A 72,089-nucleotide genomic window follows, 5' to 3' on the forward strand; every position below is an offset into this window, starting at 1 on the left:
TGGCGAAGCTTTCGTCAAGCAATACAAATATAATATTGATATGGCTCCTGACCGTGATCAACTCAGAGCCATGTCTCAGAAGGACAAAGAGACATTTAAAGAATACGCCCAGAGGTGGCGAGAGCTGGCAGCTCAGATTACTCCTCCGCTAGAAGAGAAGGAGATGACTAAGATCTTTTTGAAGACTCTTAGTTCATTTTATTATGAGCGGATGGTAGCGAGTGCTCCCTCTGATTTCACCGAAATGGTGAACATGGGGATGCGATTGGAGGAACGTGTCCGGGAAGGACGTCTGACTAAAGATGAAGGCTCTTCTAGCAAGCGGTATGGGGCGTTTTCTAAGAGGAAAGATGGGGAGGCACATGTTGTGCAATCCCATGCTAGACCCAGAAGACCCTCTGCTAGGAGGAAACCTGTGCGTCATGCCAGCAGTCAACATCAGGTGGCTCACATAGCACCTGTCTTTCGTGACAATCAGCATAATCAGCAACAACCTCAGTATCAACAGCAGCATCGTCCACAGCAACAGGCTTACCAGCCTCGTGGAAACAGTATTCAGGCCAATTTGAATTATGATAGGAAGAAGATCACTTTCGATCCCATTCCTATGTCATATGCTGAGCTATATCCCTCTTTGATAGAGAGGAAACTGATTACCCCGAGGGATCCTCCGGTTGTGCCTGCTAACCCGCAGTGGTGGTACAAACCCGACCAACATTGTGTTTATCATTCCGGTGCTCCGGGACACAATATAGAGAACTGCTATCCATTGAAGACTAAGGTTCAAGACCTTATGAGATGCGGCATTCTGAGCTTTGAGGACTCAGGCCCCAATGTTACGAAGAACCCATTGCCCGAGCATGGGAAGTCGGTTAACATGGTCCAGGGTTGCCCTGGCAAATATAAAGTCAAATATGTAAGCCATATTCGACAGTCATTGGTCGAGTTGCATCGTCTGCTGTGTCAGTACAGTCACATGGAGCATGACCATGACAAATGTCGTATCTGTTCTGTCAATCGTCTGGGTTGTCGCCAGGTGCGAAGAGAGCTACAAGAGCTGTTAGATGAGGGGACCATTGAGATCCTTCAAAACAGAAATGTTGATGAAGATGAGCCAGAAGTGAACGTGATCTCCCCTGTGTTCAAATTACCTGAGCCTGTTGTCATCCGTTATGATGGTAGCAAGCCGAAGGCATCTCCCTCTTTGGTGATCAAGCCTGCAGGCCCTGTGCCTTATGCTTCGGATAGAGCAATTCCCTTCCTCTATAATCCAGTTGCTGTGGAGGATGGGAAAGAAGTACCGTTGCCTTCAACTTCGGTGGTAAATATTGCTGATGTGAGCGGGTTGACCCGTAGTGGTCGTGTGTTTTCTGCACCCCCGAAGCCTCATGTTGTTTCTGATTCTGCTGAGCGTCCAGTTGGGACTACGGTGAATGTTCCGAATCCGGCACTTGTTGTTGGAAAACCCTCCTCTGTACAAAAGACTCCTACTTCTTCTATTGGCCCGAGTGGTATTGTGAATGAAGAATGTGATGAGATGCTGAGGCTCATCAAGAAGAGTGAGTACAATGTTGTAGACCAGCTTCTACAAACGCCGTCCAAGATCTCCGTGCTATCATTGCTTCTGAATTCAGAACCCCATAGGGAGGCTCTGCAGAAAGTATTGGACCTGGCTTATGTCGATCATGATGTCACGATTGAACAGTTTGACAGTATTGTTGCAAACATTACTGCTTGCAACACTTTGAGTTTTTGTGACGCTGATCTCCCTGAGGAGGGAAGAGACCACAACATGGCTTTACATATTTCCATGAACTGCAAGAATGATGCCATGTCCAATGTATTGATGGACACTGGATCATCCCTAAATGTATTGCCAAAGACCACTCTTTCGAGATTGTCATATCAGGGGCCTTCCATGAGGCAGAGTGGTGTTGTTGTGAAAGCTTTCGATGGGTCGCGTAAGACCGTGATTGGGGAAGTTGATCTCCCAATCAAAATTGGACCAAGTGATTTCCAAATTACCTTCCAGGTTATGGATATCCACCCATCTTATAGCTGTCTCCTTGGAAGACCATGGATTCACGAGGCTAGCGCCGTGACATCCACCCTACACCAGAAGCTGAAATTCGTTAAGAATAAGAAACTGGTTGTGGTAGGGGGAGAAAAGGCTCTCCTGATTAGCCACTTGTCTTCTTTCTCATACATTGATGCTGAGGATGAAGTTGGAACTCCATTCCAAGCTTTATCTATTGCTGAGCCAATTGAGAAGAAGTCTCCTTCATTTACGTCCTACCGTGATGCGAAACTGGCCATTGAATGTGGTGCAGTTGCTGGTTTAGGGAAGATGATTGAGCTTGAAGACAATAAATCCCGGGCTAGCATTGGCTATTCTTCTGGGGTCTTTAATGAGAAAGGTTTGTTCAAGAGTGGAGGTTTCATCCATGCTGATCAAGCCGAAGAAGCTGCTGCTATCTTGGAAGAGGATGTAGAGGATTTGAGCAACTTTATTATCCCTGGTGGCGTCTGCCATAATTGGGTCGCTGTGGATGTTCCTACGGTCATTCATAAGTCAGCGTAATTTGTTCACTTTGTTCAAAAACCCTTCTCCCATGCCAAAAGGAGAAGTGATGACATTGTTGGCAGCATTTATACAATGATGTTTCATTCAATTAATTCATGTTTAAACATTTGTTTTTCTATTTGTTTTCACTTTTTGCTTTTGCATGAAATCGGTGATCACAAAAAACCCTAAAAACAAGAATAAAAGCAATCTTTTCATCTGCATAATGATTTGTTTGTTTTAAATTCTGAAGTTTTTTTATTATCCAAAATCATTATGCAGGTTAATTCTAAAACCCATTGAACATAATGATCCAACGCCATCTCCCAATTTTGAATTCCCTGTATTCGAGGCAGAGGAAGATGATGTTGAAGGGATTCCTGACGAGATTACCCGTCTCCTTGAGCACGAGAAGAAGATCATTCAGCCGCATCTCGAAGATTTGGAAACAGTCAACTTGGGGTCTGAAGATTGTGTTCGGATGGTGATGATTGGGGCACTCCTTGAAGAGTCTGTCAAGAAGGGGTTGATCAGTTTGCTACGAGAATATTCTGATATCTTTGCTTGGTCATATGAAGACATGTCGGGTCTAGATACAGATATTGTGCAACATTTCCTGCCTTTGAAGCCTGAGTGCGTGCTTGTGAAGCAGAAGCTCAGAAGAACTCATCCAGATATGGCAGTGAAGATCAAAGAGGAAATTCAGAAGCAAATTGATGCGGGGTTTCTGGTGACTTCTACATATCCTCTATGGGTGGCCAATATTGTGACTGTGCCCAAGAAGGACGAAAAAGTCTGTATGTGTGTTGATTACAGAGATTTGAATAAAGCTAGTCCAAAACATGATTTTCCTCTACCACACATTGATATGTTGGTAGACAATACAGCTAAATTCAAAGTCTTCTAGTTTATGGACGGATTTTCCGGATATAACCAGATCAAGATGGCACCCGAGGATATGGAGAAGACAACATTCATCACACCATGGGGAACATTCTGTTATCGAGTGATGCCCTTCGGTTTGAAGAACGCCGGAGCTACGTATCAACAAGCTATGACTACCTTGTTTCATGATATGATGCACAAGGAGATAGAGGTCTATGTTGACGACATGATTGCTAAGTTCCGAACGGAAGTTGAGCATGTTGAACATTTGTTGAAGCTTTTTCAGCATTTGAGGAAGTTTAGGCTTCGTCTGAATCCGAACAAATGTACATTTGGAGTCCGTTCTGGCAAGTTGTTGGGCTTCATAGTCAGCGAGAGAGGTATTGAGGTTGATCCTGCAAAGGTCAAAGCAATACAAGAGATGCCTGCACCCAAAACTGAGAAGCAAGTCCGAGGTTTTCTTGGCCGCTTGAATTATATTTCCAGATTTATATCCCACATGACTGCCACATGTGCGCCAATATTCAAGCTCCTCCGGAAAGATCAGTCTCATGATTGGACCGAGGACTGCCAGAAAGCTTTCGACAGTATCAAAGAGTATCTGTCTGAACCTCCGATCTTGTCTCCGCCTGTAGAAGGAAGACCTCTGATCATGTATTTGACTGTTCTTGAAGACTCGATGGGTTGTGTACTCGGTCATCAAGACGAATCAGGGAAGAAAGAATCTGCTATTTACTACCTGAGTAAGAAGTTCACTGATTGTGAGTCTCGATACTCTATACTTGAGAAGACGTGTTGTGCTTTGGCTTGGGCTGCTAAGCGTTTGCGCCAGTACATGATAAATCATATAACTTGGTTGATATCCAGAATGGATCCAATCAAGTATATCTTCGAGAAGCCTGCTTTAACTGGGAGGATTGCCCGTTGGCAGATGTTGTTATCTGACTATGATATCGAGTATCGAGCTCAGAAAGCTATCAAAGGTAGTATCTTGGCTGACCATTTAGCGCACCAGCCGATTGAAGATCATCAGTCTGTTCAGTACGACTTCCCAGACGAGGAGATTCTGTATTTGAAAATGAAAGATTGTGATGAGCCTACACTTGATGAAGGTCCGGAACCTGGTTCCAGATGGACGATGGTGTTTGATGGCGCTGTAAATCAGTACGAAAATGGAATTGGGGCAGCAATCATTACTCCTCATGGCACACATATTCCTTTTACAGCAAGGCTAACTTTCCAATGCACGAATAATATGGCTGAGTACGAAGCCTGCATTATGGGATTGGAAGAATGCATTGATTTGAGGATCAAGCATCTTGATGTTTATGGTGATTCAGCCTTAGTTGTCAATCAGATCAAGGGAGAATGGGAGACGAATCAGCCTAGTCTTATTCCGTATAGAGATTATGCAAGGAGGATTTCAACGTTCTTTACTGAAGTTGACTTTCATCATATTCCTCGAGAGGATAATCGGATGGCAGATGCTCTTGCTACGCTTGCTTCCATGATTGTGGTCAAATATTGGAATGAAGTTCCTAATATCACCGTGATGCGCTTGGATAGACCAGCTCACGTGTTTGCAGTTGAAGAAGTAAATGATGACAAGCCTTGGTATTTTGATATGAAGAATTTCCTCCAGAACCAGGTCTACCCACCTGGGGCATCTGTGAAAGATAAGAAAACTTTGAGAAGGTTGTCAGGCAGTTTCTACCTCAGTGGTGAAGTGCTGTATAAGAGAAATTTTGACATGGTTCTGCTCAGATGCGTGGATAGACACGAAGCAAACCTGTTGATGACTGAGATCCATGAGGGTTCATTTGGTACTCATTCCAATGGACATGCCATGGCTAGAAAGATGCTGAGAGCAGGCTACTATTGGCTGACAATGGAGTCTGACTGCTACAAATATGTGAAGAAATGCCACAAGTGTCAGATTTACGCGGATAAGATTCATATTCCTCCGACACTTCTGAATGGGACTTCGTCACCATGGTCTTTCTCTATGTGGGGAATTGACATGATTGGCATGATTGAACCAAAAGCGTCAAACGGACACAGGTTTATTCTCGTAGCAATTGATTACTTCACCAAATGGGTTGAAGCCGCTTCGTATGCGAATGTGACCAGGCAGGTGGTCGTGAAGTTTATCAAGAATCAGCTGATTTTCCGTTATGGTGTGCCAGATAAGATCATTACTGATAATGGCTCTAATCTGAATAATAAGATGATGGAAGACTTGTGCGCTGAATTCAAGATTGCACACCATAATTCCTCTCCCTACAGACCAAAGATGAATGGGGCTGTTGAAGCTGCTAATAAGAATATCAAGAAGATCATCCAGAAGATGACAGTTACATACAAAGATTGGCATGAGATGCTGCCATTTACTTTGCATGGATATCGTACATCTGTCCGCACTTCAACAGGGGAAACCCCTTTCTCTCTTGTTTACGGCATGGAAGTTGTTCTCCCAGTAGAGGTGGAGATCCCATCAATGCGAGTCTTGATGGAAGCCAAGTTGACTGAATGGATTCAGAGTCGTTATGACCAATTGAATTTGATTGAAGAGAAGCGATTGACTGCCATGTGTCATGGTCAGTTATATCAGCTGAGAATGAAGAAAGCATTCGATAAGAAGGTCAAGCCTCGTGTGATCCGAGAAGGTGACCTTGTGCTCAAGAAAGTCTTGTCTTTCGCGCCCTATTCCAGGGGCAAGTGGACTCCAAACTATGAAGGTCCATATGTTGTTAAGAGAGCCTATTTAGGCGGTGCTTTGATGCTTACAACAATGGATGAGTAAGCAGAAATTAAACAAATAAAACGCAACACAGAAGGATCGAACACACAAGGCTTTGGTTGATAGCGTCAAAATAGTGCTTTTTAAAGCTTTGAACCAGACAAACCCTAAGCCTGTACAGGCGCTGCCAGGCACGGTGGAAACCGCCGTCTTCTTCATGAAGACGGTGGATGAACAGTGGATGAAAATAACTCCACCGGGGAATATGCATGTATTGGGGAGAACGCCAACACATCAACAACAAAACACAAGGGATACTCCACCGAGGATGTCTGGAAAAGACACTCCCGGGGAGGCAAAAAGGGGTGAGGTATTACCGGTTACTGGGTAACAAGCTCAAAGAAACATGTGATCTGAACACCGGTTACTGGGTGAAAGAACAACAAGTTCAGAAAGAATGAATATCTAAGACCGGTATAAGGGTAAGAGATATCAATCAACCAACAACATCTGAGGAGTACCTGAAAAGGTATATTTCAATTCAGGAAAGTCTAACTCCGCAGGGGACCAAGATCATAATAGGGAGCAGACAGGAAGGAACACCAAGGATACCGGTTACTGGGTATATAAAAGGCGACCAACCAAGGCGTGAATTGGTATATATGCCAAAACACTCATCATCCTACAAGGATGGACATTCGATTCCACAAGGAAATACAAATCTTGATCGACTGAGGAAGGACAGAAGGCTTCAACTGAAGAGTGCATGAGACATATTATCTATTACCGTCAGAACGTAGATAATACACTCACACGGAAGATTATCCACAACCGGTTACTGGGTTAATAAAGGATAAATCGACCGAAAGAGGAGGGAACACCAGGGATACCGGTTACTGGGTATATAATAGGTGACCAACCAGGACGTGAATTGGGGTTTACTTCCAAAACACTCGTCATCCGAAAAGGAGGGCTGACAAAGCAAACTCAATTTACAGGATGGATATTCGATTCCACAAGGAATACGAATCTTACTCAACTAGGGAAAAACCAAAGGTTTTGACCAAAGAGTGCATGAGATATATTATCTATTACCGTCAGAACGTAGACAATATTCTCGCATGGAAGGAACACCAGGGATACCAGTTACTGGGTATATAATAGGTGGCCAACCGAAGGAGAGACAATCGTTACCAACGACAACAAGGTAAACGAAAGATGACTCACTGGGGATAAATTGCAAGCATACGGCAATTAATCAATTAAAATGGGGAAATATCAACACCGAATACTGGATGAAGATAACCGCAAAGAGGGGATTATATCTACCGAATACGGGGTAGAAAACCACAACAAGGGATATTCGATTCCAAAACCGAAATACGAATCTTACTCGGTTGGGGAAGAACAAAAGACTTCAACCAACGAGTGCATGAGATATATTATCTATTACCGTCAAAACGTAGATAATACTCTCGCAAGGAAGATTATCCATAACCGGATACTGGGTTAAAGGATAAATCAACCGAAAAGAACGACATCGGGATACCAAACTAGGTATATAATGATGACCAATCAAAAGGGGATAACAAACATTCGGCGAACGGTGAATGAAAGAAGGCCCGCTGGGGATAAAATTGCTTACTCAGAGCAATTATCCACAAGGCAAAAGGGAATATCAAGATCACAAATTGGATAATGATAACCGTCAACAAGGGAATTATATCTACCGAATACTGGGTAGAAAACCACGGAAAAATAACCGTCATCAACCAGGATGAACACAAAGGTTAACTCCGCAAAGGGGAGAAAAGTAGGGTTTACATCTACCGAATACGGGGTAGAATACCAACAAACTCTTGCCGAGGAAACAAAAGGTTTACCACTACCAACTACCGGGTAGAAAACCAGCAGACTCAGCTGAGGATAAAAGAGTAGGATTTACAACTACCGGCTACCGGGTAGAAGACCACAAACTCTGATGGAGAGACAAGGGTTTACATCTACCGAATATTGGGTAGAAGACCGCAAAAATCTGCTGAGGAATAAAGCGAGAACCATAGGATTTGCAACTACCGGGTACTAGGTAGAAGACCACAAAATCCACCATCAACCAGAATGAACCACAAAGGTTACCTCTGCTTAGGGGAATGAAAAATAAGATTTATAACTACCGAATACGGGGTAGTAAACCATAAAGATAGGACTTACGACTATCGGTTACTGGGTAGAAGGCCACAAAATCCGCTAAGGATAAGATGAATGAGTGCCGGTTAGGGAGCAACTATTCATTTATACCACAGGGAAGCACAAGAGACAGCCACAAGGAGCCAATTTAGGATCGATCCAAAAAGGCAAACTGAATCAAGACTCATCCTAATGAGGAAAGAACTCAATAAGGAAACCCATCCCAATATATATGTTGGGAGGAAACGGAAACAACCGTCATCCACGAGGATATAACTCAGTGGGGAGGCACAGAAGGAAAGGGATAGACACTTTCTGCTTAAGGGGCTGACTCTATATGGAGAGATCAGACACACCAACATCTACTTGGGGAGATCTACTAAGGAGATCTATATCGTCAATTAGCAGGAGACAACAATCAAAAGATATATGGAAAAAGATGCAACATGAATATCTGAATGTTATGATTATGCGTATATGCATGATTTATGTATGATGAATGCTGATAAAACAGACATGTCTAACACACATAGGTCCAGGAATCAACCACCCAGTACTACCCTCAAAAGAGAAAGCCAAGAAATCCAACTGGAGACCCAATCTGCTGGAGATCTACCTCGTGAACCTCTTTCATCAATTGGCTTGCTTCTTTATCATCAACACATCTGAGCAAAACCCAATCGAAGTTACGTTTATACAAAACCCCATCCTTATTTAGATAGAACACCATGGCCAACCTCCGCAGAGTCTTTCGGTCCTTCTTGGATGCTCCCTCAGGATACTCTTGGGTCTCCAGATAGCGCTTGATATCATAATACCACGGCTTCTCATCATCAGGCGCTGTGTCAACAGCAAACACATAAGCCGGTCTATCCAGACGTCCCACCTCAACATTGGGGAACTGATTCCACCATTGTACCTTAATCAAGGCAGCCAGAGTAGCCAAAGCATCTGCCAAGGGATTCTCTTCTCTCAGCACATGATGCAATACCACCTTGGTGAAAAATGTCAACAATCTTCTCGTATAATCCCGGTATGGAATTAAATGAGATTGATGCGTATACCATTTTCCGTTAACCTGATTCACAACCAAAGTTGAATCTCCATATATAACAAGGTTCTTGATCCTCAAATCAATCGCCTCTTCAATCCCCAAGATACAAGCTTCGTATTCAGCCACGTTGTTGGTGCATTCAAATGTTAGTCGGGCAGCAAAAGGAATGTGGGATCCTTTCGGCGTAACCAAAACAACACCAACTCCGCTACCATTCACGTTGACGACCCCATCAAACATCAAAATCCATTCGAATTCAGGGTCAGGCCCCTCGTTCGGGATTGGTTCCTCACAATCTTTCGATTTGAGAAACATGATGTCCTCATCAGGGAACGCAAACTTCATCGGTTGATAATCCTCAATGGGTTGTTGGGCGAGGTAATCAGACAATACACTCCCCTTTATTGCTTTCTGAGAGATATACTGGATATCATATTCGGTCAAAATCATTTGCCATCTCGCAACCCGTCCGGTCAATGCTGGCTTCTAAAAAATGTACTTGATTGGATCCATCTTGGAAATCAACAAAGTGGTATGAACCAGCATATACTGTCTCAGTCGGCGAGCAACCCAGACCAAAGCACAACAAGTTTTCTCGAGCAGTGAATATCTTGTTTCACAGTCGGTAAACTTTTTGCTAAGGTAGTATATGGCATGTTCTTTTCGACCAGACTCGTCATGCTGCCCCAATACACACCCCATAGACCCCTCGAGGACTGTCAAATACAGGATTAACGGTCGTCCCTCAACGGGAAGCATCCGAATCGGAGGCTCCTGCAAATATTCTTTTATCCTTTCAAATGCCGCTTGGCAATCATTATTCCACCTGACCGTTTGATTTTTCCTCAATAACTTGAATATAGGTTCACACGTGGCTGTTAGATGAGATATGAACCGTGAAATGTAGTTCAATCTACCTAAGAAACCACGAACCTCCTTCTCTGTTCTCGGTTCAGGCATTTCCTGTATTGCTTTTACTTTAGCAGGATCAACCTCGATTCCTCTTTCACTTACAATGAACCCCAGCAATTTTCTGGACCGCACTCCGAAAGTGCACTTATTCGGATTCAACCTCAGTCTGAACTGTCTCAGCTGGTTAAATAACTTGGCCAAGTCTACCAAGTGCCCCTCTTCTGTTTGGGACTTTGCTATCATGTCATTAACATATCATTCGATTTCATGATGAATCATATCATTAAACAAAGTCACCATGGCCCTCTGATAAGTAGCACCGGCGTTCTTGAGACCGAATGGCATCACCTTGTAACAGAAAGTGCCCCACGGTGTGATGAACGTTTCTTTCTCCATATCATCTGGTGACATTTTGATTTGATTATAGCCAGAAAAGCCATCCATGAAGGAAAACACCGAGAATTGAGCGGTATTGTCTACCAACACATCAATGTGAGGTAATGGGAAATCATCCTTCGGACTAGCTATGTTCAGATCCCGGTAGTCCATACACATTCTCACCTTCCCATCTTTCTTCGGAACTGGCACAATGTTCGCGACCCAAGGCGGATAATTAGTGACAGCAAGGAACCCAGCATCCAACTGCTTCTGCACTTCCTCTTTAATTTTCATGGCCATCTCAGGTCGAGTCCTGCGCAACTTCTGCTTCACTGGAGGACAATCTTCTCTCAACGGTAACTTATGCACAACGATATCGGTATCCAACCCTGGCATATCTTGATAACACCAGGCGAAGATATCCACATACTCTTTCAACAGTGCTACCATTCTGCTCTTGACATTTGCCTCCAAAACAGCCCCAACTTTCACTTCCTTTTTGACCTCGTCGGTACCCAGATTCACAACCTCAACCTGCTCTTCGTGCGGCTGAATCACCTTCTCCTCTTGTTTTAACAACCTGGCTAATTCCTCCGGTAGTTCACAATCTTCTTCGCCTTCTTCTTCGGCATGATAGATCGGATTGTTGAAGTCATATGAGGGTGTAACAGGATTGTTATCAATGAGATCCAGAGAATGATCGCATCTGCATGAATGTTGATTCATGCATTGCTTTAGAACCGGAGCGAAGCAAATTAAAAGAGAAAATGAAAACATTCATTGCCATTTTTATTTTTGTTTTTATTAAACTGCAAAAATAAATGAAAAACAGGGAACACCGCTTTTAATTGAAAAACATCCTTTTATTTATGACGCAAATTTTGCAAAATGAAACATGAGGTGGCCCTTACAATGAACCAGTACGTTTCGGGCACAACGTATGGCTTCCATGCAAATAAAATTGAAAACAGAAAATATTACTCTTCAAGTAGAGTGACAGTGATGATCTTTTCAGCCTTCCAGTTCTGGACTTCCATCCCTGGTACGCACGGCTTTATCCATTGATCCAAGTCACTGTCAACTTCTTCACCCACCATATAGATGTGATCTGGATCCAGCATTCCAACACTGGTGAATGTGAACGATGTACGATGTCCTCTGCCTTGTCCAGACGAGCCTCGGCCCGGCTGATAACCAACCCCGAATCGGTCTTTCTTAGCAGCGATGTCCATCATCTTACCCCAACTCGGAGCCTCTCCACTCTTCACCACCTCAGCAGCCTATTTAAATGAAGAAATGGACGGTTTCTCCTCTTCTTTGGCAAAAAGAGCATTCTCCACCTTGACGGTTTCGAATGCTTGACTTGGCGTTTCAACGATTTCACCGTCCATCTCAACATACTTGAACGATGACAAGTGGCTGACGAAGATATCTTCTTCTCCACAGACTGTGACGACCTTCCCGTCCCAGATATACTTCAGTTTCTGGTTCAAAGTCGAAGTCACTTCCCCTGCAGCATGAATCCATGGTCTACCCAACAAGCAACTGTATGCTGGCTAAATATCCATGACATAGAACACCGACTTAAACACCTCATGCCCGATCTTCACAGGGAGCTCCACTTCTCCAAACACTGCCCGCTTAGAACCATCAAAGGCTCTCACAACCAGGTCCGTGGGCCTCAGCACTAACCCTTCATAGTCTAACTTTGCCAGGGCTTTCTTTGGCAACACATTTAAAGAGGATCCAGTGTCAACCAATATGTGCGAAAGCACGGCTCCTTTAAATTCCATAGCAATGTGTAAAGCCCGATTATGATTCCTCCCATCCACAGTCAGATCCATATCAGTGAAACCCAGCCCATGTCTGGCATTGACGTTAGACACCACCGTCTCCAACTGATTAATTGTTATCTCCTGGGGAATATAGGCTCTCTTCAGTATTTTTAGCAAAGCCTCCCTATGCCCCTCGGAGCTCAGCAACAATGACAAGATTGAGATCTTGGATGGGGTCTGTTGCAGATGGTCAACAAGCTTGTACTCTGACTTCTTGATGATCCTCAGAAATTCTTCCGCCTCGTCATCAAGTTCTTTCTCCGACCCACCAGGCGTCGGTGTCACCACAGGAGTACCCTCGCTCACCACCTGTTTCCCTCTTTCCCTGGCTAAAGCCTCGGCCTTATCTTTCTTTTCTTTTTCTCCTTCCCCACTTCTCAAAGCATCAGGGGCAAACAACCTTCCACTGCAAGTGAAACCACTGGGTCCGACATTATCCACCTTTGAAACGGTGGTTTCATTCGCAGTCTGATCCTCCAACTTCTCCCCGTTACAGTACACCTCCCCACCATAATGCCACGGCACGACATCATCTTTGTCATAAGGAATTGGCCCAGGTACCGTGATAGTAACTGGAGCCGCATCTGCCAGCGTTGACAAATCAACCGGGTCAAAGTAAATGGTTATGGTGGAGACATCCTCCTTCCCCGAATCAATCTTCTCAAACCTGAGGCTTCCCTCATCCATCAGCCTCTGGACAGCCTCCCTCAACAGTACACACCCATCGGGCACAACGGTGCACGCAGCACAACAGTCATCACAGCCCGGGAAGACCCCATTCTTCAACAATTGTCTTTTGACCTCAGCCAGCGAAGTCTTCAACTGATTCACGCTCATCAGCCCGATTCTGCCCTCCTCAGAAATCGCATTCACCCCCATTTGACCATGCGTAGGCATGGGATTAGCATTAACATTCGGAGATGGAGCAAAGTTGATGCCTTTAGAATCCACCAAGTTTTGGACCACATGCTTAAAAGCTTTGCAATTTTCTATATTGTGTCCAGGGGCACCTGAGTGAAATTCACACTTAGCGTTCTCATCAAAACTGGCCGGCCTCTGATCAGGTCTCAACGGTGCCAACGTCCTCAACTGGACCAACCCCAAGTCCTTCAACTTTTTCAGCAATAATGAATAGGTCACAGGTGGCCTATCAAATTGACGATCAGTCATTCGTCCTCTTACTTGATATCCAGCCCTCTGTGGTCTCTGTTGAAACGGCTGGCGTTGTTGTTGCGGTTGTTGTTGTGCAGGCTAATTATCAGCAGGAATGGTTACCGCAACAGTGTGCTGGTAGTAACATTCCCTACTCGGTCCCCTCTGGGTATATACTGCACTTGTATCACCCTCCTTCTTCCTCTGACCGTTTCCAAAGGGCTTCTTCGATCCAGACGACGAAGCATTACCCTGTATCTTCCCCATCTTCAACCAACTTTCAATCCTTTCTTCGGCCACCATAATATCAGCAAAGTTGGTAACCGGGCAACCAACCATCCTTTCTGCAAATGTCCCCTGAAGGGTACCCATAAACAGATCTGACATTTCTCTATCCACCAACGGAGGTTGGACCCTGGCAGCCAGCTCCCTCCATCTTTGCGCATATTCTTTAAACCCCTCATTAGGCTTCTGAGACATACCATATAGCTGGTTACGACTAGGAGCCATGTCAGCATTAAACTGGTAATGTTTAAAGAATGCATCACTAAGATCCTGCCAGCTCTTGATGTCAGAAGACTTCAACTTAGTGTACCATTCCAAGGATCCTCCAGACAGACTGTCTTGGAAGAAGTACATCCACAACTTCTGATCCACTGTATAGGCAGAAATCTTGCGGACAAAAGCCTGGAGGTGAGTTTCCGGGCAAGAACTCCCATTATATTTGTCAAATGCAGGCGCTTTGAACTTTTGCGGGATCACAATCCCCTCAACCAACCCCATATTTGACATGTTGATAACCCCTGGAGTTGCATAACTCTCGAGAGCCCTGATCTTCTCCGCCAGCAACTGAATCTCTTTGTTTGGTGGTTGGACACCATATTGACCGAACTGTTCATTAAGCACAGAGAACTGATCTTCTTCTTTATCCTCCTCATCCCCGAAGAAAGGAGGAAACAGACTGTCCTTCAAATTGTTACCCATCGGACCCGGTCCACCGCCTGTGGCAACACCAAAACCACCAGCATTATTAGTCACCATGCCAGCATTTGTCCTCTTTCCGAGATCACCTCCATCCTTTGAACCACCAAGGCCATGGTTAGAGACACCCTCCAAATTAACACCACTGTTAGCAGCTGAAGCCCGCTCGAGCTTCTCCACTTTATCAGCAAGTGCTTTCTGCCCGACGGCAAACCCTTGTATGACGTTGATCAGTTCATTCATTTTCTACTTTAGCTCGAGAATATCTGTATTGGGTAGATCCATCAGCTTTGGTGTGTTGCGTCTGGTGAAGTATCTGTGTGGACGTGTTGTGTGCAAGGGAATAACTCTACGCGCACGAGCAATGATTCCTGAAACAATCAAGCACGTTAGAAACCGACACTTGCAAAATAGAAGACAAATTATTATGATTATGCATGAATGTAACATTTATCCATATGAGGAACACTCTGTCTTTCGATCCTGGTTTCATCGAGACCGAAAATAATTCGGCAGCAACATTCTGACATTCATCGAATGATTTCATCATATAGAGCAGAGCATATGACTTAGCAAAGATATCACCCAACCATGTGTGTGTGATGTGAGTGCATACAGAAAAGCAAATAAAGCTTGAAGATCGATCACTGAATGAAAACAACCATCTGTATATCAAAAGTGCACAATAAGTGCGAGAGTCATACATCAAATCTGATACCAATCAAATACAATTCTCCAGAATCAGAAAGGAAATACAAGCAAGTGAATTCTGTCAACAGGCTTGACGGTAATCCAACACAAATAAGAAAGGTCTAAACTGATGAAGGTCCCACAAAAGGCCCTACATCATCAACCATCCTAGTAAACTCCCCGGCGAATCTGAGCTCGGCGTTCTCCTGCTGCAATCTTCCCACCTCCTTCTGGTGAATCTTCATCTGTCGGAAGTAATGATCCCTCTCAGCAAGATAATGATCTCTCTCAGCAATGATCTTCACGTTCTCTGCTTCCTTAATCTTCAACTTTGCCTCCCACTCAGCAATAAGAACTCTGACTCTGTCTTCCCTCTGATCTCTCACAAGGATCTGTCTCCTCTTCTCATCTTCAATGACCTTCAAGGCTCTAGCAAACTTCTCCTTAGTAATGTCATGCTCCTTCGTGGACGACTCCAGAGCTTGGATGACCTTCCGATAATAAGCGGTGTCTATCTCGAAGCGCTTCACCTCAATGGCATGTCTCTTATCCTGATCTTCTATTCTCCCTTTGATCTCCTGATTAGCCATCTGAACTCCAGCAACACTCATCTCCAATTCAGTCTTCTCCGCTTGCAGCTGATCTCTGGCTTTCTTCATCTCAAGGAACTCTTCCATGCTGACAGAAGAACATGGTCCCTCAATCATAGGACACCAAGGATCACCTCCAGGAAATGGTAGATGTGTGAGCTCAATCCTCTTCCTAAGCCAATCATCAAACGGAGGAAAAGACCTGCTATTAACCTTGCCAAAAGGAACCTTGCCCTTTCTCTGAATGTCACGCCACTCATCAGACACTTGCCTCAACTTTGTCTGATTACCCTCAATTGGGAAGTAGAAAGACTCCTGGATCTCTCGCCCGAGAGGAGGACCCTCCACAGCAAATCCCATTTGTCTCCTAAGAAGCACCGGGTTGTAATTAATGCAACCTTGAACTCCTATAAGAGACACATTAGGAAGACTCCCACAACTGTAAATGAAATCTCGTCCAGCCATACCATTATGAGTCCAAGCTATGTCCTTGGCTCACAAACCCATCAACCTGATTGACCATTTGACAGTAGGATCAAGAAAGGCAAAGGCACCTCTGGAAGGTAAATACCCCATGAACCACTTGTGCAACAACTGAGCACAACATCTGATCAATCCCCCACGCCGCTTTTCGTTCCGATTATGGACCGAGTAATAAACATCCCCAATCAGGGTAGGAATGGGATTCCTCTGCATAAACAACCTGATAGCATTAATGTCTACAAAGGTCTTCTGGTTAGGGAACATGATAATCCCATAGATGCTCACAACAATCAAAGCACACACAGCCTTCCAATCACCCACAACAGCATACTCCTTGGCTTTAGCCTCCAAGAAACTCAGATGAAAACCGGACAACTTTCCCTTCTCTTTCAAACCCCCCTTGGTCACCTCAAGGCTCAAATAAAGAGCACGAGAAATCTCAGCGATATCAGGTTCCCCCTTAGTGGCATAGAAAGGAATCTGATCTCTAATCTGAATACCCAGGATACTAGCATAGTCCTCCATCAAAGGTCCCAACAAGTAATCCGGGAAGACGAAACATCTCAAACCAGGGTCATAAAATTGGAGAAAAGTATGGATGGCGCTCCTATCACTGCCTGTGAGCCTGAAAACCAACTTCAGAATACCACCGTATGCCTCACGGAACATCCCCACATGGTCAGGTGTAATCAATGCTATCATATCTCTCAGCACACCAATCTCGGGGTCGAAGAAACTGTAGACAACATCGTCCTTCAAACCGGTCCTCATGTCTGGAACAAAGAAGTCTCTCAACCAGGATCTCAATCAAGAATGGCCCCTGCATATGGATAAACATGAGTTAGATGCAGATAAATGCAAAATGTGAATGATGCTGATGTATGAATGCAATGCATTGCGCCATCCTCCAAGTCATCTAAACATCCACTGCACTGAGTTACGGCCTCTGAACTGATCACAACCATCTGAGGTACTGAGCAACCATAAATCCAACTCAGGGTTCCGAAATAAACGGAACTGAAGGATACATCACCATCATCACCGGAGAACCACTGATCTGATAACCACACAAGACCCTCTGAACCAGCCCAGGGAATCCTGAAATAAACGGATCCCCACTGATAAATACCACGGACAGAACTCCGGCGTCTCAGAAATAAATCCATAAATCCGACTTATAAATAAGGCTCTGATCAATAACTGCACCATTGGTCACCATCACAGTCACCATCAGAACAAGCATCTGTAAGAATCAACCCTCCCCTCACAGGTGAATTCTAATCAGGTCATCCTAAGACGGATAATGGTCTCGACAATCGGACAAAGATACTCAACGGGTTTGCCCTTTTGGGTGTGCCGTTGCAGCTCTCTTAAGATCATCTAAACCAAAGATTCGGGAAAGATCGGTCACCGAAGTCACCAGCTCAAATAAAGTGACTCGACCAAAGTGGATACTCCACAAAGGAAAAGCACTCTCAAATGAACCTCGTCCGGCTTGTGATATGTCACGTTGCCCAAAACATGTTGACCTAACATGAGAGGCAACATGAGACCACGCTAATCCTAGGTGTATACTCGGGCCTGGGTTTTAGCCCCACTCAGAACACCCCCCCCCCCAAATCAGAGGAACCACCTGTACAGAAGACAACACAATGATAGTATGATGCATGCAAACATTTATGCAAATATATACCCAACATAATAATCATAAATGCAATAAATAGAGCAACACAAGCAACCTAAACTATCCTAGAGAGCGCTAGGAGAGACTCGCTTAGGGAAGATGGACCAGCAAGAGGTCAACTTCTAATTCCCCAACAGAGTCGCCAGCTGTCGCATCCGCGAAAAACCAACCGGCGGGAAAAACAAAACAAACAGAGCCGCCACCGTGCGTTATTTATCCCAAAAGAGGGAAAGGAAACGCTCGAAGTAAACCTGGAAAGGAAATGGTCTTACGACCGGAGATTACAAGGTACGGGAGTCGGTTACGCAAGGGGAAGGTATTAGCACCCCCTCACGTCCGCCGTACTCGACGGGATCCACGCTCAGAAGGAAAGAAAAAGGTTGCTAAAAGAAAATGCTCAAAACATGCACACACACTGGAATAATAATGCAGGCGGAAAAAGATGGAAGAAGGTAACTCGGCAGGATATCGCATCCTGGTCCTACGTAGTTTGTCAGAAACAAACATCAGAGTCAACGTAGTTCGGGAAACGGGGAACGGGCTCACTAGGATATCGCATCCTATGCCTACGTATCTCATCTGGAATGAGAATCAGACCTACCATAGTTCGGCTAACGCACGCTGAAACAAAACACACGCACAGACGCTGAGACATCAAAACAAACACACAAATGGAAACAGACTGCCAATTTCTGGTCTTACGTCCAACTCCAAACAACAAACCCAAACGAGGAAACCGAATGCCAATCGTTGGACTTACATCAGACTCCAAGCACACTAACACAAACAGGAAACCGACTGCCAATCGCTGGACTTACGTCAGAGTCCAAGCACACAAACACACAAGAGGGTTAACAAACAAACAAGTTAATAGGGAGTCTGGAACTCGAGCCTAATAACTGTCAAGCAAACACACACAAAAAGGAAAAGGGTGCCCAGAGAGATCTCGCACGATCTCATGCCTACGTACCTCATCTGGTATGAGGATCAGGGCAACGTAGTTCCCCTTAATAGGGGAGAAACTTTCTCCTAACCAGAGACTGGGAAATGACAAACTAAAAGGGAGACTGACTCGAGCCTAATAGTTATCAAGCAATCCACAATGGTCCTAGGTTGAGGTTTCTATCTAACTTACACAGGGAGCAAGATATCCTAAACAGCACAGGCAAACACATACAAGCACACAAAGCAAGCACACGCACTATATGTACACAATTGGGCTCATACAAGGTTAGGCTGTGAAGCACAAGCCAACTGGAATCAGATGTAGTTAGCTCTTAACCCTAACATTGAGAGTTAGGGTAAAGCAGATGAAATGGGAAGTGAGGATAAGACCTCACAGCTCTTATCCCTGGCCTGGGAGAGCTTCAGACAAATGAAAGTGTGGGAGTTCAGAAAGTAGGAACTCTTCTCCACATATGACTGACACAACAAAGATCTTGGGTTAATATCCACAATGCATCAACACATGGTGTGAACAAAGTGGATGACACACTGAATAGCAGGAGATGGATTACACATCTCTTTTATCTGCCAATTGCCTCTTAAGAGGTCTTTTCCTACTTGGCACAAAGATAAACAATCACAAGCATTTTCTCTTAAGGAGGGCTTCAGACAGGTGCCTGCCCCAATAACAGGACATGTCTTCCAGACTACATGAAGTCAGAGAGTTATACCTAGGTTAAGCAACCCACAAGCTAGCAAAGCAAGTTCAAAAGAACTCAAAGCAACTTAGGTAGCTGAAAAAATCTAAACCAATCAGTTTACAAGTCAATCAAACAGACAGACAACAATCAATCACACAATCAGACAAAGCATCAAGCACCAATGTGCAAGCCACAAGCCCATAGGCACAACACAAATAACTTGGCATCAACCTACAAAAGAACACAATGTTAGTCATCATCAAACAATTAATCAACTCAAATGAATGAGCCACTCCAATCATGGCAATGTGCCTTTGAACCTGAAATCCACAATCCAAATAGTGAGTCCAAACCACTAGGTCAAAGCCTAGGGTCAAAAGTAGGTCAAACATTCAAAACAGAACATGAAATTTAACATGAATCATCCTTATCCAATCAATAAGACAACTCAAAAGGTCCCATATCAATATCATCAACCAAAAGCATTTCATGAACCAAACATGGCAAGGTATGCAAACTGTGACCACATTGTGACATCAGAATAAACAAATGCACATTAAATCAAAAATGATTCAAATAATCTTGGAAAAATTCATGAGTAAACAGGACATAAAACATGATCATCACACACAAAATTAGAGGCATTGGACATCATTAGGAATGGCAATCACATAGCATAAGTCAAGACAAGCACAACAAGCACATGTGTGACACCAATTGTCACACCAAGTTAGAATAGGCATAAAACAGAAATGGTAATTGGTAAAAACCTCAAACCAAAGCCAAAACAACACTCAACATGTCTAGATATAATGTGGAAAAATTCAGAAGCATTGGATAAGGAACAAGCATGTCATGATCAAATGAAGTTCAAGGCAATTTGGAAGCTCAAATGTGACCAACCAGAATGAAAAATCTCAATTAAATCAGAAATGATTCACAAAATTCCAAGAAAAATCATGAGCAATTAGAACATCCATAATATGCATAACACAAAAAATCAGGACAATTGGATATCATTTGACATGGCAAACACATCATTCAAGTTGAACATCACAAGGTGTGACACAAATTGTCACACCTAACTTAGCATAATCATAAAACAGTCATGGTAATTGATAAATATACCAAACCAACACCAAAATGTCAACAACCTGACTAATTCCCCTGGCACTTCACAATCTTCTTCGTCTTCTTCTTCGGCATGATAGATCGGATTGTTGAAGTCATATGAGGGTATAACAGGATTGTTATCAATGAGATCCGGAGAGAAATCGCATCTGCATGAATGTTGATTCATGCATTGCTTTAGAACCGGAGCGAGACAAATTGAAAAAGAAAAATGAAAACATTGCCATTTTTATTTTGTTTTGATTTTAAACTGCAAAAATAAATGAAAAACAGGGAACACCGCTTTTAATTGAAAAACATCCATTTATTGATGATGCAAGAAATTGCAAAATGAAACATGAGGTGGCCCTTACAATGAACCATTACGTTTCGGGCAAAACGTATGGCTTTCATGCACATAAAATTGAAACAGAAATTATTACTCTTCAAGTAGAGTGACTGTGATGATCTTTTCAACCTTCCAGTTCTGGACTCCCATCCCTGGTGCGCACGGCTTTATCCATTGATCCATTTCGCAATCACTGTCAACTTCATCACCCACCATACAGATGTGATATGGATCCAGCATTCCAGCACTGGTGAATGTGACTGACGTACGGCGTCCTCTGCCTTGTCCAGAGCCACGGCCCGGCTGATAACCCACTCCAAAGCGGTCTTTCTTGGCGGAGATGTCCATCATCTTTCCCCAACTAGGAGCTTCTCCACTCTTCACCACCTCAGCGGCCTGCTTGTATGAAGAAATGGACGGCTTTTCCTCCTCTTTTGCAAACAGAGCATTCTCTACCTTGACGGTTTCGAATGCTTGGCTCGGCGTCTCCCATATTTCACCGTCCATCTTGACGTATTTGAACGAAGACAGGTGGCTGACCAAAACACAAGCCCTCAAAAGATCCTCCAGTGACTGAATCGTCCTCTCAGTCTGACCATCAGTCTGCGGATGATATGCAGAACTCAATCTCAGCTTAGTTCCCAAAGCCCTCTGCAAACCTTCCCAGAACTTCGATGTAAATCTAGGATCTCTGTCTGAAACAATACTCGACGGAATACCATGCAAACTTACAATTTTCTCAATATACAACTCAGCTAATCTCTCTAACGGATAATCCATTCTGATCGGAATGAAATGAGCCGATTTTGTCAATCTGTTAACAATCACCCAAATAGCTTCAAAATTCTTAATTATCCTCGGTAAACCAGAAACAAAATCCATACTGATACTATCCCACTTCCACTCTGGAATAGCCAACGGTTGCATCAGCCCAGACGGCTTCTGATGCTCAATCTTTGACTTCTGACAAGTCAAACAAGAATAAACAAAACTCGCAATTTCTCTTTTCATTCCCGGCCACCAAAATAACTTTTTCAAATCATGATACATCTTCGTAGCCCCAGGATGAATACTCAGGCCACTACAATGTCCTTCCTCAAGAATACTCTTCTTAAGTTCGGTAACATCCGGAACACACACCCGATTACCAAATTTCAAAACACCTTTCTCATCAACTTTGAATTCACCACCTTGACCTTGATTCACTAGAGTCAACTTATCAACCAAAAGCACATCGGATTTCTGACCTTCTCTAATCTCATCCAGAATACTACTCGTTAACTTCAACATTCCCAATTTAACACTATTGTGAGTACTCTCACACACCAAACTCAAGTCTCTAAACTGCTCAATTAAATCCAATTCCTTAACCATTAACATAGACATATGCAATGATTTCCGACTCAATGCATCAGCCACTACGTTTGCTTTACCCGGATGGTAATTCAAACCAAAGTCATAATCCTTCAGAAACTCTAACCATCTCCTCTGTCTCATATTCAGCTCTTTCTGGTCAAACAAATACTTTAAACTTTTATGGTCACTAAAAACCTCAAATCTTGACCCGTACAAGTAATGCCTCCATAACTTCAGAACAAATACCACGGCTGCCAACTCTAAATCGTGTGTCGGATAGTTCCTCTCATGAACCTTCAGTTGTCTCGAAGCATAAGCTACAACCTGCTTATTCTGCATCAAAACACCACCCAAACCCAACAATGAAGCATCACAGTAAACCTCAAATGGTTCCGACGAACTCGGTAATATCAGAATAGGAGCAGTAGTTAGCCTTCTCTTTAACTCTTGGAAACCCTCTTCACATTTGGAGTCCCAAACAAACGCTTGCCCCTTTCTAGTTAACATCGTCAACGGTAACGCCAACTTAGAAAACCCCTCAATGAACTTTCTATAATAACCTGCAAGTCCAAGAAAACTCCTTATCTCAGAAACTGACTTCGGAGCTTCCCACTCAGATACCGCTTCTATCTTAGAAGGATCAACAGCAACACCACCTCTTGAAACCACGTGACCAAGAAAACTAACCTCTTCTAACCAAAATTCACACTTAGACAGTTTAGCAAACAACTTCTTTTCTCGTAGAACTCCTAAAACCACTCTCAAATGCTCAGCATGCTCTTCTTCAGATTTCGAATACACCAAAATATCGTCAATAAACACCACAACAAACTTGTCTAGGTACGGATGGAAAATCCTATTCATATACTCCATAAATACTCCAGGCGCATTAGTCACACCAAAAAGGTATTACAGAATACTCATAATGTCCATACCTTGTTCTGAAAGCAGTCTTCTGAATATCCTCAGTTTTCACACGTATCTGATGATACCCCGATCTCAAATCTATTTTACTGAACACACTCGCACCAACCAACTGATCCATCAAATCATCAATCCTCGGCAAAGGATACCGATTCTTGATCGTCACTTTATTCAGTTGCCTGTAGTCCACACACAACCTCATAGTACCCTCTTTCTTCTTAACCAACAACACTGGTGCACCCCACGGTGACACACTCGGACGAATAAATTTCTTATCCAACAGATCTTCCAACTGACTCTTCAATTCAGTTAACTCAACAGCAGACATACGGTACGGAGCCATCGATATCGGCCTAGTACCAGGTACTAAATCAATCGAGAACTCAACTTCACGCTCTGGTGGTAATTCATTCACTTCTTCAGGAAACACATCAGGAAAATCACACACCACGGCTAGATCGCAAATCACCAGTTTATCTTTAGCTTCCAAAGTCGCTAACAGCATAAACAACTCTGCCCCGTCTATTACTGCCTCATTCACCTGTCTCGCTGATAGAAACAAATGCTTTCCTTCCTCAATCTCAGGAAAGATCACAGTCTTATCAAAACAGTTGATATAGACTCGGTTAAACACCAACCAGTTCATACCCAGGATAACATCAATCTGCACTAGAGGAAGACACACGAGGTCCATTCCAAAGTCTCTACCAAAAATACTCAAAGGACAATTTAAACAAACTGAAGTAGTAGTCACTGAACCCTTCGCAGGAGTATCAATTACCATACTTCCATGCATCTCAGATATCTCTAACTTAAGTTTCACAGCACAATCCAAAGATATAAAGGAATGAGTCGCACCTGTGTCAATAATAGCTACAAGAGGAAAGCCATTAATATAACACGTACCTCGGATCAAACGATCATCTGCAGAAGTCTCAGAACCCGATAAAGCAAAGACCTTGCCTCCCGACTGGTTCTCTTTCTTCGGCTTAGGACACTGTGGACTGATATGACCCACCTCTCCACAGTTGAAACAAGTCCCAGCCTTCAACCGGCACTCTGCAGCTAAGTGACCACCTTTTCCACACTTGAAACACTTCTTCTCAGTACTGGTACACTCATGGATACGATGTCCAGCCCGACCACATCTGTAACACTTAGCAGGAGCACTAGAGTCTCCCCCACTAGGTCTCTTCATCCCACTCTGACTCTGAAAACCTTTGCCAGCTGCATACGGTTTCCCACGATCATTCTGATTCTTGCCTTTCCTATCAACCCTCTGCTGATAGCTCTCTGCTCTGGCCTTGGTATCCTGTTCAAAAATTCTGCAACAGTCAACCAAGTCTGAAAACACTCTGATCCGCTGAAATCAATTAAATCATGAAAAATATTAATAATGATCCAAAAAATAATTTTAATTCAGAAAATGAAAGGGGATTTTATTTAAATTTTTTTTGGTGAAAATCTCATATTTTTTAGATCAATATTAAATTTAATTATGAATTAATGAAAATAAAGGAAATAAAATGAAAATCAATTAATCAGAAAAAATATGGACCAGTTGATCTCCCTCATTAATTGAGGCGGCAGATCAAGTGGATAAAAATGGATTTCATGGTGCACACTAGTCAGCGCGCCACACAACTGGTAATCATAAAGAGCTCTCATGATTAAAACAATTTGAAATGATCAAATGGCTCAGAACGTGTCCAACACATCGCCGGAGCAAACCACCGGTCATCTTCTCCGATGACCCTGGCCGGACTGATTCTCTCATCACCATCACATAAATAAAAAAAGAGGACATGATCTTAAAGAAAAGATGGCGTAGATCACGAATATGACCTCAATACAACCTAACTCCAAGTATATTGAGAGATACATGGAGTTGAAATTTGAGGTACATAAACTGAGTTGCTTCGATTTGACCTCAAAACAACTCAATCTTCTTGCCTACATTGGTAGGACTTCAGACAACCATGGATCCAAGAGAATTGATGAGAATTGAGGGAGAATTGAAGAGAAGAAAAATTTGGAAAAACACCTTCAATGATGTGCAGAACTTGATCTCTCTTGCTTCAATTCGTGTCTGATCTTGCTTATGGAGCTTACAGAAGTAGATTAGGAATTATACAAGGCTTTGGATCCTGGAGTTTTTGAATCTCTAAACAGTGAGATTCAAACTCAAATTTCAAGTGAAATTTCTTAGGTTTTCCTTTTAATGGTGAGGGTTGATGCGTGTTTTTCGCAAGTGTACGAATCACGTCAAAGTAATATAAAAGATTATCGAATCCACAGAGACCAAGTGTCAATCTATCAAACCTGTTGTTATGGTGTGTATCTAAGGCAACTATTTTTAAGGGTTTTAATAAGGGTGCAATGGTAAATAAAATTATAATTTTAAATAATAAATAAAGACAGGCTCGAATGTAATTCACGCAATCAATGATAATCCAGTACTTGTTAGTGGAACTACTTATGGGCAATGTTTTCTCCTTTGAAAAGAACTAATTTAACAGGAACTGTCGCTTTCGCGTATTCAGAACCGAGTTGTACTCTCTAATCAACCCCTCCTATTGTCACGGATAAAAAGGTGCGTACTGCGTTAGAGTAGTAAACCTATTTTTAAGAAATATAGTATCTTAACTAAGTTGAAAAGTATTTTAACCTGGACTTCTTAGCAAAAAGAGGTTCTTACGAACCAGAGTTTAAACTTCCTAACGCGTCCGAAAATCGTTTTAAAATCTCTTTTCTTTTTAATCTAAAATCTCCTAATAAACTAGACAAAGCGCTTTTGGCTGTTTTTGAAATAGTTAAAAACAATTACTTGAATTAAAAGATAAAATAGCCCTTAGGTGTTTCCACGAACAATTATACTGATTACTGGTTTAATTACGATCCTTACATTCTAACCTTTATAGAATTAGTTAGACATGATAAAGTAAATATTCTTTTTATAGTTTTTCATAAAAGTAATTTAAAGCGAGTGCGGATAATAAACAAAGTAAAGTGCGAGTGCAGGAAATAAACAACGTAAATGTGCGAGTGCAGGAAATAAACAACGTAAATGTGCGAGTGCAGGAAATAAATAAAAGTAAAATACGAACTTGAATTAAAATGGCGGCAGGATTAACTTCCTCCAGAGTGCTCCAAAAACTCGAACCACAGACAGATTACAGACTCGATCACTCGATTGCAGAGGCACCCCGATGTGGAATGGCAACTGCTTTATAACTGATATATGCCTAGAGAATTCTAATTCTGGATGAAGAAAAACGAAAATCTAAGGTCCTATTTATAGTAAAAACTGAAAGCATGAAATGACAGGGACGCCCCTCCACTAAAAAGTGGAGGTTACTGATTTTGGCCTTGTGGCGCCCGCCACAGGCCTATGGCGCCCGCCATGGTCCCTACAGGGGATGATGGAGTGGGGATCGTGGGTCTTGACGGTTGAGGAGTGGTCTTGAGACGTGGCCACGTCATGGCTAACCCCATGGCGCCCGCCACGGTGGGTGCCGTAAGTGCAAAACGCTGAATTTCTAGGTTTTCGCCCGTTTTCACTCCTTTTTCGCTCCTTTTCCCGATTCGAGCTCCGATTATTATAAAAACCTGAAAACATAAGAAAACAAAGAAATAACAAAGCAAAACAACAATAAAAGCTAAGAATGCATGCGAAATCGGAGTCAGAAATACGGTGAATTTTAGTGTGATCAAATTCTCCCACACTTAAACCTTTGCTTGTCCTCAAGCAAACATTAAAGCTTAAGAAAATATGGTGTCAACACTTGTCTTTGGGCTAAAGGGATTCTAAGTTCAAGTCAGGATGCAGTGACAGATACTAACTAAGTGAACCAAGGGTACCATAGTAACACAAACACAAACTTCAATCCTATATTAACCACTCCATATCATCCCACAATACCTAGGCCTATCTTCTCATCTTTTTGTGTCCTTTTCATTCAGGCGCAATCACATTAAGCCCGTTATCTGTACATGCTTCATAGTAGAGTGACCGGTTAGTGATTCTGATCCATAACATAAGGTTTCTGGCACATAAGCATGTGTAAACCTGTTTTATTTCGCCTAAATGTAGCTGCGGGGGATCGGATCGTAATCCGCCCTACCAAGTTCAGTGCCAGATACCTCTGAACCAACTAACAATAGGTGACTTGCAAAATTTTTTTTTTTTTTTTTTTTTTTTCTCTTTTTTTTTCGGTTTAAATGACTTTGTGAGGGTCACCTATACCAGAGTTTGCCCCTTTTTTTTTTTTTTTTTTTTTTTTTAGTATTAGCACTGGATCATTCACTTATGTTCATCGGCCCCCTACGTAGAGCATGCTTAAGCCGGAGCTGACTGCTAAGATAAACTACTTAGGACAATTTTTAAAATGATAGTAAAGGCCAAGATGGTGGGGTTTAGGAGTGATTCCTATATTCAAGAGGTCTATGGTGCTAAAATGGTTCTGATGTTTCAAAAAGTTGACCTAGGTCACTACATCCTAATCTAAACTTGTCCCAAAGCCCAAAAAACATGTGAAACAACATCATTTTCTTTTTTAAAAATTTTCTGGTAAGGCTAAGGAAATGGGAAAAAATGAAGATGAACTAAAAAGACACTATACTGGTGACTCGTCAGACTCATGCATTATCTAAGAAAATTAAATTACTGAAAGGAAATAACTGAAAGGAAATAATTAACTAGAAAGGGAAATGACAGAAAGCAATAAAATCCCCTCCCACACTTAGATCGAACATTGTCCCCAATGTTTCGAAATAAGATAAGGGGGGTAACCTGAAAAAGACTACTGAGGAGGGGCACTGGTGCCTTCGCCGTCCTGATGTGATGGTCTGGAACGACGGGATCTACTACGATGCTGGTCCCTCCGGTCGAGTCGTGCTGATAAAGCAGCCTGAGCACTCCGAACCTCTCGAAGGTTACCTAAGATGGAACCCTGAGTGGCCTCGACAAGCTGGTAGTGTTGGCTGTTGAACTCTCTCTGACGGTTCTGCTCTAATGAGATATCGTTCAAGGTACGGCAAACGTTGCTATAGGCACGATCCGAAACCAATCGCGATTGTTGCATGAAGCTCATATTGTCCGTCAGCTGCTGTGAAATAGTAGAGAGAAGGCCATCACGCCTTTCTTCTCTAGCTGTCATATCACGCCACATCTCCTCGGTGACATGGAATCCAGGAGCAGTACCTGCAACAGGGTTAGAGGAAGATGGTGCGGTGTGTGACTGTGAAGGACGATGGGGGGACATGTGAGGGATGGGAGACTGCTCTCTCCGATCATACTCATCATCAGTGTCATGTGCCTCCCCATCGGGAATATTAGGAGGAAGTGGACCCAAAACACGTGGAGCATTAAGATCATAGGTCCAGTTCCTTTCATCACGTACATCAGTACGTCTACTGCATGGTAAAGCAACAGATGGGATAGCTACCCCATGAACCATCAACTCATAACCACCTTCTCTCCTTGCTCGGCACAATTTCATGTCTTTCAGAAATTTTAAATTAATTGTGCGAGGAGGTAGTGGTTCAAGTGTAGCTATCTCATCGTTCAGGCCAAGAGCCCGAGCAATATACGTAACAAGCCCTCCAAAAACAATCGGTCCTGTTTTGTTAGTAAATAAAGTCATATGAGCAAGCATAAACGGGACCGGATTGATGTGGGTTCTAGTGAGGCATCCTTGCAAAAATAGGAGTTCACGAGCATTTACCTTGTTTGGACTTTCCCGGCCAAAAATAGTACATGCCAAAAGAAGTCTAAAAACTCTTATGGCCGGGTTGTGAATGGTCGACGCAAGTATCCCTTCGAAAGAATTAATTGAAGAACTTGAAAGCCTTTGCCAGAAGGTAAATACCTCGGCCGACCACTTCGCATCCAAAGGTGCCTCACAAATTGCACCTTCCCTATGAGGGATTCCTAACAAACCTGCTAGATTGTCGGTACTGAATTCATACTCAATTCCGAACAGTCTAAAAATAACAGTACCAACAGTGCTAGCAGTGTTAGGACTGACAGTGTATATTAAAGAACTCAAAAACTCAGTTGTCAGTCGCTCATAGGTAGATTCCTGATTAATGAAAATATTATGCAAGCCTAGAAATTCTAATAAATTAAAAACACTATGATAAATACCCAAAGCATACAGACAGTTATCGTCGACGTACCTAGTCGAGAGAATTTCTCGACTTTGAAGCCTCTGAATAATTTTCCGTTGCCTTTCGCCCGGTCTTCCATCACGAAGAAGAAATCCGTTGGACTCCATTGTTGAATGCTCCTTAGGTAGTGGAAATGGTAGAAAAAGTGGTTTATGAGGGAATGATAAAGTTTTGATTTTTTTGGTTTTTGATGGATGAAAATGGAAATGGATGTTGGATATGTTTTATGGATGGTGGGTATTTTGGAAATGAGGGAGCTTTAATGGGGTTCAAGGAGGATTTGGAAGGTTGGAAAAATGGGTTTTTGGTGAAGAAAGGGATGAAAATGGTGGAAATGGGGATTCAGCCCCGTACTTGTTGTTGGTACGGTGTGGCGCCCGCCACAGGGCCTATGGCGCCCGCCACAAGGCCAATTCCTGGGCCTTGTGGTTTTGGATCCTCCTTTTGGGCCTTCTTGCACCTTTGTCTTCCGGGGGGTCTGAATAGCGTTTTCTTCTTCTTTTCAAGGCTTGAGGCTTGCATATTTTTTGTAAAGACAAAAATGAAAATATTTTTGTCTTATATATATATATATTTTTTTTTTTCTTTGCACGACAAAAAAATAAAATAATTAAAGAAACAAAAGAAAAAGAAAAAGTTAACATTAGTGCATAATATGTATATATATAAGAAATTCAGAGTGCATGAAAATATAAAAGCTGCAGTAAAGTAAAATATGTCTGGAAATGCGATAAATAAAATACTAGGGTAATGCTGTCAGGGTAGAATGAGTCATGTGGTAGGCGTCTTTTCCTGGCTTGATCCACGAAACTCAGCTATCTCCCTCCGAAGCTCTTCAATCTCCTGATGTAGAGCATCGGTCTCTGAGGCATGAGTGAGATCAGAAACCTGCATCTGTAACTCTAAGTCTGCCACTTCCTGCTTGAGCAGGGCAGTCTCCTTACGGAGCTCATAAATCTGTGTTTGTAGGTCAGGTGGCTGCAGAGACAAATTGTTAGACATAACAGTGATCTGGGGAGTAAGAGGTGTAGGAGTGTACTCAGCGGCGGGAGGCGATTTCGGCTCTTCGACAGTCTCTCCATAACCCTCTAGAGCATAACTCCAATTTTCAGGATCATGGACACTGGTCATCAGCTGATCTGGTAATGTGAAATAGTGTATCGCTTCGCCGTCGATCAGCAGTCTAAACATGTTGGGCTCAAAAGAAGCCCTCCTCATCAGTCCTCTATCAAGACAAAAATCAATATCCAGGGTGGTGTAGAAGCAGAAGGTCCTGAGGTGCAATAACTTGCGAGACAGACCCAATGCAGTAGCAATCTGTGTAACAATCCCACCGACATGGATGGTGCCTACGGATGATCTGGCAACACTAGCCAAGCCCTTTAACAGAAAGTTGCCACAAGCAACAGGGCGAGACTGAGTTGCACAAAACAGTAGGAAAATCTCCTCTTCACTTAGCAGTGTCTCTGTATCTGGAAAACCTAGGAAAGAATGTGCTAGAATCATCTGGAAGTACCTCAATGCAGGGTTGTGGATTACCTGAGAAAACTGGGTAGAAGGATCTTGGCTCCCTCCGCCGGATATTTTAGTCCAAAACTTTTCCACTTCTCTGCTCATAAAATACCCCATCGGTGTATCTGGAATAGCATCAGGAGTAGTCTGGAAACCTAGCAAATCACCAAACTCCTTGTGAGAGAATGAGTAGTCAATCCCGAACAACCTGAAAACAGCGAGTCCATCGGGTCCAGCCCAGGGGTCATAATGAAACGAGCTGAGGAACTCAAGAGTCAAGTTCCTATAAGTGTTGTTCCTGTAGTCAAACTGTTCCCACTGGAGTTGATGGCATAAAAATCTGACGCTTGGCTCTATCCCCAAGGCATCCATGCAGTCATGGTCAGGGTACCTGGTAGGAGCCATAGGGCGTCTCATGTGAACATAGTAACGCTCTCTCTGTGCATCATCTCTAAAGGCCACGTGCATGTCATCAGGGTTCTGCATTCTGTACAAGGTTAGCAAACAAGTCCTGAAAGCACATAAAACATTCAATCGTTAGTCCTGACATAATAATAATAATATAAACAAAATAAAGTAAAAGTAAAAAATAAAAAGTACAAAAAATAAGAAAAACCATGGGTTGCCTCCCATGCAGCGCTTGTTTAACGTCATTAGCTCGACGACCGATATTTAAACATCATTGGAAGGATATGGTGGATCACTCAGAGTATGGCAGGTGTATGTTGTCGGGATGTCACCTCCTTCGTAGGGCTTCAACCTCTGTCCATTGACGATGAACGGTTTACATGTCTGGTTCTTGATTTCAATAGCACCGGATCTCAGGATCTTAGATACTTCGAAAGGGCCAGTCCATCTCGAACGGAGTTTACCTGGAAAAAGTCGTAACCTAGAATCGAACAGGAGAACAGGATCGCCTATTTTGAAGTCTCTTCTTATGATTCTTTTGTCATGCCAAGCTTTTGTTCTTTCTTTGTATATGATGGCATTTTCGTAGGCAGATTGTCTGAGCTCTTCTAATTTGTGGATGTCAAGGATACGTTTCTCACCAGCTGTCAAGTAATCCAAATTCAAAGTTTTGATGGCCCAATAGGCCTTATGTTCCAATTCAAAAGGTAAGTGACATGATTTTCCATAGACCAGTTGATAAGGGGTTGTTCCTATAGGAGTTTTGAAAGCGGTTCTATAGGCCCATAATGCTTCTTGAAGTTTCTGTGACCAATCCTTTCTAGATATAGAGACAGTCTTCTCGAGGATTTGTTTTATCTCCCTATTAGATACTTCCACTTGTCCATTGGTCTGTGGGTGGTATGGTGTTGCTACTCTATGCTTAACTCCATACTTGCTTAAAAGTTTATCAAATATTCTCGATATGAAGTGCGATCCTCCATCGCTTATGACTAAACGGGGTGTTCCAAACCTGGGAAATATATAATTTTTGAATAATTTGATGACTACTCTGGTGTCGTTTGTGGGTGCGGCGATAGCTTCAATCCATTTAGACACGTAGTCAACAGCTACTAAGATGTACTGATTTCCAAAAGATGGTGGGAACGGTCCCATAAAGTCTATACCCCATACGTCGAAGAGTTCTACTTCTTGGATATTTCTTAACGGCATTTCATTACGTCTTGAAATATTTCCTGTGCGTTGGCATCTATCACACTTGACAATGAAAGCATGGACATCACGCCACATAGTAGGCCAGAATAGGCCAGCTTGAAGAATCTTGGCGTAGGTCTTAGATGTGCTTGCATGTCCACCATAGGGTGCAGAGTGACAATGCTCAATTATATTATTTACCTCTTCTTCTGGAACACAACGGCGGAAAATGCCATCTTTACCTCTCTTGAAAAGAAATGGTTCGTCCCAATAGAAGTTTCTCACATCACTATAGAACTTCTTCTTCCGGTGGTAGTTTAGATCAGGGGGTATGATGTCAGCGGCTAGATAATTAACAAAGTCTGCATACCAAGGTACATCACTTATGGCTAAGGATTTTTGAAAATACTCATGAGGGTCTGGGTTATCTTCTTCAATGGTTTCTAGTTGGGCTATCAGTCTATCATAGGCAAAATCGTCATTTATGGGAACTGGATCAGGTTTCAGGTATTCTAGCCTAGATAGGTGATCAGCTACCACATTATCAGTGCCTTTCTTATCACGGATATCCAAATCAAACTCTTGCAGTAATAGAATCCATCGAAGTAACCTAGGCTTGGCATCCTTTTTGCTTAGTAAGTAACGAATGGCAGCATGGTCGGTATAAACTATAATCTTGGCTCCTACTAGATAAGATCTAAATTTGTCTATTGCAAAAACTACAGCTAGGAGCTCTTTTTCGGTTGTTGCGTAATTGAGCTGTGCAGCGTCTAGGGTTCTACTGGCATAATAAATCACATGTAACTTCTTATCTTTTCTCTGACCTAGAACGGCTCCAACAGCGTAATCACTGGCGTCACACATTATCTCAAACGGTTCTGACCAATCAGGGGGTTTCATTATAGGTGCTGAAGTCAGAGCTTCCTTCAGAAGATTAAATGCTTCAGTACATTTTTCATCGAAGATAAATTCAGCATCTTTCATTAAAAGACCAGTTAAGGGCTTTGTTATTTTGGAGAAATCTTTGATGAAACGTCGGTAAAATCCGGCATGTCCAAGAAAACTTCTTATCTCCCTGATAGTCTTTGGCGGTTTTAGATTCTCTATGACTTCTATTTTTGCTTTATCTACCTCTATACCTTTTTCGGAAACTATATGTCCTAAAACAATCCCTTCGGTGACCATGAAATGACATTTTTCCCAATTTAGCACAAGGTTTACCTCCACACATCTCTCCAGGATTTTCTCAAGGTTGACAAGACAATTTTTGAAATCTGATCCACAAACTGAGAAATCGTCCATAAATACTTCCATAATTCCATCTAAATAATCAGCAAAGATAGACATCATGCAGCGTTGGAAAGTTGCAGGAGCATTACAAAGTCCAAAAGGCATTCTTCTATAGGCAAAAGTTCCAACTGGGCATGTAAAGGTAGTTTTTTCTTGATCTTCGGGGTGAATAGGTATTTGGAAGAATCCTGAATATCCATCTAAATAACAAAAGTAAGAGTGTCTGGCTAGGCGCTCCAACATTTGATCTATGAATGGTAATGGGAAATGGTCCTTCCTAGTTGCTTTATTTAATTTTCTATAATCTATGCACATACGCCAACCTCCATCGGTTCTTTTTGCTACAGGTTCGCCCTTCTCGTTTTGCACGACTGTGATGCCTCCCTTTTTGGGTACTACATGCACGGGACTCACCCATTTACTGTCCGAGATCTGATATATTATACCTGCCTCTAGTAACTTAAGAACTTCAGTCTTAACTACCGCACTCATTATAGGATTTATTCTACGTTGGTGTTCTCTGGAAGGTTTTGAATCTTCTTCAAGCAAAATCCGATGCATGCATACGGATGGGCTTATTCCTTTTAGATCAGAGATCTTATATCCTAAGGCTGAGGGCTACCTACGTAAAACTTCTAATAATTGATCGGTTTCTTTTTGGTTTAAGGTAGCACCGACTATAACTGGACGATTCATATCTTCATCCAGAAATTCATATCTCAGGTTTTTAGGCAGTTCCTTAAGTTTTACGGTCGGTTTCATAGGGCAAGGCATAGGATCTGGGGTAAGAGATAAACATTCGTGAAGGTTATCATCAATGTAGGGTGTTTTATAATTGTCATCTTCCAAAATAAGGGTTGATGGCAATTTTATAGATTTATTTTCTTCTTCTTGTTCTAATTCCCTAATGCATTCTTCGATGATATCTAAGGCATAACAAGAATCTCCTATCACAGGTGCCATAAGAAATTTTGACAATATAAATTCTATCTTCTCTTCACCTACCTCAAAAGTTAGTTTTCCTTTTTTAACATCTATTACGGCTCCAGCAGTCGATAAGAACGGTCTACCTAGGAGGATTGGTATGTCGTCATCTTCTTTAATGTCCATGACAACAAAATCAGTAGGTATAAACAACTGACCCACCCTAACAGGGACGTCTTCAAGTATGCCTATAGGGTATTTAACGGATCTATCGGCTAATTGAAGCGACATCTTAGTAGGTTGTAATTCTCCTAAGTTTAATCTCTCACAAACTGCTAAAGGCATTAAGCTCACACTAGCTCCTAAGTCTAGAAAAGCTTTTTCGATGACATGATTCCCTAAAATACAAGGAATGGAAAAATTTCCGGGATCTTTATCTTTCTTTGCTAACCTATCTTCGGAAATAGAATTACATTCCACGGGTTTCGGATCTTCAAGTCTACGTTTATTCGTAAGTATGTCTTTGAGAAACTTAGCATAAGAAGGTATTTGGGTGATGGCTTCTGTAAAGGGGATTTCTACGTGAAGTTTTTCTATAACCTTAACGAATTTTTGATATTGATTATCGATTTGGGTTTTCTTTAATCTTTGAGGGTATGGTATTGGTGGTTTGTATGGCGGTGGTGGTACATAGGTTTTATTTTTAGGTTCTTCTCCTTTTTCTTGACTTTCCGGGGTTTCAGGCTTCTCTGGTTCCTTTTCCTCACTCCTCTCAGAAGTTTCAGGCTTACTTAATCTAGGGTTTAAAGGCTCCTTATAAGCGGTTCCACTTCGTAGAGTAATGGCATTAGCTTGCCCTTTCGGGTTTTGTTGAGGTTGTCCAGGGAACTGTCCTCCAGGGGTAGTCTGTGGGGCTTGGTTTAACGCTACCTGAGAGATCTGGGTTTCAAGCATCTTATTATGAGTAATGATTTGATCAACCTTGGTTCCTAACTGGGTAATTAGTTCGTTAACATGGACGCTTTGGTTCATGAACTCTTTGTTTTTCTGTTTTTGAGCAACGATGAAATCTTTTACAATTTCTTCAAAGCTCGGGTTTGGCGGTACAGGTTGCATAGGTTGATTTGTTCTAGGGGCTTGGTAACCTTGTTGTCTCGGAGGTGCGGTATTTTGAATAGGGTTATTATTTTTGTAGGAGAAGTTTGGGTGATTCCTCCATCCAGGGTTATATGTGTTAGAAAATGGGTTCCCTTGGGTATAGTTCACTTGCTCAGTGTTGGTTTCATTTAACAGATTGCATTCGGCGGATTGGTGTCCTTGCGTTCCACATATCTCACAATTCGGCGAAACTGCGGCTACAGTATTCGGAGTTGTACACATATGTTCGACTCTAAGGGCCAACGCGTCCATTTTAGCCTGCATCATGTCTATAGAGCTTAGCTCATGTATTCCTCCTTGGGCTTCCTTCTTTTCCACTGTCGCTCGTTCTACTCCCCATGATTGATGGTTTTGGGCCATATCCTCGATAAGGGCACTAGCTTCAGGGTAAGGTTTATTCATCAGTGCGCCACCAGCGGCAGCGTCGATGGTCATCTTAGTGTTATAATGAAGTCCATTATAGAAGGTTTGGATGATTAGCCAATTCTCTAAGCCATGGTGTGGGCATGCTCTTAATAGTTCTTTATATCTCTCCCAGGCTTCGAACAACGACTCTCCTTGGAGTTGGGTAAATCTAGTTATAAGGTTTCGAAGAAGAGCGGTCTTACTTGGGGGAAAATATCTAGCAAGAAAAACTTTCCTAAGGTCATCCCAAGTTGTTATTGAATTGGGTGGAAGGGAATCTAACCATGATAGAGCTTTATCTCTGAGGGAAAAGGGAAATAATCTTAAGCGTATCGCCTCAGGAGAAGCTCCATTGGTTTTAAAGGTGTCTGCTAACTGAAGAAAGTTTTTTAAATGTTGGTTTGGGTTATCAGTAGCGAGACCTGAGAATTGTCTCTGTTGCACTAATTGCAGCAGGGATGGTTTAAGTTCAAAATTATTGGCTGGGATAACGGGGTTTACTATACTGGAACTAGGTTCCTCGTTTGATGGTTGGGCGAAGTCCTTAAGAGGTCTTCGGTTTTGTTCTTCGGCCATAGCTATCCTATTCCTATGGAAAAATAAACGTGCGCGAGCGTAACGTTCAGGTTCAGCTAGAGGGTCTACTAAACTTCCGGCACTGCGAGTCTTTCGCATTGACCGGTGGGTAACAACCTTAGTCTAAACGGTATAACTACAGGGTAATGAAATTTGACGAAATTGGTCCCCGGCAACGGCGCCAAAAACTTGATGCGTGTTTTTCGCAAGTGTACGAATCACGTCAAAGTAATATAAAAGATTATCGAATCCACAGAGACCAAGTGTCAATCTATCAAACCTGTTGTTATGGTGTGTATCTAAGGCAACTATTTTTAAGGGTTTTAATAAGGGTGCAATGGTAAATAAAATTATAATTTTAAATAATAAATAAAGACAGGCTCGAATGTAATTCACGCAATCAATGATAATCCAGTACTTGTTAGTGGAACTACTTATGGGCAATGTTTTCTCCTTTGAAAAGAACTAATTTAACAGGAACTGTCGCTTTCGCGTATTCAGAACCGAGTTGTACTCTCTAATCAACCCCTCCTATTGTCACGGATAAAAAGGTGCGTACTGCGTTAGAGTAGTAAACCTATTTTTAAGAAATATAGTATCTTAACTAAGTTGAAAAGTATTTTAACCTGGACTTCTTAGCAAAAAGAGGTTCTTACGAACCAGAGTTTAAACTTCCTAACGCGTCCGAAAATCGTTTTAAAATCTCTTTTCTTTTTAATCTAAAATCTCCTAATAAACTAGACAAAGCGCTTTTGGCTGTTTTTGAAATAGTTAAAAACAATTACTTGAATTGAAAGATAAAATAGCCCTTAGGTGTTTCCACGAACAATTATACTGATTACTGGTTTAATTACGATCCTTACATTCTAACCTTTATAGAATTAGTTAGACATGATAAAGTAAATATTCTTTTTATAGTTTTTCATAAAAGTAATTTAAAGCGAGTGCGGATAATAAACAAAGTAAAGTGCGAGTGCAGGAAATAAACAACGTAAATGTGCGAGTGCAGGAAATAAACAACGTAAATGTGCGAGTGCAGGAAATAAATAAAAGTAAAATACGAACTTGAATTAAAATGGCGGCAGGATTAACTTCCTCCAGAGTGCTCCAAAAACTCGAACCACAGACAGATTACAGACTCGATCACTCGATTGCAGAGGCACCCCGATGTGGAATGGCAACTGCTTTATAACTGATATATGCCTAGAGAATTCTAATTCTGGATGAAGAAAAACGAAAATCTAAGGTCCTATTTATAGTAAAAACTGAAAGCATGAAATGACAGGGACGCCCCTCCACTAAAAAGTGGAGGTTACTGATTTTGGCCTTGTGGCGCCCGCCACAGGCCTATGGCGCCCGCCATGGTCCCTACAGGGGATGATGGAGTGGGGATCGTGGGTCTTGACGGTTGAGGAGTGGTCTTGAGACGTGGCCACGTCATGGCTAACCCCATGGCGCCCGCCACGGTGGGTGCCGTAAGTGCAAAACGCTGAATTTCTAGGTTTTCGCCCGTTTTCACTCCTTTTTCGCTCCTTTTCCCGATTCGAGCTCCGATTATTATAAAAACCTGAAAACATAAGAAAACAAAGAAATAACAAAGCAAAACAACAATAAAAGCTAAGAATGCATGCGAAATCGGAGTCAGAAATACGGTGAATTTTAGTGTGATCAAGGGTTTCAAATGTGGGAGGCAAAGCAGGCGCCCAAAGGTTCTCAAACCTGATGCAATGGTTCTCTATTTATAGCAAATGCAAGTGATATTTGGACAGTTGAAAATTCTTCCAAATTTGGCAATGTGAAGTGCACGATTGCATGGGCATGTACAGGCCCATGAAGCAACTCAATTAGGTCCAAATGCAAGTGAGATTGAGTCTGAATGTGGATTGTGATGCAAGGCAAAAGGGTATTGATGTTTGAAGAATGATTTTTGCCAACTATTACAGCCATGTTCAGGCCATGCGCAGACCCTTCAAACCTTGTCCAAAATGGATGAAATTGGACTTTTTGGAAAGGTTAGACCAAGAGAAACAATTCTTATGTTGAACACTTTTCCATTTGGAGTTGTATCATGATGAATTTTCAGGTGGAAGTTTGGAAATTTCAACATGTCAAAATATTTCCTAAGTGTTAACCCTTATGTTCAATTATTCCACCTTGGCTAACTTTTTATGTGAGCTTCAAATGAGAAACGTGTCATCATCAAAGTTGTATCTCTTTAGAAAATCTTCAAAATGGTCACAAATTTGACCTCAGTTGGATTTGGGATGAATGCTTTAAGAATTTTTGAAGTTGAGGAAAATCACTTGTTCAATGGTATTGGCCCAAAATGACCTATAATGTATCCTCATATCACATGCTCATAAAAGTTGAATTAAATCTTCCTCCAAACATCAAAGTTGAATTAGGCACCTTGAATTTGATTGTGAAACTTAGAAATCTTTCATCTCATAAAAATTGAGCAAGTTATGGCCTTGGGAAGTTGACTTTCAAATTATGGTTTAGACAAAATGACCTATAATGTTTCAACATAAAAAATGGCTTTCCAAACAAAAATAGCTCTATACCTAAACATGAAAGTTGTTCGTAATGTCATTTAGAGTAACTTTTTTCTTGGAATCATTTTCATATGATGAAAATTGTAGGAGACAGGGTCTAGGGAACCCCAGTTTTGATCAGTTGAATTCCTCTGGTCAACCACCATGAACCACCTTGCTAACTTGCAATTATATTGACTTTTGGGACTCATGGGAGATGATATAATCATAAGATGATGAAATTTGAGATGCCCCTTGAAATATTTGATCAATTGGTGAAGAAGCTTGTTGAAGAAGTTACACAAGACACCCAGATGAACTAGGGTTTCCAAGGCAAACCAACTCCAAACTCATGATGATTTAATGATCAAAATAACATGTGAAGATCATGGGGATCCATATATGATGTCTAAAGCCATTGTGAATAATTCCTTGGTTGAGCTCTTAGCAATGAGGGTGTTAAACCCAAGATGTGAACTTGATGGATCAAAGGTGATCGTGTGCCTTACCTACAAAAGAAATAGACAAGTCCAAGGACATATTTTTGGTATTTTTGTTAGTAAATGATAAAATAACAAGTATGATATAATGACATGGTGCTTGGTGATCTCTCCCAAAACAAACCCAATGAGTAAGGGGTAAGGAGGATGCCAGGGTATGATCCCAATGCCAATGCATATGATGTGAATAGCATGAGGGCTATTAGGATCAAATTTGGGGTATTACACACATTGCATAACCAACCCATGTATCCAGATTTCTCTTTTGTTTTACCTTTTGTGGGTTTTTTCCGACCTATTTACCTTTCCCCTTGGAAACAATAAAGTTTGGCATCGACTCTTGCTTTTATGAGTTAAGTTAATCAAAAGCTTAATCTCATTTTTTTCTCACAACGAATGCTGGTGTTGGATCATCAATAATCTCTAGCCTTCCTATGAGAGGGTTACTTGCAGGACCGACTACAAAGTCCTGGATTTAGTGTTTGAGCGTATGGTGTTTTAGTAAGCAACGTCTTTGATAAGTTAAAAAGGAATAAATATAACTCTTGATGAGTTAGGGATGTAGTAAAAAGTATGAAAAGTGGAAATGTATTGAAAATAAAGCAAGAAAGTAAAGGTAAATTTGGTAAGTTTGAATGACTTATGAATGTAAATGGAGGCAAAGGTACATTTTTGTAGGGAGATGACTCTTTTCTCGTAAATGCTTTGGTACTTCAAGTTTATTCCTAATGCAAATGCTAAAAATCCCACCTCTAGAATCATCCCTAAAACTTGTTTAAATACTAATAAAAAGTAATCGTCGGGGGGTTACGAACCTATCTTGCGATGACATGTGTCGGTCCACTTCCCCCATGTATGTAGATAACTACCCATGTTCTTTGGCTTCCCACAATCACTCTCGCCATTCAGGAATTTTGACTTCGACCGAGATTCTAAGTGTCGACCCATGGATTTGTTCAACTTCCTGTCGATGCTGTTCCGACGGGTTCCTTAGTCAAAATGATTTCCTTCTTTGACCGAAATTGGTCAGCTAACAAATTTCCCCCTGAAAAGGCTAGTTCTGACATGATCTCATCGATAAAGGAACTTTCCTTTTGATTACCTAAATTTTGGCTAGCCGTCTTATCACTACTCATGACCTAGCACGTGATGATGATTTTTTCGGCTACACAATTCCCCAGACACTTTGCCATCGTTAGCAGTTATCCCTGGGTCCTGGGATTCCAATCGAACCCACTAACTCTTCTTACTACTTCCTCGTCAGCCATTTGTCAATCTCTCAGTGCTCGACCGTTCACCTTGCAAGCCTATAAATAGTTCTTTCTTCTTCCTTAAACATTTTTCTGCTTCCACAACCATGCATATTTCATGATCATATCTTCAAACAACCTCTGCATTGCAATTTGTCACCCAGAATCTCCTAACTCAACCCATTTGCTTCATCTCACAATGGCTTCTTCTTCTCATGTCAAAGAACTCACCACCTATGCCACTAGAAACAACCCCATTGCTTTCAAACTCACTGCCAAAGAGGGTATAAACTGTATTCCTCAACCCACGTCTTCTGATGAAACGGAGGTGAAGAACTGGCAACGTCGGGTGTTGATTCCTTTCGTGGTTGACAGGAAAATGTTAGCGTTCCATGGACCTCTCATGGATAAGAAATCTTCCCCGAAGGCTGTTGCAGCCTTTTTCCCTGGATACAAACCCGCTGCTCCTCATACCTTTGACAAATCTGTCGTACTCGACGTCAGATTCATGGAGGAAAAAGCCAGGGTCTCTAGGTCCATGCCTACACCTGGCAACAAAGAATACCTGGCCTGGCTTAACAAATTCCGAAGAAAATGTCAAGACCAATGGAGGAATGCAGAGATCTACAAAATTATTCAAATATCAAGGCATGACCATTGTGTAAATCCCTGTATGTTACTAGCGTCTCTATATTTCTGGGAAGGCTCCACCAACACATTTTAGTTACCCTGTGGGATGTTAACACCCACCCTTTTTGATGTGGAGGCAATCACTGGTCTTTCATCGTTGGGGGAAGTCTTCAACCCCACCCTTTCGACTTGGAATACCTTATCTTTTAGTCAAGCCAGCCTTCATAATTACATCGAAGATCACTACAACAAGGACTCTGTCGAAGTGTCCGATGAAGATAATATAACCTTCCATACTTTATGGATTTCATACTACGTATTTTGCCCTGGTTCTTTGCATATAGCAAAAAGCTATATTATCCTGGCAATCCAGATTCATTAGGGTCAACAAGTGTCTTTAGGGAAACTACTGCTAGCCTACTTATATAAGGCTCTGGGGATGGCAACCCTGAAACTGAAATTTCTCTCCAACACTCCCAAGGCCTTGAATCTGTTGGGTCATTTATGGCTTTTGAAACATTGGTTAAATGTTACCTTTGAGTATCAGCTAGGATACCCCGTGTCGGACTGTATCGTGAGGCTAATTGAATAGCAACTGATCGAAGGAGCCATGTTAGCTTTGAAGACCTAGCAAGATACTCCTAACACACATCTCTTCATGAAGTACTTAAATATGTTCATTGAAGCATGTAAATCCACTCCTGGTATGGCTCCATTTGCTGACCGAACCTTCGGCCCTAAGTGGTTCAATTATCCTTTTCCAGGTATCCCTCCACAGACTGCAGCCCAATCAAACGCGATATGGAGAGCCTTCTTGACTCCTACCTTGTTGTCCTACAGAATTGAGTCAGGGTTGAAGGGGTTCAGTTTCATGAGCTATCAACCAAATCTGGTGGCTCGCCAATTTGGCTTAAGCCAGATGGTTCCGAAGCCTCTGGTATCGCATGAAACCGATATTGTACGGTCTGGTTGATCATTAGCTGTTGATGATCACAAACCTTGTCTCTGTTTTTATAAATCCACTTACCGTTATGAACATCCAGTTTTCAAATTCAAACAATCTTTTTTAAGAACAATTGACTTCGACGAATGGTGAAATTCCTACCAGAGTCATTCTTTCCCAAGTGACATATTTCTCCAGAACATGGTGGACGCTCTCTCCAGCATCGCCGACGAAGTACCGTATTCGCCTCTATCGTTAATTCTCCCGACCCAAAAATCCAAACTTCTCAAGTCGATGAAGCCACCAAAAAGGTACATGTCACTGATATCGTTTCCTCTTTTCTTGGGAATGCACAACACTAACAGTTTCTGCTATCAGGGTCGAAAAAGGGTTGTCCCATCTACTGAGCCTAATCTAGAAAAGCCCTCGAAGAAGCAATGAGCGCCTTCGACCCCCACTTTGCAGGTATTACCTATCCACCTCATGAGCAAGTTTTTTGCCTTAGCATTTCCCATTACCTCTTCACACATTTTGAGATTCAGGTACCTGAAGAAGTACTTGTAGTGGATGATGAGGACTCTGACGGGAGTGTGCACTCTCATATTTTTTCCACGTCGAAAACACCGCCCGAAACGCCTCAAACTTCTATCCGGCGGAAAAAGGCTCATGCCAAGAAGACCCCCTCGAAGGTGGCTCCAACGGCTTCGAACCCGATAATCCAAGGTGACCTCGAGGAAGCTTTTACTCCTCGTGATTCAGAGAGGACTCATACCACTTCTCCACCCCCTGTGGATCTTCAGGTATTCGTCGACATATATCTCTACCGCATATGGTTTTCTTTTCATCATGTAATCTAATACTTCTATCTTTTTAGGGACCTGTGGGCTTTCCAATTGAGGTTGAAACTATGGTCAAAGATAAGACCGACCATCCTTCTACCGACATTGCCATGAGTCCCCAGCGGCAAGCCGAGTTTCAAAGTGCCTCACCAGCGGTTCCACAAAGTCCTATTTCTACACCAACCCTCAATCCGCCGAACGTTGTTGATGAAAGTGCATCAACCGATGTTTTAACTTTTAGAGAAATCAAGATTATCAAATAAAGGAACCCCGTTGAGGCCCTTCAGAAGCTACAATAAATCCACCGTCTATCAACTGATGTGCCACTCCCATCTTCGACAGTCTTTCCTCCCTCAGAGCTAAATGTTGAGGTTGTTTTCATTCTTCAGCAACTGAAGGTGTCCCACTTTGACGGAGACTTTCTATGTGCTTTTGAAAAAGAAGAAGAACTTTCTTGTGACATTTTTAAGTTCCTCGACTCACTTGCCCTTCATGATCTTCCTGCCTCAATGGTCAAGTATTTCGTCGCGTTTGAGGCCTTCTTTACCCAATTTGTCAAGGACCTTAACCTTCGACAAAATGCTGAACTTCATATTAAAACAAAACTTAATGAGGCAAAGCTTGAATGGGACCCCAGTGAGGCCTGTGAACAAAAGCTCAATGAATTTAAGAACATAAAGGAGGAACACCTTTGTCATCGTCAAGCCTTCGACCAACAAATCTCCGACTATCTAGCCCAGATAGCTGAACTCAATAGAAAGATTGCTATTGTGGAAGCACAAAAAGCTTCCTTGGAGACGGCTGAGGGAATTCTAGCGCAAGAAGCAGTCGATAGTGAGGTTCTGAAGGGGATATCCCATGGGGAAAGAGCCCTCAAGATTGAGGCCAACATAAAGTACTTGCTGGAAAGAAGGTTTCTCTAGACAATAGGATTAGTCATGAGATAACCTATTTTGAGGACTTCAAGTCTAGATTCCCTATTTGATCTCTTTTCTTGTTTTTTATTTCTCCTGTAAGGTCGTCGACCGTGTTTTATAACGCCTTTTAGGCCACTTTGCAGAATCAATGAATTTTGTTATGTTTGGATTTGGATCTATTATAGCATAGGTTTATATTTATTTAAATATTTTTCATTTAATCTCAAGACCCTTTGATCCATACCAACTTCTTTGATCTCATAGGCATTATTGGCAAATGTTCGGATCACCTGAAATGGTCCCTCCCACTTTGGAGACCATTTACCTAGAGTTCGATCTCGACAATCCATAGGTAAGATTAATTTCCAAACATAATCATTAACCGTAAAGGTTTTTGCCCTTACCTTCCTGTTGTATACTTTGGCTACGTGTTCTTTCTGTCGGGCCAGTATTTCCACCGCAACCAATCTTTCTTCGTCCAAATCGACCAATTCGTCAAACATCATTTCCCAATATTGTTCCTACTGGAGGTTGTTCTGGAGTTGTACTCTGATGGACTGTAAAAAAATATCTAATGGAAATATGGCATCATGCCCAAACGTTAGTCGAAAAGGTGTCGAATTTGTTGCCTCCTTTGGGGACGTTCGACAAGCTCATAGGATTTGGTCCAAAGTATTGTCTCGATTCTTTGGTTTTTTGGAAACATGTTTTCTAATCAAACCTATTATCACTTTGTTGGCCGTTTCAACTTGGATGAGATGAAAGATCAATTCCTTTATCTTTGTAAAGAGTTGAAGATGGATGAGATGGAATGAAAGATTGGTTCCTCGAGCTGCGTAAAGAGTTGAAGACTTTGAGAGGAAAACATTTGTTTGGGAAGAGTGTTGTTGAACTCTGCCTGGTCCCCAATGTTAAGATCCTGGTGAAATTCAAGGTCCCATACTTTGAAAAGTACAAAAGGAATACTTGTCCGTTGAGCCATCTTGTGATGTATGCCATAAAAATGTTTACTCAAACTGATAATGATCAGTTACTGATTCACTATTTCCAAGACAGTTTGACTGGAGCCTCCTTGAGGTGGTATATGGGTTTGGACAGTGCAAGAGTCCATACTTTCAATGACTTAGGTGAGGCCTTTGTCAAGCAGTACAAGTATAACCTGCATATGGCGTCTGATAGAGACCAGTTGAGGTCTATGTCTCAGAAGGATAAGGAGACATTCAAAGAATATACCCAAAGATGGAGAGAGTTGGCTGCCCAGATTAGTCCACCGTTGGAAGAGAAGGAAATGACGAATATATTCTTGAAGATGCTGAGCTCGTTTTATTACGAACGTGTGATTGCAAGTGCCCCAAATTATTTTACCGAAATGGTAAACATGGGGATGAGGCTAGAAGAAGGAGTCCGTGAAGGACGTTTGTCTAAAGAAGAAGTATCATCCAGCAAGAAAAATGGTGGGAGTTTCTCTAAGAGAAAGGAGGAAGAAACTAATTCAGTATCAGTGGGGAGGCAAAAGAGGCCTCATGTCAGAAAAAGTTCTCAACCCCGTCAACATCAACATCAAGTTTCCTTAGTAATCCCGGTTTTTCCCAACAACTCCAACAATCAATCAGTTCCAATTCAGCAATAACAACACCAATAACAACCACAACAAAAAACTAACTACAATAACAATAACAATAATCATTAGCAAAATTTTGAGAGGAAAAAGGTCTCCTTTGACCCTGTTCCTATGACTTACACAGAATTGTACCCATCATTGGTCCTCAAAAATCTGATCAAACTAAGAAATCCTCCGCAAATCCCTGAGCCACTTCCATGGCGGTTCAAACCTAATTTACAATGTGCTTTTCACCAGGAAGCCCCTGGACATGATATAGAGAATTGCTATCCATTGAAATATGAGGTCCAAAAGCTTATGAAGAGTGAATGGTGTCCTTTGAGGACAGAGCGCCAAATGTGAAAGCCAATTCATTGCTTGCTCATGGTAACACTTCTGTCAACATAGTAGATGGTTGTCCTAGTGAGTTCAAGGATTATGATGTTCACCATGTCAGAACATCTTTGGTGGCAATTCATAAAGACATATGTTTGGCCAGTGAATGTGAGCATGGACATGATGGTTGTGTGATCTGCCGTGTGAACCCTCGTGGATGTGTTATTGTCAAGAGAGATATTCAAAGGTTGATGGATGAAGGACATATTCAGATTTTCCAGCATTGTCATTTGGGTGATGATGGGAACATAATTGTACCAGTGTTTAAAATCCCTGAGAGGGTAGTTATTCAGTTTGATAGCAGCAGTAGTAATAATTTCAATAGATCGGTATTGTCGTTGGTTATACGATTAACGGGCCATGTTCCGTATGCATCTGATAAAGCTGTGCCATATCAATACAATGCCATTATAATTGAGAATGGTCAAGAGGTTCCTCTACCAGTCGCAGACTCTGTGGTAAATATTGAAGATATATCAAAGGTGACCCATAGCGGTCGTGTGTTCGGTCCAGTTTTTATAAAAGAGATAGAAGACGTTTTCGCAAGTAAGAAGGCAGAGATTCCAGTAGTGAATTCAGTTAGTGCTTTAATGTGTCTGTCTGGTGAATCCAGCAAATTGAAGGCTAACGATGATGATGAGGTTTTAAAGTTGATGAAAAGAAGTTAATTCAATGTCGTGGAGCAGTTGCTCCAGACTCTGTCAAAGATCTCTGTGTTGTCACTACTGATGAAATCTGAAGCGCATAGGGAGGCATTGCAGAAAGGGCTAGAGCAAGCTTATGTTGAGCATGATGTGACCGTGGATCAGTTTGACCACATAGTTTCCAACATTACTTCTTGTAATAATCTAAGCTTTTGTGATGAAAAGCTTCTTGAGGAAGGCAGAAATCACAATTTGGGATTGCATATTTCAATGAAATGTAAGGAGGATGCGTTTTCCAATGTGTTGGTTAAAACTGCATCATATTTGAATGTGCTTCCAAAATCAAGTTTATCAAGACTCTCTTACCAAGGTTCCCCAATGAGATACAACAGCGTAATTGTCAAAGCGTTTGACGGTTCTCGTAAACTGTCATTGGTGAAGTGGACCTTCCGGTGAAGATAGGTCCGAGTGATTTCCAAATTACTTTCCAGGTAATGGATATCCACCCGGCCTACAGTTGCTTTGTGGGAAGGCCATGGATTCATGAAGCAGGAGTTGTGACGTCTACTCTTCACCAGAAGCTGAAATGTGTGAAAAACAGCAAGCTTGTCATTGTTGGTGGAGAGAAGGCATTGTTAGTGAGCCATCTATCATCTTTAACTTATGTTGATGTTGAAGAGGAGGTTGGAATGCCGTTCCAGGCCTTTTCTATTGCTGATGAAATGAAGGAAACTGGGGCACCCATGTCTTCTTTGAAAGATGCACAAGAGGCAATTCAGACTGGCAGTTATAGAGTCGGATTGGGTTTTCAACCAGGGTCATTTAACACCAGAACTGAAGTTGTGCAACCAAGTTTCTGCAGTGGAGGGTCCATTCATGGGAATGATCAACACTCAGCTGCCGTTATTGAAGACAGTGGTGATGAAGACGAAGCTTGCGCCAACTTTGTGACGCATGGCCAGACTTGCAACAATTGGGTTGCTGTTGATGTTCCTACTGCTATTCATCGCTCTAAGTATTTTGTTTTCATTTATTTTAAAGAAAAATACTTTTCCTATGCCTAAGGGAGAAGTGAACATTGTTTGGCATTTTCCTAATTATCATCAATAAAAGACAATTTTATTCATCCACGTGTATGATTTTTTATTTTTACTTTTTTCTTTTTCTGAAAATGGTAATCACAAAAAAAAACATAAATAAATAATAATCTTCCATCTGCATGATATTTGATCGCACTCCACTTCTCTAAAATCAAAATATCAAATTATTATGCAGGTTGGTTCTCAAACCCATTGAATACACTGATCCTACTCCCTCTCCAAACTTTGATTTCCCTGTGTTAGAAGCTGAGGAAGAGATTGATGATGAAGAAGTATCCGATGAATTATCTCGTTTACTTGAGCACGAGGAAAAAGCCATTCATTCATTTAAAGAGCAGATTGAATTAGTCAACTTGGGTTCCGAGGATGATGTGTAGGAAGTCAAGATTGGGTCTCAAATGTGTCCAGAAGCTAAGAATGGGTTGATTGATCTTCTTCGAGATTATTCTGATGTGTTTGCTTGGTCCTATCAAGCCATGTCTGGGTTGGATTCTAATATTGTGGAGCATAGATTGTCGTTGAAGCCAGAATGCCCGCCAGTCAAGCAGAAATTGAGAAGAACTCATCCTGATATGTGTCGCATCCTGCGAAAAATCAACCGGCGAGCTAAAAAACAAAACACACAGAGCCGCCACTAAACGTTATTTATCCCAACATAGGGAAAGGAAACGCTCAGAAAAAACCTGGAAAGGAAATGGTCTCGCGACCAAAGAGAAAAGGTTCGGGAGTCGGTTACGCAAGGGGAAGGTATTAGCACCCCTCACGTCCTAGGTACTCCTAGGGATCCACGTTCTAAAAATAAGAATAGGTTGCTAAACATCACACACACACACAGGGAACGCAGGTGGGGTTAAGAAGAGGGAGCTCGATAAGGCGTCGCACCTTATGCCTACATATCTCGTCTGAAACGAGAATCAGAGCCACTGTAGTTCGGCTTACGCACGCCAAACAACACACGCACACCAAACAGGCAAACATGGCAAACATGGAGCCCGACTACCACTTGATGGAATTACGTCGGCATCCGAACTAAAACAAGCACAAACAGACATCAACATGCTAAGGAGTCGGGGACTCGAGCCTAGCAATGTCAAACAACTCACACAAAAAAGAAAAAGGCGCCCGGAGAGGTCTCGCACGACCTCCTGCCTACATACCTCGTCTGGAACGAGAATCAGGGCGATGTAGTTCCCCTGAACAGGGGAGAAACTCTCCTAACCAGAAACAGAGGGAAAGACACACTACCAGGGAGCTGAGACTCGAGCCTAGTGTTGTCATGCATCGTGGCCCTAAGTTCAGGTTTCTAACCTACTTGCATAAGCAAACTATTCCTAACCAGGAAAGAAGCTAGCACACAAGCACACAAGCATACAAATCAACATACATCAAATGAGAACAGGCATCTCAAACAATCATGTCAATCAGATATTCACATAGCACCCACTATAGCCAAACAAGGGGGCTCAATCAAAGGGTTTGACTGCATAAGCAAGTCATCTGTACAGGCTGGGTTTGCTCTTAACCTTGCCATTGCGGGGCTAAGGTGAAGCAGATGAAAGGACGAAGTGAGGATGTGACCTCACAGCTCTTATCCCTGACCAGGGAGAGCTTCTGACAAATGAGCATGGGTCCAAAATAGGGGAACCCTTCTATACTCGAAGACTCTGACACACAGATCTTGGGCTTGGATCTCAATGCTACAACCATGTAATGGGAGCAAGGAGAAGACTCACAGAATAGTGGGGGATAGACTACATATCCCTACCTTCCACCAATTGCCTTCTTTAAAGGACTTTTCCTGCTTGGGCTTAAAAATAAACAACCACAATCATTGCCTCTTAAGGAGGACTTCAGACAATTGCCCGGCCCGGTAACAGGCCCGGTCTCCCAGACTACATGAAGTTAGGAAACTATACCTCAATGCAAGTTGCTTAAGCAAAGTAAAGCAAAAGTTCACAAGGAACTGAGCAACTAAAAGTACCTGGAAACAATCAAACACAGTCAGTACTCAGACAGACAAACCATAAACAACAAGTGTTCAGTCAATCAGCTATACAAACTAAAGCACAACACAAGACAAACTCAAGGCTCAAGCCTAAGCTTCACAACCTACAAAACAATGTTATGTTAGTGTACAAACATCAACAACATCAATTAAAATTGATTTGAATCATTCCCCATAAGCATTGCTTTTTGATCCTGAAAAATCAAGCAAACATTAGTAACAAGACCACTAGGCCAAGCCTAGGGTCCAAAAGCAAGAAAAAATCTTAAACAGCAAGGTATCCACCAACCAAACTCAAATTAAAGTCAAACAAGAGCAAACATCATTGGTCTCATGTTTAGATCATTCATCATGTTCATGCTATGCTCAAAATAAGGCAAACTAGTTCAAATGAAGCACCAAGCATACAAACAGAACTATTGCATTCAATTCCATACCAAAACAATTCTAAAAATTCTCAAATAAATTACACCTAAACAGGGGATATTCAAGGTCTACCATGTCAAATTTGAGCTCAATTGGGCAAATGGAACCATGTCAATGAAAATCAACAAAAACAGACACAATTATAGGCTCCAAATCACAACATCAATACATACATCCACTTCAAAAATTCATATCTCAATGAAAACAAAAAAGAAATGGATGGGACCAAAACAGGGATGTCACATTATGTGTCTATTACAAGCATGCCAAATTTCATGATCATATAATACCATATGAGCATTTCACATTGATCCTACCAACCTATGTCACACAAGCTTGCACAATTGACCAACAGAAATGAAAAATCACAATCAATTTGAAAATGCCATGAAAAATTCCACAAAAATTCATATAACATCTCAACATATTAGTGATTCACCATGCAAAATTTCATTTCATTCCAACAAGTATTGGTCACTCAATTAAATCCATCAAATTGACACAATTAGGTGTGACACAAATTGTCACACCTAAGTTCCAAAATTCATAACTCAATGATCAAGTATCAAAAATTCATGAAATTTACATGGAAATGAGCATCAACCAGTCAACAATCATCACAAAAATTTTCAGACATTTATTTAACATTATGTGCATTTCACAATTAAAATGGTGCAAGGTGTCAAAATGTAACACATGTGAAACAAACCTAAGTCAATCCAAAAATATGCCATGCACAACTTTGACCAATAGGTCAAAAATAATCTACAGTCAACAACAAAGTCAAAGAAAAAATTCTCCTATTTTTCTGATTTTTTTACAATTTTTGGTGAATTTTTAAAGGTGTTATGTATTTTTATGAATTAATTAAAATTAATTGAAATATATAATGGCAGTTTTGTAAATATGTTATGGCGGGAGCGGGAAACATGTGATTCAAATTTTTAAACGAATTTTCAGATCAAACGCGCTAGCTTCATCGTTTTCACTCAAGCTTTTTCCAGAAATCAAGAAAATCGAAGAACATCAAAGCATCACGGAAATGAGCAAGCATATGATCATTCGAACCGTCTAAACATGAGGATCACAAATATCTACCTAGCTTGACCTAATTGTTCCTAAAACCTGCGAATCGATCGATCTAGGGTTTTGCCACAAAAATTCGATTCAAGATTTCTTCTCCTATAGTTAACCATTCTCAAAACTAACTATATCACAATGATCTACAATCACTAAACTACAAAACGCATACAGCAATTTGCAAAATCGTGATGTTCGAAAAATTCATATACCTGGAATGGCAGACTTGAAACTGATGCTTTTGGAGCTCGATTCCTTAAAACAGCAGCAGTAGGAACTTGTGGAAGGTGAATAGGATGATTGCTTCAACTCCAGGTAGCCTCTAGCACTCAAAAATTCCAAAAGCCATGGATGATGCTTGCTATGACAGTTGCGATTCCAAGCTCTTTCCAATCCAAACTCCATAAACAGTTTTAGAAGATGATGAGAGGAGTTGAATGCAAAAAGAAATTCGAAGTTTGATCCAAAATTGAGGAAGATTGATGAGTTTGAAGGTTTTTGTATTCTTGAGATTTTGAGAGAATTTGATGAGTTTGAGATCCAATCTTGGTGAATGTGAAAATCAGTTATGATTATCATGTGATTATCTTTATATATGTGTGCTTAAACCAAGCTTAATCATGATCATTAGCTAATTGGATTTGTTAAGTGAAATGTTAAATTCCAAGTGAGGGTAAAAATGGAATTTCCAAGGCCAGCTCATTGCCAACTCATTTGACAGCTCACACACCTTCCAAATGCCATGTGTGAGCTGTTGCAATTTGTCTCACCCTCATTGGTTGTGTAATTCTCAATTTCACTATGCAATGCCATTTGTCCAATTTTGTAACTTCCATTTTTCAAACCAATTCTCAAATTACAAGGCCTATGCATGAAGTGATGATTCCAACAAATTATAAATACCATTTGGAAGGTGTTGCAAAAAGTCCCATCTCAAAATTCCAATTATTTCACAAGTTGGACCATTTTGCCCTTGGTCCATTTTAACTGTCCAGTTAAAAATTGACTTTTTGCCTTGGCCATTTTTGGGAAAATCCAATTATGCACCATGAAAGTACATGTCAAATGGAGTTTGTGCATATAAAGAACTTGCAATTTGGACAAAGTATGTGGAAATTATGGCCTCCTGATTATGGGTCATTTCTGAATTTCACTGAGCCCTAATTTTCAAACCATACATTGGATTTTCAAGTTCTTGGACTTTTTGGAAAGGTGAGAACAAGATCTACAACTTTCATGTTGAACAAATTTTCATTTTAAGCTTCCTTGGACATTTTATTTTGAGGTCAAAAACTTTCCATTTTTGGAAACTTCAATTACAGGTCACTTTCTATTTTTGGCAGTTTTTGTCCTGACTTGATTTTCTTCATTCTTAGGCTTTGAGATGTCATTCAACACTTGTTCCAACATGAATGAAGTGTGTCTAACTTGTTTTCACCTCCACATCCATCAGATCATGTATAGTTGACCACAGTTGACTTTTCAACTGACAGATGAATCAGGCAATGCATTGATCAATTTAAGCTCCAATCTTCAACTGAAATGGCTTAAGCATGAAACCTTAGCCTCAATAATCACCATATAATCAAATTATGAACCTCATAACCATCATGAACCCCATCTCCTGATTAAACCCTGATTGGCCCAATGCAATTGATTAGGGTTGACCAGTGGTCAAAACCCTAATCTCAAGGAATCTTCTTCCATCTTCTGATGACACCCAATCATGATAATGATGATGTACCATTGTAATCCAAATGAAGACCAACATCCATTGAGAAACATGAAACCCTAATCTCACAGCCCAGTCCTCAGATGGCCCATGATCAGTCAACAAAACCCTAGGCTTGCACTTGGACATCTCCATCTTCTGATCAAGACTTGGGAGAATGGCTTGCACAATGTAACCACATGATATGCAATATGCAATGCCTAATGACCTAAAAATGTATGTAATATGTTAATGCTAGTCCCAAGAGAGGAAGGCAAATTTTGAGGTGTTACAGCTGCCCCTATTCAATCCACTGTGAACCTGTCGATACGAAATAGCCTCGGCTTTCGGATGATCAGGATGAAGAGTGATTGAATACCAAGAACAGACGAACAATTTGCACTCTGATGGGATAATAATTAACAACGCCTGTCAGCATCGGCGAAGAAACAAACTCGAAACAATCCGTCTGGTACGGAAAAAGTCGGCCTGATCACCGCACATCCACTCAGGATTATTATTCTCTTTTTTTCTTCTTATTTTTTTTTTATCCCCGAAATCTTTTCTTGGTCTGAAAACCACCTCGGTCTGAATACCGCTTCGGCCTGACTACCGGAACATCGGCCTGAATGCCTCTTCGGTCTGAACTCCGGAAAATTGGCCTGAATGCCACTTCGGTCTGAACACCGGAAAAAAGTATTTCAACCTGATCGTTGGAAACTTCTTCGATCTGAGAATCGGAAATTAGGCCTGAACGCCATATCGGTCTGGATACCGCCTCGGTCTGAACACCGGAAAATTGGCCTGAACGCCACTTCGGTCTGAACACCGGAAACTTGGCTTGAGTGCCACAAGCTGCATCGATCTACATGTCGGAAGCTTCTTCGATCTGAAAATCGGAACATTGGCCTGCACGCCACTTCGGTCTGCTTACCGCCTCTGTCTGAACACCGGAAAATTGGCCTGAACGCCACTTCGGTCTGAACACCGCCTCGGTCTGAACACCGGAAAAATTTTGGTCTATCATTCCCATCTTCGCTCGACAGAAACTTTGATATAACATCACCTCTCAAACGGTAACCACAGCTTGAGACTAGCATATGCTCTTAATGATGCATGATTGATTTTTCTGCGTAAGGCTCCACGATTATGGAAATGCTACGCGACTGTTTATTTTCTATGCAATATGCCATGCTATTTTTTCATGATGAATGCATAAAAAGAAATCTCCCCTTCAAGGGACTCTTCTGGGGAATACGAGACACTCTGCTGAGGAACTCGTTAATCTCCGATTTCCAACCTGCTAGGGAATATCACTGCTGCTGGGAATAAGGCAACCCTTGCTGGGGAAAAACCTCCTTTGCACCCAATCCACTCGAGAAACTGCTGGGGATAAGCACCACCAACACTCTGTGGGGATACAACAATCTTTGACTTGCTGAGGATATCAATCCTGACTCCGCTTCGGGAAACCCTCACAGATACCTGTTGACTTCACCGGGGAAACACTCACAGGGGCTCTGCTAGGGAAATAGCAATCTCCAGGCTCAACTGGGGATGCATCACTATATCACCTGCTGGGGATAACCATCCTGACCCTGCTAGGGAACTGCATACTATTCCGCTGGGGACAACCCGTGCAATCCATGGGTGAAGCCACTCAGCTGGGGATGCCAAATCTGTCCACTACGGGAACTTGTTCAATCCTCTGGTAGGATGAACACTGTTGGAGATATATTTCTTTGAAAAGAACCCGCTCCACTCGGGGAGTAACAACCTTCTGGCCTGGCTGCTGATCTGCCGGGGATAACCATCCTGATTCGGCTGGGGAAGTCACAGATCTGGAATCTATTGGGGAGTTAGCTCCCTAAACTCTGCTTGGGGACTTAGCTGGGAAATGAGAAAAGTTGGTACAACACCCGTCGAATCGTCGAACCACGGTATCCGCCTCCAATACTCGTATCAGCTTTCCACTTTTGAGAACTTCCAGACTCGTCTGGACCTTTTCTGCTCCATCATCTTGTATTCCAAATCGTCCCGCGCTCGACGGAAACGTACTCCTGGATTTATACAGAGATTTCAATCTTCCGACTTTGAAGAGTCTTCTTGATTAATTCCAAAGGTCGTCGGACGTCTCGACGTCGTCCCTCCTTCCAAACGTGCCCTCGTCCCTGATCGGACTCTGCGGGGAATTACATACTTTCAAGTCTTCCGACTTTGAAGAGTCTTCTTGATTACCATCAAGGATCGTCGTACGTCTCAACGTCTTCGTCGCTCTTTCATTCATTCGTTCCTGAGCGAACTCTCTGGGAATTTGCTACAAAGCTTCCACATCACAACCTGCAAGTGAGTGAAAAATATCCGACAATTCCTGCAAAACAGACCGTCAGATAAAACCGTGCCCCAGGCGTGTCAAGATTTCAACACTTGGGTCACTCAACCTTCCAAATAAGATTTCAAGCTTTCAATCTTATAAACATGCATTGGAAGGAACCTGTATGTTTTAAAATGCAAAGATTCTTTATCAAAATAATCAGATGTTCTTGCAATCAAAGCGGGAATGAAAAACAAAAACAAAATTATTTAACTGAATGTGCATTTTATTGATTGAAAAAGTGTGGCTCAAATTGAGCAATACAACAGGAAACAATTCCTGAAAAGAGGTAATTGCGCTCAAAAGGAAAAATCTATCCTAATGGCAATGTGAAACCCGTGATCTCATCGAGTTCCAACTCGGTTACATCCCATATGTCCTCAGACTCTCCGTGCTTTCTGCCTTCTGAACAAGACGATTCCAACTGATCCCTACCGGGTATTATCCATGATGCTTTAACCAAAGCTCAAACGATCATGCTAGACGCAGTTGTTCGTTTCAATCCCTCTTTTGCCTGGACCGCCCTTTCGGGTTTTCAGTCCACCGGGATACCCTTTTTTGCCCAAGTCGCCTTTCCAGGTTTTCGACTTGCCGGGTGTACATTTTTCTTTTATATCCCTAATTTTTGCCCGAACCTTTCTTTCTGCTTTTGGTTCGCCGGGATGCCCATTTTTGCCTGGACTATTTTATTCTTTTCGTCCAGCGGGTCAATTTACACGAAGTATTTTTTAACTGCGTCCGCATTCACAGGGGATGGAAAATCCTCGCCATCCATGGTTGTTAACAACAAGGCTCCACCAGAGAAAACCTTCTTAACCACGAATGGACCTTCATAATTCGGCGTCCATTTGCCCCTTCGATCGTTTTGAGGAGGAAGGATCCGTTTCAGCACCATATCACCCACGTGATATACCCGAGGTCGCACCTTCTTGTCGAAAGCACGCTTCATCCCCTGCTGATATAACTGCCCATGACAGATGGCTGCCAGCCTCTTTTCCTCAATTAGGCTCAACTCTTCATACCGGGTCCTCACCCATTCAGCCTCTTGCAACTTTACGTCCATCAAGACTCTCAAAGAGGGAATCTGAACCTCAATAGGTAATACAGCCTCCATCCCATATACCAATGAGAAAGGAGTTGCCCCAGTAGATGTGCGTACCGACGTTCTGTACCCATGCAAAGCAAACGGCAATATCTCATGCCAATCTTTATAGGTTACCACCATTTTCTGCACAATCTTCTTAATGTTCTTGTTAGTTGCCTCAACTGCCCCATTCATCTTCGGACGATAGGGAGAAGAATTGTGATGCTCGATCTTGAATTCCCGGCACAGCTCTGCCATCATCTTATTGTTCAAATTAGAACCATTATCAGTAATGATTCTCTCGGGAACCCCATATCGGCAAATGATGTCTCTTTTCAGAAATTTAGCTACGACCTGCTTCGTCACATTCGTATAAGAGGCTGCTTCAACCCACTTGGTGAAGTAATCAATAGCCACTAATATGAATCTGTGCCCATTCGAAGCAGTAAGTTCAATCTTTCCTATCATATCAATGCCCCACATAGCGAACGGCCATGGAGACGACATTAAGCTCAACGGATTTGGAGGCACGTGCACCTTATCAGCATAAATCTGGCATTTATGACACTTCCGCACATAATTGAAACACTGGGCTTCCATTGTCATCCAATAATAACCCGCTCTCAGCAGCTTCTTCACCATAGCATTTCCACTGGCATGGGTACCGAACGAACCTTCATGAACCTCCTTCATCAATCGGCTTGCTTCTGCATCGTCAACACATCTGAGCAAGACCCAATCAAAATTCCTCTTGTATAAAACCCCATCCTTATTTAGATAAAACACCATGGCTAACCTCCGCAGAGTCTTTCTATCTTTCTTTGATGCTCCCTCAGGATACTCTTGCGTCTCCAGATAGCGTTTGATATCATAATACCATGGCTTCTCATCATCAGGTGCTGTATCGACAGCAAACACATAAGCCGGTCTATCCAGACGTCCAACTTCCACACTGGGGAACTGATTCCACCAATGCACCTTAATCAAGGCAGCCAGTGTAGCCAAAGCATCTGCTAGAGGATTCTCCTCCCTGGGCACATGATGCATCTTCACCTTGGTGAAAAACGTCAACAATCTCCTCGTATAATCTCGATACGGAACCAAATGAGATTGATGCGTATACCATTTTCCGTTAACCTGATTAATAACCAGAGCTGAATCTCCATATATGACAAGGTTCTTGATTCTCAAATCAATCGCCTCCTCAATTCCCAATATGCACGCTTCGTATTCAGCTACGTTGTTGGTGCACTCAAATGTTAGCCGGGCAGCAAAAGGAATATGAGATCCTTTCGGCGTAACCAAAACAGCACCAACACCGCTTCCATTCACGTTAACGGCCCCATCAAACATCAGAATCCATTCGGATTCAGGGTCAGGCCCCTCCTCCGAGATTGGTTCCTCGCAATCTTTCGATTTGAGAACCATGATGTCCTCATCAGGGAATTCAAACTTCATCGGTTGATAATCATCAATGGGTTGCTGAGCGAGGTAATCAGACAATACACTCCCCTTGATCGCCTTCTGAGAGGTATACTGAATATCGTATTCAGTTAAAATCATTTGCCACCTCGCAACCCTTCCGGTCAATGCTGGCTTTTTAAAAATGTACTTGATTGGATCCATCTTGGAAATCAACAAAGTGGTATGAACCAGCATGTACTGCCTTAGTCGGCGAGCAGCCCAGACCAAAGCACAGCAAGTTTTCTCGAGCAGTGAATATCTTGTTTCACAGTCGGTAAACTTTTTGCTAAGGTAGTATATGGCATGCTCTTTTCGACCAGACTCGTCATGCTGCCCCAATACACACCCCATAGACCCCTCGAGGACTGTCAGGTACAGTATTAATGGTCTTCCTTCCACAGGAGGCATCAGAATCGGAGGCTCCTGCAAATACTCTTTTATCTTTTCAAATGCTGCCTGACAATCATCATTCCACCTGACCGTCTGATCTTTTCTTAACAATTTAAAGATTGGTTCACACGTGGCTGTTAGATGAGATATGAACCGTGAAATGTAGTTCAATCTACCTAAGAAACCACGAACCTCTTTCTCCGTCCTCGGTTCAGGCATTTCTTTTATTGCTTTTACTTTTGCCGGATCAACCTCGATTCCTCTTTCGCTTACAATGAACCCCAGCAATTTACCGGACCGCACTCCGAACGTGCACTTATTCGGATTCAACCTCAGTCTGAACTGTCTCAGCCGGTCGAACAACTTGGCCAGATCTACCAAATGCCCCTCTTCTGTCTGGGACTTTGCTATCATGTCATCAACATAGCATTCAATTTCATGATGAATCATATCATGAAACAAAGTCACCATGGCTCTCTGATAAGTAGCACCGGCGTTCTTGAGACCGAATGGCATCACCTTGTAACAAAAGGTACCCCACGGTGTGATGAACGTTGTTTTCTCCATATCATCTGGCGACATTTTAATTTGATTATAGCCAGAAAAGCCATCCATGAAGGAAAACACCGAGAATTGAGCTGTATTATCTACCAACACATCAATGTGAGGTAGCGAAAAATCATCTTTCGGACTAGCTCTATTCAAATCTCGGTAGTCCACACACATCCTTACTTTCCCATCTTTCTTCGGGACTGGCACAATGTTCGCGACCCATGGCGGATAATTAGTGACAGCAAGGAAACCAGCATCCCATTGCTTCTGCACTTCTTCCTTTATCTTCATTGCCATGTCAGGTCGAGTTCTGCGCAACTTCTGCTTCACTGGAGGACAATCTGTTCTCAATGGTAGCTTGTGTACAACAATATCAGTATCCAACCCTGGCATATCTTGATAAGACCAGGCAAAGATGTCGACATACTCTTTCAACAAGGCAACCATTCTGCTCTTGACACTTTCCTCCAAAGCAGCCCCGATTTTTACTTCCTTTCTGACCTCGTCGGTACCCAGATTTACCACCTCTATCTGCTCTTCATGCGGCTGAATCACCTTCTCCTCTTGTTTTAACAACCTGGCTAATTCCCCTGGCAGTTCACAATCTTCTTCGTCTTCTTCCTCAGCAAGATAGATCGGATTGTCGAAGTCATATGAAGGTGTAACAGGATTGTTATCAATGAGATCCGGAGAGGAATCGCATCTGCATGAATGTTAATTCATGCATTGCTTTAGAACCGGTGTGAAAAAACAAAAAAAGAAAAATGAAAACATTGCCATTTTTATTTGTTTTTATTTTTAAACTGTAAAAATAAATGAAAAACAGGGAACACCGCTTTTTGATTGAAAAACATCCTTTCATTGATGATGCAAAATTTGCAATTTATGACATGAGGAGGCCCTTACAATGAACCAGTACGTGTCGGGCAACACGTATGGTTTGCATGCAAATAAGAAAGAAAACAAGAAAAATATTACTCTTCAAGGAGAGTGACCCGGATGATCTCTTCGGCCCTCCAGTTGTGGATTTCCATCCCTGGTGCGCACGGCTTTATCCACTGGTCGACATCGCAATCACTATCAGCATCTTCACTCAGCATACAAACGTGATCTGGATCCAGCATTCCAGCGCTCGTAAAAGTTACTGACGCACGACGTCCTCTTCCTTGTCCAGAGCCTCGACTCGGTTGATATCCAACCCCAAACCTGTCCTTCTTCTCCGGGACTTCCATCACTCTACCCCAACCAGGAGCTTCTCCACTTTTTACCACCTCAGCAGCCTGTTTATAGGAAGCGATGGATGGTTTCTCCTCTTCTTGCTTAGCGAACAGAGCATTCTCCACCTTGACGGTTTCAAATGCCTGGCTAGGCGTCTCCCATATTTCTCCATCCATCTCAACGTATTTGAACGAAGACAGGTGGCTGACGAAGATGTCCTCCTCTCCGCACACGGTGACGACCTGACCTTCCCAGATAAACTTCAATTTCTGGTGCAAAGTCGACGTAACTGCCCCAGCAGCATGGATCCATGGACGACCCAACAGGAAACTGTATGTCGGCTGAATATCCATGACGTAGAACGTTGACTTGAACACCTCAGGTCCAATCTTCACCGGTAATTCCACCTCCCCGAACACAGCCCGCTTCGACCCATCAAATGCTCTCACGATCAGATCGGTCGGGGTCAGAATCAGCCCTTCGCAGTTCAGCTTAGCCAGAGCCTTCTTGGGCAACACATTTAAGGAGGAGCCGGTATCAACCAGCACATGCGAAAGCACGGCTCCTTTGCATTCCATCGCTATGTGTAGCGCCCGATTATGGTTCCTTCCATCTACGGTCAAATCCATATCAGTAAAGCCCAACCCATGGCTAGCATGCACGTTGGATACGACCGTCTCCAATTGGTTGATTGTGATCTCCTGAGGCACATAGGCTTTCTTTAATATTTTCAACAAAGCTTCCCTATGACCCTCGGAACTCAACAGCAGTGAAAGAATCGAGATCTTAGAAGGAGTCTGCTGCAGATGATCTACCAGTTTATACTCAGACTTCTTGATTATTCTGAGGAACTCTTCCGCATCATCATCAAGTTTATTATCCGACCCCGCAGGCGCCGGCGTCATCACAGGAGTATTATCATTATCCACCACAGCTTTCCCCTTTGCCCTGGCTAAAGCCTCGGCCTTTTCTTTTTTCTCTTTTTCTTCGTCCCCCCTCCTCAGAGCATCTGGAGCAAACAGCCTACCGCTGCGAGTGAAACCACTGGGACCGGCATTATCCACCTTTAGCACGGTGGTTTCACTAGCAGATTGCTCTTCAACCTTCTCTCCATTGTAATAGACTTCCCCACCATAATGCCACGGTACGACATCATCTTTGTCATAGGGAATTGGCCCAGGTACCGTGATGGTAACTGGAGCCTCCTCCACCAGGTTAGACAAATCGACCGGATCGTAGTAAATCGTTATGGTGGAGACCTCCTCCTTCTCTTCACCAGCCCTTTCAACTACAATATCACCACTGTCCATCAGCCCCTGGACATGCTTCCTCAGAAGTCCACAACCGTTCACAGAAACTGTGCACTCAACACAATCACGGCCGCAGCCCGGGTACACCCCATTCATCAGCAATTGACTCTTCAACTCGGCCAAAGGCGTCCTCAACTGATCAACCTTAGACAGCCCAATTCTGTTCTCCTCAAAGATGGCATTCACCCCCCTCTGACCATGCGCAGGCATGGGATTTGCATTTACATTGGGGGACGGAGCAAAATTAATGGCCTTGGAATCCACCAGGTCTTGGACTACGTGCTTAAAAGCTTTGCAGTCCTCTACGTTGTGCCCAGGCGCACCTGAGTGGAATTCGCACTTGGCATTCTCATTATAACTGGCTGGCCTCTGATCCGGTCTCAAAGGTGCCAGCGTTCTCAATTGTACCAGGCCAAGGTCCAGAAGTTTCTTCAACAGAAATGAATACGTCATGGGAGGCCTATCAAATTGTCGATCATTTGCCCTGCCCCTGACTTGGTATCCTGCCCTCTGTGGCCTCTGTTGGAAAGGTTGTCTCTGTTGCTGCTGTTGTTGTGGCTGTGTTGGCTGAGACTCAGCAGGAATTGTTACTGCAGCGTTGTGCTGGAAGTAACGGTCCCTACTGGGTCCACGTTGAGTATACACTGCGCTGGTGTCGCCCACTTTCTTCCTCTGCCCACTACTGTTACCAAATGGCTTCTTCGATCCCGAAGAAGAAGAGGATGCACTTCCCTGAATTTTTCCCAGTTTCAACCAACTCTCTATCCGCTCTCCAGCTACCACGATATCGGAGAAATTGGTGACAGGACAACCCACCATTCTTTCTGCAAACGGCCCCTGCAGGGTCCCCATAAACAAGTCTGACATCTCCCTGTCCACCAGAGGAGGTTGCACCCTCGCAGCCAGTTCTCTCCATCTTTGGGCATACTCCTTAAAGCCCTCATTGTGCTTTTGAGACATACCCTGCAGCTGGGTACGACTCGGAGCCATATCTGCGTTGAACTGGTATTGTTTAAAGAATGCATCTCCCAGATCCTGCCAGCTCTTGATGTCAGCAGATTTCAGCTTGGTGTACCATTCCAAGGATCCTCCGGACAGGCTGTCCTGGAAAAAGTACATCCACAACTTCTGGTCGGACGTATACGCAGAGATCTTGCGGACAAATGCTTGAAGATGAGTTTCCGGGCAGGAACTACCGTTATACTTATCAAACGCCGGCGCTTTAAACTTCTGAGGAATAACGATCCCATCGACCAGCCCCATGTTGGACATATTCACCACCCCAGGCGTGGCATAGCTCTCAAGCACTTTTATCTTTTCAGCCAGCAACTGAATTTCCTTGTTCTGAGGAGGAACAGTGTAAGGCACAAACGGCTCATTCTGCATTGAGAACTGGTCAGCTTCCCTGTCCTCTTCCTGATCTTCATCAAAACCATAGAACGGAGGCACCAGATTATCCCTCAGATTCTGACTTGGTCCAGGTTGACCACCAGCACCAGCATTATTCACGAGGCCCACAACCGTCCTCTTTCCACCATCACGAGACCCTTGCCCCTGGTTGGAGACTCCATCCAGGTTGACTCCACTGTTGGCTGCAGAAACCCGCTCGAGTTTCTCGACCTTATCCGCCAGAGCCTTCTGACCAATAGCAAAGCCCTGCATTATATTGATCAGCTCGTTCATCTTGTCCTTCAGTTCAAGAATATCAGCACTGGGAAGCTCCATTAGTCTGGGAGTATTTCTTCGAGTATAATATCTGTGAGGGCGTGTTGAGTGCAAGGGTACGGTCCTTCGAGCGCGAGCAATGATTCCTGTCACAAACAAGCACGTTAGTAACAAACACCTGCAAAATAAAACACAGTTATTATGATCAATGCATAGATGCAGTGTCTATCCATATGAAGGACACTTTGTCTCTTGATCCTGGCATCATTGAGACAGATAATAATCCGGCATTAATAATCAGTCATTCAGCATTTAATTTCATCGTGCAGATCGGAGATATGTGATTTAGCATGATACCCCCAACCATGTGTGTACTTGTGTGAGTGCATACGGCAAAGCAAATAAAGCTTGAAAACCAATCACTGAATGAAAAATCACCATCACATAGCAAAAGTGCACAAAAAGTGCCACAGTCATACATCAAGTCAAACAAAGTCAAATACAATCCTCCAGAATAGGAAATACAGACAAGTGAATTCCGTCAACAAGCCTGACGGTAATCCAACACAAATGAAAGATCTAACTGGATGAGGGTCCCACAGATGGCCCTATCTCATCTTCCATCCTTGCGAACTCTGTGGCGAACCTGAGCTCGGTATTCTCCTGCTGTAGTCTTCCAACTTCCTTCTGATGAATCTTCATCTGCCTGAAGTAGTGGTCTCTCTCTGCCATGTAGTGATCTCTCTCTGCAATGATCTTCAGCTTCTCTGACTCCTTGACCTTCAGCTTGGTCTCCCACTCAACAACAATCCTCAGATTCTCTGACTCCTTAACCCTCAGTTTTGCCTCCCATTCAGCGATAAGAACCCGAACTCTGTCATCCCTCTGACCTTTCACCAGAATTTGCCTTCTCTTCTCATCTTCAATAACCCTTGAAGCTCTAGCCAATCTCTCCTTGGTGATGTCATGCTCCCGGTTAGATGAGGCTAAGGCCTGGCTGATCTTCCCATAGTAGGCCGTATCCATCTCAAAGCGCTTCGCCTCCAGAGCATGTCTCTTGCTTTGATCTTCCATCTTTTCCTTGAGCTCCTGATTAATCCTTTGAACCCGAGCCACGCTCATCTCCAATTCTGTCTTCTCTGAAAGTAGCTGATCCCGTTCCCGCTTCATCTCTAAAAACTCATCCATACCAACAGTAGAAGGAGTCTCCTCAATCAACGGATACCAAGGATCGATCATAGGAAATGGTAAACAAGTAAGCTCCACTCTCTTACTGAGCCATTCATCAAACGGAGGAAAAGATCTGTTATTAGCTTTACCCCAAGAAGCCTTGCCTTTTCTCTGAATGCTGCGTCATGCCTCAACTATCTGCTTCACCCTGGCCTGGTTACCCTCAACTGGAAAGTACACAGATTCCTGAACCTCACTTTTGTATGGTGGAAGTTCCATAGCAAATCCCATCTGCCTCTTAAGAAGTGTCGGGTTATAGTTAATGCAACCCTGAACCCCTATAAGCGGCACATTAGGAAAACCCCTGGAACTGCAGATAAAATCCTGTCCAACTCCACTATTGTGAGTCCAATCTATGTCCTTAGCCCTCAAACCCATCAGCTTGGTCGCCCAATTAACATTCTGGCCGAGAAGAACAAAAGCACCCTTGGATGGTAAGTAACCCATAAACCACTTGTATAATAGCTGCGCACAGCATCGAATCAATCCCCCACGCCTCTTCTCATTCCGGTTATGAACCGAATAATAGACATCTCCAATCAATGTAGGGATAGGATTCCTTCGGACAAACAAGCGGATGGCATTAATATCTACAAAGTTCTTCTGGTTAGGAAACAGGATGATCCCATAAATGCCCGCAGCAACCAAAGCACAGACAGCTTCCAAATTACCCAACTCCGACTGCTCCTTAGCCTTAGCTTCCAGGAAACTCAGATGAAAACCAGACAACTTCCCCTTCTCTTTCAAATTACCCTTCACTACCTCTGGACTCAGATAGAAAGCGCGAGAAATCCCACCAATATCAGGTTCTTCCTTAGTAGCATAGAAAGGAACCTGATCCCTGATCTGGATTCCCAAAATATCAGCATAGTCCTCCATCATAGGTCCTAGCACATAATCCGGGAAGACAAAACACCTCAACTCGGAATCATAGAACTGAAGAAGAGTATGAATGGCACTCCTGTCTCTGTCCATGAGCCTGAAAACCACCTTCAGAATACCCCCATACATTTCACGAAACAACCCCACATGGTCAGGTGTAATCAATGCTATCATATCCTTCAGCACACTGACATCTGGATCGAAGAAACTGTAGACGATATCATCCTTCAAACCGGGTCTTCTCATATCTGGGCAGAAAATCTCTCAACCAGGATCTCAATCAAAAGGGTCCCTGCATATGGGTAAACATGTGTTAGATGTAATTAATGCAAGATGTAATGAGGCTGATGAATGAATGCAATGCGTTGCCATCCTCCAAGCCATCTGATCATCTGTTGCACTGAATATGGTTTCTGAACTGATCACAACCATCTGAGGAGTGTACCACCACAAATCTGACCCACGGGTTCCGAAATAAACGGAAGAAAAATACATCATCATCATCATCACCGGTCTCTGAGCAGACATTCTCAACCCTCTGAATCGGCCCGGGGAATCCCGAAATAAACGGATCCCCACTGATAAATATCTCGGCCCGGGGAATCCTGAAATAAACGGATCCCCACTGATAAATCACGGACAGCACTCCGGCGTCTCGGCAATAAATGACCATAAATCCGACTTATAAATATGTCTCCGATCCACGGAACAAAAAGTCACCATCTGATCATGTATCTGAAATAATCACCCTCCCCTCACAAGTAAATTCTAAACAGGTCATCCTAAGGCGGATAATAGTCTCGACAATCGGGCGGAGATACTCAATGGGTTTGCCCTTTCGGGTGTGCCATTGTAGCTCCCTTAAGATCGTCTAAACCAAAGATCCGGGAAATGATCGGTCATCAGAGTCAACGGCTCAAAAGAGATAACCCAACCAAAGTGGAAAACCCCACTGGAAGAGCACTTCTCAGATGAACCTCGTCCGACTTGTGGTATGTCACGTAGCAACAATATGCCCAACCGGCACATAAGCGACGTGAGACCACGCTAATCCTAGGTGTACACTCGGGCCTGGGTTTTAGCCCCACTCAGAACACCCACCCCAAACTGAGGAACCACCTGCACGGAGGACGGCAACAACATGATAGTATGATGCATGCAAATATTTAATGCGAATATATATACATGGGTTAGAATAATAAATGCCATAAATAACACATACAAGCAACCTAAACTAAACCTATAACGCTAGGAAGGACTCGCTTAGGGACGATGGACCAGCATAGGTCTACATCTTTGGGTCCCCAGCAGAGTTGCCAGCTGTCGCATCCTGCGAAAAATCAACCGGCGAGCTAAAAAACAAAACACACAGAGCCGCCACTAAACGTTATTTATCCCAACATAGGGAAAGGAAACGCTCAGAAAAAACCTGGAAAGGAAATGGTCTCGCGACCAAAGAGAAAAGGTTCGGGAGTCGGTTACGCAAGGGGAAGGTATTAACACCCCTCACGTCCTAGGTACTCCTAAGGATCCACGTTCTAAAAATAAGAATAGGTTGCTAAACATCACACACACACACAGGGAACGCAGGTGGGGTTAAGAAGAGGGAGCTCGATAAGGTGTCGCACCTTATGCCTACATATCTCGTCTGAAACGAGAATCAGAGCCACTGTAGTTCGGCTTACGCACGCCAAACAACACACGCACACCAAACAGGCAAACATGGCAAACATGGAGCCCGACTACCACTTGATGGAATTACGTCGGCATCCGAACCAAAACAAGCACAAACAGACATCAACATGCTAAGGAGTCGGGGACTCGAGCCTAGCAATGTCAAACAACTCACACAAAAAAGAAAAAGGCGCCCGGAGAGGTCTCGCACGACCTCCTGCCTACATACCTCGTCTGGAACGAGAATCAGGGCGATGTAGTTCCCCTGAACAGGGGAGAAACTCTCCTAACCAGAAACAGAGGGAAAGACACACTACCAGGGAGCTGAGACTCGAGCCTAGTGTTGTCATGCATCGTGGCCCTAAGTTCAGGTTTCTAACCTACTTGCATAAGCAAACTATTCCTAACCAGGAAAGAAGCTAGCACACAAGCACACAAGCATACAAATCAACATACATCAAATGAGAAAAGGCATCTCAAACAATCATGTCAATCAGATATTCACATAGCACCCACTATAGCCAAACAAGGGGGCTCAATCAAAGGGTTTGACTGCATAAGCAAGTCATCTGTACAGGTTGGGTTTGCTCTTAACCTTGCCATTGCGGGGCTAAGGTGAAGCAGATGAAAGGACGAAGTGAGGATGTGACCTCACAGCTCTTATCCCTGACCAGGGAGAGCTTCTGACAAATGAGCATGGGTCCAAAATAGGGGAACCCTTCTATACTCGAAGACTCTGACACAACAGATCTTGGGCTTGGATCTCAATGCTACAACCATGTAATGGGAGCAAGGAGAAGACTCACAGAATAGTGGGGGATAGACTACATATCCCTACCTTCCACCAATTGCCTTCTTTAAAGGACTTTTCCTGCTTGGGCTTAAAAATAAACAACCACAATCATTGCCTCTTAAGGAGGACTTCAGACAATTGCCCGGCCCGGTAACAGGCCCGGTCTCCCAGACTACATGAAGTTAGGAAACTATACCTCAATGCAAGTTGCTTAAGCAAAGCAAGGCAAAAGTTCACAAGGAACTGAGCAACTAAAAGTACCTGGAAACAATCAAACACAGTCAGTACTCAGACAGACAAACCATAAACAACAAGTGTTCAGTCAATCAGCTATACAAACTAAAGCACAACACAAGACAAACTCAAGGCTCAAGCCTAAGCTTCACAACCTACAAAACAATGTTATGTTAGTGTACAAACATCAACAACATCAATTAAAATTGATTTGAATCATTCCCCATAAGCATTGCTTTTTGATCCTGAAAAATCAAGCAAACATTAGTAACAAGACCACTAGGCCAAGCCTAGGGTCCAAAAGCAAGAAAAAATCTTAAACAGCAAGGTATCCACCAACCAAACTCAAATTAAAGTCAAACAAGAGCAAACATCATTGGTCTCATGTTTAGATCATTCATCATGTTCATGCTATGCTCAAAATAAGGCAAACTAGTTCAAATGAAGCACCAAGCATACAAACAGAACTATTGCATTCAATTCCATACCAAAACAATTCTAAAAATTCTCAAATAAATTACAACTAAACCAGGGATATTCAAGGTCTACCATGTCAAATTTGAGCTCAATTGGGCAAATGGAACCATGTCAATGAAAATCAACAAAAACAGACACAATTATAGGCTCCAAATCACAACATCAATACATACATCCACTTCAAAAATTCATATCTCAATGAAAACAAAAAAGAAATGGATGGGACCAAAACAGGGATGTCACATTATGTGTCTATTACAAGCATGCCAAATTTCATGATCATACAATACCATATGAGCATTTCACATTGATTCTACCAACCTATGTCACACAAGCTTGCACAATTGACCAACAGAAATGAAAAATCACAATCAATTTGAAAATGCCATGAAAAATTCCACAAAAATTCATACAACATCTCAACATATTAATGATTCACCATGCAAAATTTCATTTCATTCCAACAAGTATTGGTCACTCAATTAAATCCATCAAATTGACACAATTAGGTGTGACACAAATTGTCACACCTAAGTTCCAAAATTCATAACTCAATGATCAAGTATCAAAAATTCATGAAATTTACATGGAAATGAGCATCAACCAGTCAACAATCATCACAAAAATTTTCAGACATTTATTTAACATTATGTGCATTTCACAATTAAAATGGTGCAAGGTGTCAAAATGTAACACATGTGAAACAAACCTAAGTCAATCCAAAAATATGCCATGCACAACTTTGACCAATAGGTCAAAAATAATCTACAGTCAACAAAAAAGTCAAAGAAAAAATTCTCCTATTTTTCTGATTTTTTTACAATTTTTGGTGAATTTTTAAAGGTGTTATGTATTTTTTATGAATTAATTAAAATTAATTGAAATATATAATGGCAGTTTTGTAAATATGTTATGGCGGGAGCGGGAAACATGTGATTCAAATTTTTAAACGAATTTTCAGATCAAACGCGCTAGCTTCATCGTTTTCACTCAAGCTTTTTCCAGAAATCAAGAAAATCGAAGAACATCAAAGCATCACGGAAATGAGCAAGCATATGATCATTCGAACCGTCTAAACATGAGGATCACAAATATCTACCTAGCTTGACCTAATTGTTCCTAAAACCTGCGAATCGATCGATCTAGGGTTTTGCCACAAAAATTCGATTCAAGATTTCTTCTCCTATAGTTAACCATTCTCAAAACTAACTATATCACAATGATCTACAATCACTAAACTACAAAACGCATACAGCAATTTGCAAAATCGTGATGTTCGAAAAATTCATATACCTGGAATGGCAGACTTGAAACTGATGCTTTTGGAGCTCGATTCCTTAAAACAGCAGCAGTAGGAACTTGTGGAAGGTGAATAAGATGATTGCTTCAACTCCAGGTAGCCTCTAGCACTCAAAAATTCCAAAAGCCATGGATGATGCTTGCTATGACAGTTGCGATTCCAAGCTCTTTCCAATCCAAACTCCACAAACAGTTTTAGAAGATGATGAGAGGAGTTGAATGCAAAAAGAAATTCGAAGTTTGATCCAAAATTGAGGAAGATTGATGAGTTTGAAGGTTTTTGTATTCTTGAGATTTTGAGAGAATTTGATGAGTTTGAGATCCAATCTTGGTGAATGTGAAAATCAGTTATGATTATCATGTGATTATCTTTATATATGTGTGCTTAAACCAAGCTTAATCATGATCATTAGCTAATTGGATTTGTTAAGTGAAATGTTAAATTCCAAGTGAGGGTAAAAATGGAATTTCCAAGGCCAGCTCATTGCCAACTCATTTGACAGCTCACACACCTTCCAAATGCCATGTGTGAGCTGTTGCAATTTGTCTCACCCTCATTGGTTGTGTAATTCTCAATTTCACTATGCAATGCCATTTGTCCAATTTTGCAACTTCCATTTTTCAAACCAATTCTCAAATTACAAGGCCTATGCATGAAGTGATGATTCCAACAAATTATAAATACGATTTGGAAGGTGTTGCAACAAGTCCCATCTCAAAATTCCAATTATTTCACAAGTTGGACCATTTTGCCCTTGGTCCATTTTAACTGTCTAGTTAAAAATTGACTTTTTGCCTTGGCCATTTTTGGGAAAATCCAATTATGCACCATGAAAGTACATGTCAAATGGAGTTTGTGCATATAAAGAACTTGCAATTTGGACAAAGTATGTGCAAATTATGGCCTCCTGATTATGGGTCATTTCTGAATTTCACTGAGCCCTAATTTTCAAACCATACATTGGATTTTCAAGTTCTTGGACTTTTTGGAAAGGTGAGAACAAGATCTACAACTTTCATGTTGAACAAATTTTCATTTGAAGCTTCCTTGGACATTTTATTTTGAGGTCAAAAACTTTCCATTTTTGGAAACTTCAATTACAGGTCACTTTCTATTTTTGACAGTTTTTGTCCTGACTTGATTTTCTTCATTCTTAGGCTTTGAGATGTCATTCAACACTTGTTCCAACATGAATGAAGTGTGTCTAACTTGTTTTCACCTCCACATCCATCAGATCATGTACAGTTGACCACAGTTGACTTTTCAACTGACAGATGAATCAGGCAATGCATTGATCAATTTAAGCTCCAATCTTCAACTGAAATGGCTTAAGCATGAAACCTTAGCCTCAATAATCACCATATAATCAAATTATGAACCTCATAACCATCATGAACCCCATCTCCTGATTAAACCCTGATTGGCCCAATGCAATTGATTAGGGTTGACCAGTGGTCAAAACCCTAATCTCAAGGAATCTTCTTCCATCTTCTGATGACACCCAATCATGATAATGATGATGTACCATTGTAATCCAAATGAAGACCAACATCCATTGAGAAACATGAAACCCTAATCTCACAGCCCAGTCCTCAGATGGCCCATGATCAGTCAACAAAACCCTAGGCTTGCACTTGGACATCTCCATCTTCTGATCAAGACTCGGGAGAATGGCTTGCACAATGTAACCACATGATATGCAATATGCAA

General features: G+C 42.3%; 1 non-coding gene across 1 annotated transcript; it reads left to right on the forward strand.

The window, feature by feature from the left end:
• Positions 1–36,666: 36,666 nt before the first annotated feature.
• Positions 36,667–36,773, forward strand: LOC127099420 (small nucleolar RNA R71). The gene has a single exon (XR_007793923.1). It is a non-coding gene; the product is annotated as a small nucleolar RNA R71 (small nucleolar RNA).
• Positions 36,774–72,089: the final 35,316 nt, after the last annotated feature.

This window comes from Lathyrus oleraceus, chromosome 6, assembly GCF_024323335.1.
Source record: "Lathyrus oleraceus cultivar Zhongwan6 chromosome 6, CAAS_Psat_ZW6_1.0, whole genome shotgun sequence".
Lineage (NCBI taxonomy): Eukaryota > Viridiplantae > Streptophyta > Magnoliopsida > Fabales > Fabaceae > Lathyrus > Lathyrus oleraceus.